Source organism: Protopterus annectens, chromosome 3.part0 (genome assembly GCF_019279795.1).
Source record: "Protopterus annectens isolate FY-2018-M chromosome 3.part0, PAN1.0, whole genome shotgun sequence".
Taxonomy (NCBI): Eukaryota; Metazoa; Chordata; order Ceratodontiformes; family Protopteridae; genus Protopterus; species Protopterus annectens.
Genome location: NC_056731.1, coordinates 291732272 through 291804360, shown reverse-complemented (window position 1 = coordinate 291804360; position 72089 = coordinate 291732272).

Below are 72089 nucleotides of genomic sequence, written 5' to 3'. Positions count from 1 at the left end.
AATAAAGACTCGAGTTACATGATGTGTAATAACAGTACCACTATGACTATTGGTTATATTTGCATTCATTGAGTCAGCATTCAATGAATTTTTCTCCACATCTACCACATTAAAGGAATATATCTTTTCCTCATTATGCAGCAGACATGGAATTAGTTATTTTAAAACGTGGGGTATATGGGTTTCACATTGCATAGTGCTGGAGCTATGTCCCCCAAAACTGTAATGTGCTCCAGAGTAAGAGTCCTTTTAATGAACATGTTCAGTGAAACACCACTCAAAAAACTTTTATTTGATTAATTGAAGTTAAATTACTTGCTAACATGTCTTTGACTTATGCAAAATAATATAACTTCCAAAGTATATGATAAATGTCTTAACTATATGTCTCAATACTACCTGCAAAGTAATGCATAAAATGTTTAATTTTTATTGTTGCTCACTGAAAATACGTTTTTTTCCCTGGGCCTCCGCTGAAAATGGGACTTGTGTCCAGTCGGGCTTTCCCAGTAACAAAAGACAATAAATAAATAAATACATAAATAAATAAAATCAGGTGCAAATATATCTCTCTTTTTTTGTTGTTGTTTTCTTGCTTGATGGGAAGGCTGAACCCCAGTTAAACTTTACTGCTTTGACAGAGATAATATACTACAGACAGAACTGAATTATCATTTCATACAGTTATAAGATTAAGGCCATGGTTTTCTATTTTTCTAGCAAAATCCAGAAGCTAGATCATCTGGATGGCACTAAAAATAAAGATTTACTTGGAATCTTCCAATTTATATCAGATTACTTCCTTGAAATAAATAGTTTCTTATATTTACATGCTCTGCAAGGTGTATAGGTAAACACTTGTGAAAGTTTCTTTAGAGCTGATTCAGACAATAAAAAGTATTGAATGCCCTCACCATTGAAAATGCTGAAAAAAAAGCATTTTTACAAGGAGGCAAGCCTCTTGCACCCTATACCCACCACATCTTGAATTATACGAACTCCAAGATTGCACGATTGTGAGTGTAAGAAGTCACTAATGACCTTGCTTTTAGCAACAGACAGGTTTCAAAGGAACTAGGAATCGTCAAGACTATTTCTGTGTTTAGTCGTGTTCTGCTATTTCCTTTCAGTGTTACTGTTTTATTATTCTGCTGTAATCTGCTTGTATTCTTATTATTATAGGCATGCCAAAAGTTAGACTGGAAACCTGATAAAGACTGGTTATCACATGTAACAACTGGCTTAATTCTCAGACTTCAAGCACATGACGAAGGAATGCTGTTATTTTAATCACCACTAAGCAGTGGCTTTGACCTTTGAAATGCAATTAAATAAAAAAATAAGGGCTAAGTCATTGGTAGCATAAACATACGTCTTTACAAATAGATGAAAAAATATGTTATAGAAATTCTCATGCAAAGTGAGGACAGTCATCAAGCACAGTGACTCAAGGACAAAATCTTTACCTCACAGCTACAAGATCAAGCAACTGAGTCAGATTTCGCATTACTGTCCACAGTTTACATATTCCATTTTCTGCATAGCTTCTGCATGGCTTTCTATAGACATCCTGCCCCGCCTCCCAAAAAAAAGATTGGCGGCACTAAGTTGCCTACTTACACTGAATTTATCCTTGCCTTTGGGTCTTTAAAGGGTCTATGAACCAGCTTACTTCTTTGGTTAATATTTGATAAATAAAATAAGATGGAGTCAGAGTGAAGGTAAAAAGCACAAACATTGTGAGTGAAAACCAGAGTAGTATCAACTGCAGATATGACCAACACTGCACAGACACGTTATTGCTAACGTGGTTAGAGATAAATGAAAATCGGGTTACAAAATGTGCTTATAATAATAGTGATGGAGTGAAAAGAGAACTTGATAAAATGTATACATTACTAAGTTAAAATTTATAGGGCACTGAGCTGAGTTTATAATGTGTACTTATCTACTGGAACCAACAGAAGTAGGAATTTGGGAACACTAAGTGTAAGTTATTCACAAAAGCAGCAGAACTGTTTTTAGGTAACGGATGGCTATGTGTGATGGGAATACTAGCTAATGACCTTAATAAAAGTGTGCAGGCTACTTTTCCAAGAAGATTGTCGGCTTATCTCTTTCAAGGACCTGGGTCTATTTATGAGACAGACATACAGATTATTCGTTTCTAAATTGTTTGAACCACTACTTGAATTGTAGACCTTAACTCTTTAGTTATTTTCTTGATATTAACCTCCTGCTTAAAGATGGGCAGTCCTTGATTCTGTAAACCACATGTTAAGATGCCTCCCAGCTGTCCCTGATTTTCATGGATGTCCCTTATTTTGACTCAAATTTAGGTCTGTACCTCTTAATCCCTGTTAAAACTGGTGACTGTTCGAGAAAAGAGAGTGAATTAATGTTAATAAATAATGATAGTAATTAAACTTATAGACTTCTTTTTGCTCAGAAAACATATATTAATCCACATTCTGTTATTCTTTCATTGTTTCAAGTTAATAGTGTTAGCCAATAAAAGCTAAAGCCAATAACTCTGCTGGTGAAGCACTATTCTCTTGCGCCATAGCCAAATTATGGAACTCTCTCCCACCCACAATTACCTCCGTACCATCATGCACCCACTTCAAAACTTTACTAAAAGTGCACCTAAAAACATGCTGGCTATGCCCTTGCAACTCCCACTCTAATATCACCCACCCCATCCAACCACTACCTTTCTTTCCACCCCACTAACTACCTTGATTATAGCAAGCTCAGATGCTCATAAGCGTAGTACTTATTATATAGTAGGAACTTCTTGTTGTAACATTTGTTAATGTCTGTTATGTACTTTGCAGATAAAGATTCTAGTTGTCTACTGATGAACTATGTTCTTCATCTGTAAATATGTTTGTAATTAATTGCTATGTTAAATTGTTAATTGCTATGTAATCCAATGTAACTACTGTCTGTTTATTTTAACTGTGGAGCTTTTCTCCCCGTGCCTCCGCTGAAAATGGACCTACGTCCAGTCGGTCAACAAATGTAAATAAAATAAATAAAATAAAATAAAAATAAAATAAATAAAATAGTGTTGATATTTTAAAAGTGTTGCCGATTGTTCAGCATTATTTTTTTATTTATCCCTGATTGGTTGAGAGCCATGGTATAGACCATAATTATTTAGTCATTTTCTTAGCGTTACCCTCCTTTTTAAGGTAGAGCAGACTTCTCTGGAAATGATTTTTATATTATTTTAGTCCTGAAATAACAATGTGGTTAATGTGGCTCTTGAATTATCTATCTGGATGTTACCTCCATGTAAAAACAGGTTGTACAACTCACTATAAAAACATCCTTATCCAAGGGAGTACCTCCAGGTTCAGTTTTAAATCTTTTGCTATTTTTCATTTTCATTAACAAACTTCATTATGGTCTTTTCCATGTACAAATACTACACTATGCTAATGACATGGCCTTTTTCCCCAGCAATCATTCCATTCCCGCCTGTCAACACACTCTCCAAAGGAGTCTTTCTCTTACTAACAGACTGAGTAAATAACAAAAAGTACTCCTTAATACATCAAAAAAAAAAAATATATATATATATATATATATATACTCTTTGGAATAAATCAAAAATTATCAAACACCTTCACATCTCTTAACAACCACCCTATTAACAATATATGGCATTTCAAATACCTTGATTTCTGGGTTAACCCATCCCTCAACTTCAACTTCTACATGCACCCATTCAAGAGACATAACCCTTGTCCTGCAGCATTATGTGTCTCAGAGTTTACCCTTTCTTCTTATCCATATGAAACAAAGTTTTTTTCCTGCAAGTGAAACTTAGATCAGTGGATGGGGGAATCAAATTTACCATAGGTCTGGCACCTATGTCTCTATTAGAGGGAGGAAGCTTGTAAATGCTTGACCACTCATGTCTAAGATAATAGGTTCATAGATTCATAGGAGATTACTAGGCTAGCACTCCTAGAGACCTTACAAGCCTAGCCATGTTAATCCTGAGTTGCCTCAATTGTCCTTGGATAGAAGGACATATTTTGCAGAGTGAGTCTGTGATAAACACCAATTACCCCTATCTGTGAAGGACATGGGTGCCACTCCTCGGGTGAATTTGAGGTTTCCCATTCATTTGTCTAGGTTATGCTTGAATACTGTCAGTGAGGAGCTCTGCTTCACGTGAATTTGAAGGTTATTCCAGAACAGCAGCAATCTGTGGAAGGTATAGCTGTCTCTCCAGCATGTTCTGTTAATGTCACAGGTTATGTTAAAATCCTTAGAACGAGAAACTCTTGTGCCATTTGACTTGTGGCTGTGTAGCATATCCATCAGGGCAGGACCAGAGACTGCCCTGCAGGTAAGGCACAAGTCACCTCTCAGCAGCCTATGTGATACAGGGTACAGTGACACAGCATTCAGTCTATCCACATAAGTCATGGTTTGGAGGCTGTGAATTTTCATGGTGAGAAGTCTCTATGGTCTCTCTGGATGCTGAGGTACATGCAGAAGGGAGCATTCTACTCTATTGATGGTATGATGAGGGTTGAGTATAGTGGAATTATAACATCCTTAGACCTGGATGCAATGCACTTACTTTTGAGATGCGCGATATAGAAGGCTTTCCTTACCACTGTGGAAACTTGGAGGTCAAAGTTCAGATTGCTATCAACCTGTGTTCCCAGATCTTACACCACTGGGTTTGACCTCAGATGGGGGGGGGGGGGTCAATAATGTAATTAGCAGGGAATTCTGCTTTGACAAAGGGGATAATAATGCACTTTTTTGCATTTAGTTTTAGACAGTGGCTTTGGCACCAGTCATTTGTCTGTGTTAGCCCCTCTTGTAATATGTTAACATCAATGGAGGACTCGTCGATTGCACCCAATTTGCAATCGTCAGTGAACTTGGTAAGCCACAGGCCATCTTAGCCTGGACTTCCGAGAAATAGATTCCAAACAGTAAATGAACCAGTAAAGATTCTTGTGAGATACCACTGGTGGTGAGTGTACTGGTATAGGTGGAGTCACCAAATTTGACAGTATGTATTCTATTGTGAGCTAATTGGCTACCGATCTAGTGAAATAAGGGTTAATCCCCAGCTGGGAGAGTTTATCAATGGTACCTGAGTGGAGGATTGTGTCAAAATCCTTGACAAGGTCAATATAGGCAGTATGCACTGTCTTAACTTCATCCAGGGCTTTGCGACTTTCTCAAAGAAGTCTACTAGCATTTAGTAAGCATGATCTACCCTTAACAAAGCCCAACTGGCTTGGGTCTAGAGTTTGAAGGTCACCTATGTTCTTGTTGATAAAGTCCATGATGATTCTTTCCATGGCCTTGCAGATGAGGCTGCTTAGACTTATGGGTCTATAGTTCCCAAGGTCAGTTAATGACCCCCTTTGTGCAAGGCAATTACTGTTGCTGTTCTCCACTCTGCTGGAACAAGGCCAGTTCTCAGGCTATGGTTAAAGAAAATGTCAAGTGGGTCCACTAGGTCCTGTTTTAGATTGCTTAATACGCAACCTGGGATGTTATCTGGTTCCACTGAGGCCATGTCCTTGGCCTTGGAGACCACAGATATGATATGATATGATCTCTAGAGATATTAGGCCAAGGACTGGTGTTAGGTATGCTTTGGGGTATGGGTGGTGGGGACAGGGGGTTGAAGTTTGCACCCGATCTACTACCAGTTCAGCACATAGTTGCAGTTTCATGCTTAGACTCCTAGCATTCCTTTTTAGATTTCAGATGTAATTAAAGAATGCATTACAATTATCCTTAGCTAGGGATGCTACTTTGGCTTTGTAATTAGATTTATAGGCCTTTACAAGATTTATGATTTGCTTGTTTAAACTGTGGAGAGACTTCTTCTTCTGCTGAGTCAGTTCCCTCTTGTTCTTATTCATCAGTTTCTTCCCTTTGTTATATAACCTGTTTATGCTTGAGGTCCACCAGGGTGGCTGTTTTTTTCGTGAGGACCTGGTTTAATCCCATCAGGTACAGATGAGTCTATACATTTGCTTAAATATTTATACAGGGCATTTGTGTATCCCTTTGCATGGGCATTGTTGTCTGTGATTGCAGAGGGTATAACACTTTTTATACCATTGCTCAGTAGGTTGTAGTTTGCTTTGGATTAGTTTTTTAGTTTTTTTTTGCAACTGTGGTGGTGACAGGCTCAACAGTTACATCGAATTATACTGATTTATGGTCGACCTTACCATTCAGGACATTACACAGGAGGGAGTGCAGTGACCCCCCCCCCCATATTGATGAGTACTATGTCTAAGACATTTGAGTTCATTGTGGGGTGCAGACTATCTGTTCCAAAGCATTTGTATTGACAAAGTCCAGGAACATCTGGGTGAGCATGTTTGGTATTTTGGAGTAGTTTGGGACAGTCATACTGCTTGACCAGTCTTGAGGTGTACTTGGCTTTAATAAAGAAGGCTACACCTCCACCTTTGGTTCTTTCACACTCATGGGAGGCAAAATGCATTTTTTCAAATTTCAAACTTATTCAAACCATTTCCAACAAAATGCGCAGCTTTATCAGACTCTCCCTAATGTATGCATAAATATCATTGCTTAAGTACTGAAAAAGCTAAATTTCTACCTGGAAATCAAAGATCTTACCACCTTCTATACTTCATACTATTTAAACTCATTCAGTCCACCACTGTCTCTCCAGCTGCAGAAAAACTACCTTTAAAAACATCTGTCTATAACCTTAGAAATTAAGTCCACTGTGTTTTGTGGGAATCTCTCCCTCCCTATTTTAGAAATATCACTTCCTACTGCATCTTCCACTCCCAGTGAAAATTAATTCTTAACACGAAGGTAAAATGCAACTGTGTATATCTCTGAACCTCAAAGCAATACAAATCATGCAACTGGCCTTTAAAAATCAAAGCAGGTGGTCAGAATGAGGAGCTGAGAAGCTCTTCCATATTTTTCACACTTGAAGGTCTTTATATGCTATACCGTATATTGTGAGTGGTAGGGAGTATTTGTATGGACTTAGTGTATTTATTTAATAAGGGATGTGACCATACGCTGGTCTGTCATTTTGCGGAACCTCAGAAAATCTAGGCGGGGACAAGGCTAAATTTGAGGACCCAAAATCAGCACTATACCTAAATCCTATCAGTTGAGAGGTACGTTAACTTCAGGCTGGACACATAACCTAACTGAACCTATATGTTTTGTCTGCTGCCTTTTTGGTTTCTCCTAACTTCAACCCATCTCTACAGAACTCCTTCTGCCCCTCCTACAACACATACACCCACAGACACACACACGCACACACACACACACACACACACACACACACACACACACACACACACACACACACACACACACACACACACACACACACACCAATTTATCTACCCTGTCAAGTCTTCCTGCCTACTACTGTAAATATGTACATCACTGAAATATCATTCATTAGTGTACACCAATCTGATTTTGTGTTTGTCTGTTTACTATTATAGTGCAATAACAGCTACTCATTGTGTTGTTATCTGTAATGTTATTTTTTGTATGTTCCCAGAAAGAGACTAAAATTGGTCAGTGCTGATCAGTTAACAGATTCAAATAAATAATAAATAAAACATCAGTCTCACTAAAACCAGGTTTGATTTTCTATCAGACACTTGTAGGCCCATTGGAAACATCAAAGTGATATAATATACTCTATATCAGGCCAGACACGGAATTTAACAATTGAAGACTGGATCAAATACAGCGGGTAATTAAAACTTCCTCCCTACAAAGTTACTCCAAGACCCTTAAGTGACTGGTGTTGCCTTATTTCGGAGAAGAACTTTGTACTTTGTTTTTTGGATTGGTGAATTTTTGACTTTTACTTTGTTTATTGTGACTTTAAAAAAGCTAGAAGAAGGAAGTTCACTGGGATTAAGTAGTTATATTCATTTACTACAAACCACCTTCCTGTTTCATGGTAGGATGTTTTCAGATGAGTATAACAAGCTGGATTGTTAATCTGCCTATCCAGAACAGACTACTACAGCCATTACTAGTTGCAATGTTTATGATTCTGTGTTTGAGGTAAGTTTTTTAAATAAGCATTGCCCGAACAATGTGAGAGCTGCTTCTACTGTTGTACACCCCATGAGCCGTCAGAAGTTAGAATAGGCAGTAGGCTGTGTCTTTAACAACAGGTACCCCACAGCAAAATATAGCGATCCGTTGATATTCATGCCTCCTTGCCTCATTTGCCTTTGTGCAAAGCAAAGAGGTAAAAATGTACGATTTATCTCCAGCTTGTCAACTAACATGCATGTCAGTATCGTGAAGGTAAACCACTCTACATCGAAAAACAAGTCCTCAACTTCCTAGTGCGCATTCACTGAGGAAAAACCTTGGCATATGCAACTTTAAAACATTGCTTCTTGTAGGGGGGTAAGCCCCCCTGCTCCCCCATGTGGGGGGGGGCTATGCCCCTACACTCCTTGCTAATTATATATATATATATATATATATATATATATATATATATATATATATATACTAACTCCAAGATCACACAGTCCCCAAGGAAAGGGAATATTCCCCTACCTGAGGACTGCCAATCTCACACACTTGTTGACCATTTGTATAATTGACCAAATACAAGTGCTTAAACAGATGTTGACCAAACCAACGGAACTGAAATGTACATAGTCTTGGAGGTGCTTCACCCTTTTTAAGCTAGGTCTTGTAGATTCGACAAGGTGTATTCCATGTCTGAGTTGCATTATTAGGAGGAGTAGCAGCATTATTTGGATCTATAGGCAGGCTAAGGAGGTACACAATATTCTAAAAGTATTTAATAAGCTGTGTTTTATCTCATTTCGTAAGGATGGGTACTGCCTCTCCCCATCCACAGGATTCACATTACAAAAGCCTCTCAACAGGGGTATGTTTGCAGGTGGCACTGGCAACAAGATAACCCACACTATCAAAACACCCTGTCCCTGTTCATGTCTTTCTCTGTTATGGTATTCTTATGACGTATGTGATATATGTATTGCCCTGTGGTAGTGAGTACAGCAGCCATATGTTCACACACATGTTCTTTCTCCCAACATATTACAGAAGGACCATATTTCTCGTGATTACCAAGATATTCCCATCTGTTTGAATCAAGGATGCCTACCTCACCCTATAAATAGATGATGACATGTACATCTGCTGCATGTATTCCCATATCTGTCCCTACAGCTCCATTATGGCCTACTCTCACCCCCTCCCTTTGTTTTTTTGTATGGCATGTATAGATTACCCCTTTGTCTATCGTCCTCATTCTACCGATCCCAGCAGTAGACAGTCTATAACTCTGCATCATGTGGTCACAAGCCTGCATGTCTGGAGAACAGAATGCATGGCAAGGAATGGAGAATTTTAGCTTTGATGAAAGTATTGTCCTGCTGGAGGCACTTAGGATGCATGGATGGCACTTGCTGGGAAGAGGGGGATGATAATCAGTCTTTACATGACCAGGTTTGCCAGGCAGTGGTCAATGGCATAAATACAGTAGGGGTAACACAACTGCACATTACAGCAGTGTCAAAGTCATGTTACCAACATATTATGCTATACCAAGACAAAACCATGTTCCATGTTGAGAGATTATCCACAAGTAGGTGTCATGTGACAGAACCAGACTTAAAGAACCAGGAGAGTTTTTGTGTGTGTTTTTTTTTTTTATATCTGTAATCATTACAGAGATCATTCTATTGTCAAAGACTAACCCAAATGTGTATAAAAAAAAAGCTTATACTGTCATCAGATAAACCCTTTTCTTGCTAAGTCATGTTGTACATATTGTTTTATATCTTCCTTAGTCATCAGTGTTACGAAGATCATACTATTCTGGCTTTAAATAAATTTTCTTACCCAAAATCACTCTGTGTAAATCGTTCCTTACATGTTCACTAATTAGCTTCTTTGTTAAATAAAAATCACTGTATACTGCCTTAGTTCACCACTTCACATTGTTCACAGAGCTCCTTTGCAGACTTGCTTTCTCATCAGCATAAGGTTTTAGTATCACCTGCTGTGCCATATAATTATTTATGTTTTATCTTTTTCTAGCAAGTAAAATGTCAAGACTTTAAGAAAGATTTGAAATAAGTATGACACGATTATACTTCAAATACTTTTTTTTCTAAAACTCAACTTATATAACACAAAATTCAAAATAAATCACTACTCCCTTCAGCTACAGGGGTTCCTCCATGTTCAAGCAATACTCAGTAGAGGACAAGCTGTCAGCAGCAAGGACCTGGCCCAATACTGACCAGTGATCAACTATTCATGGCAGAAATTCCAAAGATAAGTTAACTGTATTAGCCATTTATATACTTTCAATCAAAATACCATTAATAAGGTAAGCTCAAAGGAAAAGTATAGGTCTAACTCTAGTTTGAGTTTTTCACTAGCTAGTATGTTCACACAGCTGGTCAATGCTAAACCTCCTTTGCTGGGAAGGTCATGGTGTATCAGTAGGTCATGCTGTTCTCCCGGAAAGAGTAGAATCAGCACAATTTTGTGCTGTGTACTGAACAATTTTGTGCTGTGTACTGAAACGGGTCAAATGACATTCATTATACTGCTCGCTAAAACAGCATAAAATCATAAACTTCAATCTATTACAAATTTCTCTAAACCCCCTATGAATGCTCAAAGCATTTCTTTATTTTATTTCCACTACACTATTTCTTTGGTCAGTTTTATACCCTGAAACCTTGACAATATGTCTACAACTCAGTCCAAAAAGATGCGTGACTTTCCAATGAGCAATAAAATGAAAGTAGAAATTCAAACAAATAAATCCATGTAAGTTAGCAAATTGTTTATTCCAAACGAGTAAGCGCTTTCGCCAAAGGCTTCTTCAGACTCTTTACACAAACTAAAACTTTGAACATCACTTTTAAAACCAACAAAAGCTTGTGATAGGATCTCTATAATCACATGTTTCCTTCATTTAAAAATACAGTAACCCATTAAACTCAGTTCCATGAATGTTACCTTGTTCAGCTAAGAAAAATACTGGTATATTAAAAGTAAGAACTGAATAGTTCAAAATAAACATACATATCTAGAGAGTGTACTTAGACCGTTAGTTAATGGTAATAAGAAGATCCTGAAAGATAGTAAGCAATTTCTTTTAGACCTATATTCTCAAACTCACTCATTGGATACGAACCAACACTTTTTCTTTGTGACACTTGATGTGGTTAGCTTATTCACAGTGATCCCCAATGACGTAGGAATAAGACTGATCACTGAATATTTGAAAGCACATTCAGACTTCACTGATAGAAAGATTGACCTTGTAACCCTGCTATTAGAGACTATATTAACTAATAATGTCTTTGCATTTGAAGAAGTCATTTATTTACAGAAGGATGGCGTGGCTATGGGCACATCATGTGCAAATAGCTACGCCAACCTAGTCATGGCCAGATGGGAAGATATTTTTCTTCAATAATCTATCATTTATAGAACATGCTGCAATGTACTGTCGTGTTGTGGACGACCTCTTTTTTATATGGCTTGGAGATGAACCCTCCCTACTAAACTTTGTTTCTTACTTGGACAATACCACGGACTTCTTAAAATTTACTGCAAACTTCTCAGTTAGCAATCTTCCATTTTTGGACGTGGAAGTATTTAGAATGACCAATGGTATGATCAACACAACTATTTATAGGAAAGATTGCCAAAGAAACAATATATTACATAGACAAAGTATGCATCCCGCCATGTATTTCAAAACGCCCTTAAAGGACAATTTATGAGGGTATCTAGATTGAATCCACAACAAGAAACTTATGTTTCAGGAATAGAGGACATGAAGGAGAGATTTCTGGAGAGAGGTTACAAAGAAAAAGAAATATTAGACACTATTAACACAGTGGAGACCTTAAGAACAAGTACTGCGAAACCATATTTTATGGCACATGAAGCAATGACCACTAGCTCAGGTTCCCTAGGAATGAAGTTAGAGCTAACCTTACTTTTAGTAAAATGAGCCTGCAAGTGAAAAGCATTATGAAGAAACACTGGGGTATTTTGAATTCAGATATAGAAGTTAGTGAGATTGCTGGCCCCACACCTCGTATAGCTTATAAAACCTTCCCAATCTGAAGAGTATCCTATGTAGACCAAGACATCCACTAGTTAACAGGTTGACAGTGAATAGAAACACAGTACCCTGTGGTCATTGCAATCAATGTATTTATATTAATAAAGAAACTAGTTTTGAGCACCCTACTACAGGACGCATTTACAATTTTAACACTAACACCAACTGTGAAAGTAAAATGTCATATATATGGCTAAATGTTTAGGATGTAATAGTTACTACATAGGAAAACAAATAGATCATTTAAGGAGAGGATTAGGGAACACACGCACACCTTAGAGTAGGTACAGAAACCAATGCATTGGCTAGACATAAAAGTTCAACTGGTACCAGTCATTCCTTTAAGTTCTGTGCCATTCAATGTGTGTATGAAGGATTCAGAGGTGGTGATCTAATTAACAGAACTTTAGAACAAGAAACAAGATGGATCATAAGATTAAGGTCCGATAAACCACCAGGCCTTAACGATAAAAATCCAAAAAAAGCCATTTTTGAAAAGTAGAAGATTACGAGGTAAAGAGATCTCCCACTAACTGTTCTAAATTCCACATTAGTTAGGTACATTTTCCTCACAACATTATGACCATGGTGTAGATGACCTATCTATATACTCAGACATATTGTAGGCATTTCATATACTTTCAACATTTGTCATAAGAAATGAATCTTTGCACACATATATTTAGTATTGAAAAGTACTGTTTATAAAAACTAATGTAAGACACCTCAGGATGCCATTCGGGATTAACATAATATATGTGCCAAAATACTTCCCATTTTCCCCTTTCCCCCTCATGTATTCCTTCCCTATATTTTCCGCTTCACCACATAAGAGTTTTAACATTTCACAATGTCTATATTTTAAATTTGGGTATCAAGGATGTAACAATTATAAAGTGCAATTAATGGTTGCTTAAGTCAGTGTGCTTATTTCCACCATTGTGGATCTGTACGAGAGTCAAGTTAATTATTAAGATATTGCTCTGTTTCCATATAGACATTTTGTTGCTTCGTTTATTGTTGAAGCATTCTTCCACCCACATTTTTGTAAGTTACGTTCACATCCTGAAATGTCAAATGTCCCTGTTTATTAACGGAGATTGAAGAGACTAAGGCATGAACTAATGGACAGCTATTGAAAAGCTTGTCATGTACTTATGCCTGTTGTAAGCCTAATCGGCTTTTTTAAATAGACACAATGTTTATTTTTATGAACGCTTATGGTACGTAAGTGGCACGCACAGTAGCTTCTTTGTTTTGCATTCAAGAATTAACCAGGCACATACGCCGAAGGAATACTTTGTTGTGCTGTGATTTTAAAAGCGCTTCAGAGTCTGCAGAAAATAAGTAATTTTGAAAACTGTTTTTAACTTTTGATTTATACGAGAATAGCCTAACTAATGTGATACAAGTTTTAACCACCTGTAATTGTTGACTGTTTTACGAGTCTACTCTGGATAGTATGAACTTCCAGTAAAACACGGAAATATCTAAAGTCACACTTTGTAAATATGTGCATTACAAGCAGTTTGGGTTATACTAACCAAGTCTGAAATGGCTTTTTTGATATATACTGCCTGAAAGTTCAGTACGAGATTTTCCTAAAGCACCATGAGATGATAAGTAAATATGACAAGGCTCTGAGATATACTCAATTGTTTAATATAATATAATGTATGTTTGGGCAATCCGATGCATTTTTATGTATGTTTTTTATGTATGTTTTTTATGTATGTTTATTTGAACTATTCAGTTCTTACTTTTAATATACCAGTATTTTTCTTAGCTGAACAAGGTAACATTCATGGAACTGAGTTTAATGGGTTACTGTATTTTTAAATGAAGGAAACATGTGATTATAGAGATCCTATCACAAGCTTTTGTTGGTTTTAAAAGTGATGTTCAAAGTTTTAGTTTGTAAAGAGTCTGAAGAAGCCTTTGGCGAAAGCGCTTACTCGTTTGGAATAAACAATTTGCTAACTTACATGGATTTATTTGTTTGAATTTCTACTTTCATTTTATTGCTCATTGGAAAGTCACGCATCTTTTTGGACTGAGTTTTACTAGTGTTTTAGCGTGAGTATCCTACCTCAACTAACAGCAGCTCTGAGTTTTGGATTTGTGCAATATGTCTACAACAACAATATTTTATTGTGCTTTTGCCAATAGCATTATGTAAACATTTGACACTAGAGCAAGAGCTGTAGCTGATACAACCATTTTACTTGTTTCGTGAATATTATACAGGTATACAAATGTACAGCTGTGCCAAATATGCTATATTGTGTAATGAAGCAACTTCCTGATTGCTGAAGAGGCTGCAAAAACTGGGGACATCTAGTAGTTACAACACAAAAAGAAAAGCAACACTTGATAAAGGAATTTTACAATGCTAACTTGTCAGTGTACAACAGAACAAAACAGGTAAAGCTGCAGTTAGCAAGGTTCACTTAATGCTTAAACTACATAAAATGTTATACTAAATGGGTGACAGTTAGAAAGATGTAGTAAAATGAAGGATATCCACTAGCACATTCTAGTCAAGAGAAATGGTTAGAAAATGGATGTCAAATAGCCCTACCAAATATTGTCCTTGGTAAGCAACCAATTGGGAGCAACTCATGAGAAGACAGGTATTTTACAACACTTTGTTTCACTTCAGTGGAAGATCATAAAGGGGGGCTGAAACACAGCTGCAGGAGAAGATGCCAGATGATAGAGCTGTGGCTGTTGTCACCCCCACCCCTACCCCAGTAAGTGCCTCAGTCCCTGTCCAGTTTCTCTCCATCTCTAAATAACGTCCACCATTCTGCTCATGTCTGTCTTTGCTAAAGACAGCTCTCTCTAAGATGTCCATTCATGTTGCTGAACTGGATCGGTTCTCTCTCTGTTCCAATGACAGCCTGACTTTTCTGAATATCAGAAAGTAAGAATGGAAGTTGCTGTCTGGCTGCCTTATCTGGAACACTGAGTAGCAAGAACCTTCTTTAACGTGGAATGGCATGTAGCATGAACCTTCTTTAACATGGAATGGCACGTAGCATGAACCTTCTTTAACGTGGAATGGCACGTAGCATGAACCTTCTTTAACGTGGAATGGCACGTAGCATGAACTTTCTTTAACGTGGAATGGCACCTTATTAAGTACTGATTGTCTGTTTTGGAGCACTGTGTCACACTGAGTAGAGTAAACAATGATGCAGTGCGCAGAATATGGCAATGGCACCTGTTTTGAGAAAATAGGAGAAGCACAAGCACCTGTTTTATCGTGGAAGCGAAGGTACCTCCGTTTAGGTCTTGCAGAAAGATGTGTGCATGTCTGTGTGCATGTGTCAGTGTGTGCATGTCTGTGTGTGCATCTGTGCATATATGTGTGTGTGTGTGTGTGTGTGTGTGTGTGTGTGTGTGTGTGTGTGTGTGTGTGTGTGTGTGTGTGCATGCACACGCACGTCTGTGTGTGCATGTTTGTATGTGCGTGGCTGTGTGTGCATTTGTGGATATACATGTGTGTGTGTGTGTGTGTGTGTGTGTGTGTGTGTGTGTGTGTGTGTGTGTGTGTGTGTGCATCCCATTTCCTAACCTAACTATCTAAAGCTGCTGATAATCACAATAATACCAATAAATTAAACTTTCAAATTGTATCCAACTCAGGGGCACTGACTAGATAAGTAACTTGATTTGCTCAAAGTTACACTGTAGGCAAATAGAGAGAGAAAAATTCAAAACCCAAAATACAGTTTATTAAGAGCCTTAATCCTCCACCCCAACTACCAGATCTTAAATGAATTGTCTATATATATATATATTTATATATATATATATATATATATATATATATATATATATATATATATCTGTCTTTTTTTTTTTTTTTTGCTAAATCGCTGAGGATCACAGTCAGCCATAATGTCAGTCATTAGGGTTTCATAGATTTATTGTTCAGAAAATGTGTATTATGCAACACCTGATGTTGTTCTGTTACTTTTTATGTGAGTTAAATTTGCCTGACAATGAAGGATGTGAGCTGTTAATGAATATTTTCCTGTCATTAAAAGTACAGGGTTTGAATCCATCTACATCCATTTACTTACTGTCTGACTTTGAGCAAATCACTTAAGCAGTGCTCCAGGGTCATCTTCTTCTAGTTGGTTTACCTGCTTAACAAATAGATAAAAGAAACTATTTACATTTTTTCCCTTTTTGGCCTTTGCCCTCTTCCCACTGTCTTTGCTTTTTGCAGAATTCTTGAGTGAAGAAGATTCCATGTAAAATGTGTGACTTTTTAGACTGAAATCACTAAATAGACAGCCATGTGTGTTTAGCACGTTGTATCCTTCAAACAATACTTACTAATGTATAGCCTGTTATTCTAGCAACTTTCTAAGGAAATAGGAACAATACTTAAAATCTACATCTGATTTTTTGCTTCTGATTCTTGAACTAAGGAGTTGGGAGAGCAGAAGAGAGTTGTACTGTATAGTTCTGACATCAGTGACCTGAGACACATTTATGGTGTGCGTGGGTGTGTGCGCGTGTGTGCGTGCCTGTGTATGTGTGTTTGCGCGTGTGTGTATGTGCGCGTGTGCGTGTGTGTGTGTGTGTGTGTGTGTGTGTGTGTGTGTGTGTGTGTGTGTGTGTGTGTGTGTGTGCGTGCGTGCATGCGTGTGTGTGTGTGTGTGTGTGTGTGTGTGTGTGTGTGTGTGCGTGTGTGTGTGTCCATTTGTGTATGCATTGTGGGACAGAGATCAAAGTATCTGCAATGTAGTGGGTGGAATGAAGTAATAATTGATACGGGGAGAAAGGCTGACATTGTATCTGAATGTGAATTTGTAACTAGATATTTTAAGAAAAACTATGAAAATAATTTGCTTATTTTCTATATATGTGGTGGGACGGACTTTTGCAACTTACTTCCAAGGCTAATGTTTGAAGAGCTGGATGTTGGTAAAACACAATATATTGCAATTGCTGTATAACTTTCTGACCTATAAATAGTGTGAAAGGAAGATGTTACATTGTAACCAAGTGACTGCTCTTGCAAGCAAGAAGAGACTGGGTACAAAAGACCTTTTTCTAAGAATAAAGTCTGCATTTTAACAATGCTGAGAGCTTCCTTCCTAGTTGCTGTTAGTAAATGTGTCACATTTTACCCATCTGCCCACATCATGTGAGATAGTGTAGTTGTCCACATTTTTAAGATGGAAGTTGACTATGGCTGTAGTTTCTTTATGTTTTATTTATTTATTTATTTGCTCTGATTTGCTGGGTTTGCCTGTCTGGATTTAGTAAAAACCTTCTTTTCAGTGGATGCCTGGGGAGAAAAGCTCTAACATATTATAAACATTTTTAAACAGACATTCAGTAATGTACATATAAGGACAATAAGTAATATGTATTAACAATTACACATACATTTGCTAATTAGATTATCTTAATACGAGGAATCTATTACAGTATAAAAGATGCATTCAGCAGACATTGAACAATGAGGATTTGAAAAATGTATATTAATGGGACTGTCAGATAGATAATAGATAATGTGATTATAGCTTATAAATTCAAAGAAATGGAGGTGGGAGAAGAAACTGCGTAGGGCAGAAAATTTTAATATTTTAGAAAAAGAGCCGGGGTGTAAAACAGGTTAAGAGACAATTGTATATATGGCTATCATGTCATGTGAACTGGATTTAGATCTGATGAAGCTCAAGTAAGGGCAAAAGTGCTCATATATTTGTTTTTATTCATTCATTTATTTGTTTGTTTGTTTATTTATGTTCATATTTGTTGGCTGGGGTAGTCCAATTGGGCAGGAAAGCCTTTTTTCAGAGGAGGCCTGAGGAGAAAAGCTCCATATTAAGCAAAAATTACTGTAAACATTCAGTACAAAGATGATCACAGTTCAGTTAGTTATGAGCAAGTACAGCTACAAACTTAGAGACTATCATTTACAGTAAAGTAAAATAGGTGAGAAAAAATATTATTTACAAATAATAAGCAACAATAATCTACAGAGTAAGAATAGAATCCAAAGCAAATAATCTTAGCCTATGAAAATGGGAGATAAGTAATAGTTTAGTATATAGAAAGAGATGGAGGAAGGTGGTAGATAATTAGTAGGAGGTTTAGGTTGGATCATGGCATAAACATGACCATGATTAAAGCAACTGGGCTTTAGCTCTTTTCTGAAGAAATTGGTATTAGTAATAGAATGTAAGTATAGTGGTAATTTGTTCCAAGTGTTGTCTAAGGAGTGGCTGGCTGTATAGGAGTTTGTCAATGTTTTTCTTAGGCATATATCACCAATTAGTCATTGTCTACAATGTGGTAACACATCCAGAAAAAAACCCTGCACTAGGCCAACTTCTCACCCACTATAATACAAATCGTCCTCTCCGATCTTCCAGCAAACCCCTCCTTTGTATCTCTAGGGCTAACAATACTGCAGGAAAAGCACTGTTCTCCCACTCCATAGCTAGAACCTGGAATAATCTCCCTCCTGCTCTGATTTCTGCCCCTACCTCTTCTCACTTTAAAAACTCAGAATATGCTCATGTATTACATAAGTCCTCAAATTATTCCACTTATATACCTCACTTCCTAATATACCTACTGTAATATATATATTTTATTTTATTTATTTATTTATTTTACATTTGTTAACCGGGAGGATCCGACTGGATATATGTCCATTTTCAGCGGAGGCCCGGGGAGAAAAGCTCCAGACAAAACAATACATCAAGTCACAGAAAAAACAAATATTGGTTAAGTAATACAGGTAAGGTTTAGTTTTCAATAATCAAATCAAAGTAAGGTTAGTAATTATAATATATACATTCTATGATTCAGTGTCTACAATGTGGTAACACATCCAGAAAAAAACCCTGCCAATTAGTCACTTATGTAATACATGAGCATATTCTGAGTTTTTAAAGTGAGAAGAGGTAGGGGCAGAAATCAGAGCAGGAGGGAGATTATTCCAGGTTCTAGCTATATATAGGTCTTCTCTTAATGCTGATTAAATTTGTATACTTTTTCTGTTATTAACCATGTGTAACTATTTTTCCCTGTATGTATAGGTCTTGTTATGTCTTCTGCTGTATAGTGTATTTTAACATATTGTTTGAAAATTCTCTATATACTGTATTTTAACATTGTGTAAAATTTTACTTACTGTGGAGCTTTTCTCCCTGGGCCTCCTCTGAAAATGGACCTGTGTCCAGTCGGACCATCTAAAATAAAATAAATAAATAAATAAACTGTTTACTTCTAGAAAGAGCTGCTGTGAGCTCGAAGAGCTTGATTTGGAGAGTAGTAGGAGATCAGGGAATGAGAGCAGGGCAAGATGTGGGATAGTTAAGAATGGAATGGGGTAAGTACAGCTGGTGCAGAAGGAGGTGATGGTGGAACTGTAGCCATTGGAGGGTTTTCAGAGATAGGCAGTGGTGAGATTGATAGGCCATATTAGCAGCAAATCTTGCAATTCTGTTGTATGTGAGCTCCAATTTAGATATGAGATTGGATTGCAGGTTAGTGAGGATAGGGGCACCATCGAAAAGAGTGGGAAGTAGGAAAGCTTCTGCAAGCATGGGTTTAGATTTGTCTGATAGGAATTTTTTGTGTCTGTATATTAGGCCTAATTTCTGGCATTTTTTAATGCTTTGTTGAATAGGGAGGTATATTTGAGTTTGTCATCTACTGTCACACTAAGGAGTTTAGTATGAGTTTCAGTAGTGATTGTTGTGTTGTTTTGGGATGTTTCTGTGAAATTAGATTTTTCTGGTCCAAGTGTTTTTGGTAGAAACAGAAGAAGTTTGGTTTTCTTAGGGTTTATCAGTAGTTGGTTTGATGTTAAGCCATTTTTCAACAGAGTGCAGAGATTGTTGAGTGATAGTGTGTAGTTTGTCTAAATTGTTAGAGCAGGAGATGACAGTAGAGTCATCGGCATATTGTATTATTGTAGAGAGGGGACATGAGGTGTAGGGGTAGTTGGTAAAGATGTTGAAAAGAAGGGGACCAAGAATGGAGCCTTGAGGAACCCAGTGTTTTACAGTTAGGAAGGGAGGAAAAAGAGGATAACCATTTGATGGAGTGAAATCTGTTTGAGGTAGCTCCTGAACCAGTTTATAGTAGAGTTAGAGAGTTTGAGGTTAGGGAGTTTGGACAGCAATAAAGGATGGGAGACAGTGTCGAAGGCCTTAGAGAGGTTGAATAGATAGGAGACTAATTTATTATCACCCCGAGCTTTAGCAATATTATGTGTGAAATATATTAGTGCAGTAGATGTGCTATGTTGAAGATGAAAACCATGCTGGGTAGGGGTTAGGAGATATTCATGTAATAGTTGATTGAGGAGCTGTTTGTGAATATACTTTTCCAGTATTTTTAACAGAGAAGACAGGATGGCTATAGGTCTGAAATTAGAGGGATCAGTAGAATTGCCACCTTTGTGAAGGGGTAAAACATAAACTTTTTTCCAGATATCTGGGACTGTATTTTCTTGGTTAGATCTATTTATAAGTATGGCAATGGGTTAAGTAGTCAAATTAGCAGCATGTTTCAGAAATAGGGGGATAGGTTTTCAGCTGATGATGAGCATGGTTTCAGTTTACTGAGAAGTGACATGATGCAATTAGTCGTGACAGGTGTGAGAAAGAAGTAGGGGGGAAGTTGTGGGCTTACTAGGGAGTGATACTATTATCTTGTTTGGTGAGCTTTTGGATAGATTCTATAAAGAAGGAATTAAGAAAGGTGGCTTTTTCTAGGGAGGAGCTGTTGGGGCAAGGGTTACATGATGAAGGGTTACCAAGATGTAGTAGTTTGTTTACAGAATGCCAGAATTTTTGGGGGATTGGAGTGTTGGTTATTGAGTGGCTTCTGGTAAAAATTCTTATCTAGGATAACCTATTTTTGGTTAAGTTGTGAAGCTCCCTATTGGTATGAAAGAGAGAAGGTAAGTTGTGTTTTTTTCCAGCTTTTCCAGGTGCTATCTCTCTTGTACATCAGGGTACAAGTGGCTTGAGTTAAACAGGGAGCATAGCAGCATTTTAATCTGACTTTCCTAGAGGGGGGCCAGGGACTTGAGCGTATTTATGAAGATGCTTGTAGAAATTATCAGTTTATTGAAGGAGCATCAGGTTAAATGTATCTATGTTAAAACTGGTGAGATTGTTGTGACAGTGTTGGAGTTTTTGAGTAGATGAGTGGGGGTAGCTGGGAGAAACCATAGAGGTTTATGCAGGAGCTGGGAGAGTCTATGGTGAGTGTATTCCAATATATATTGACATCACACAAAATGACAGTTTCATAGGTGAAAGTCTGTGAAATCCAGAAAAGAAATGTTCAAGAGTATGGATGTTATTACCTGGGAGAATATAGATGGTAGCAATGGCTAATTTTTTGTGTTGATTTAAACTACAGTTAACTATTAGAATTTCTGCTGGATGGAAATTTGGTGGAGAGACTGAAATGGGGGAGAGAGAGAGAGGTGTTTTGAGTAGAGAATGGCTACATCTCCTAATTTTTTCTTACGTCTATCCTGCTGGAAAATGTTGTAGCCTGGGGGCAGAAATTCAGAGCTGTCAATATATGGTTTTAGCCAAGTTTTAGAGAGAGTAAGGATGTCAGGAGTGAGTAAGGAGATCCAGGAGTGTAGAGGAGTGACTTTGTTTAGGGTACTCTGTGTGTTAAGTAATATGATGGATAAAGAGTTGGATGATGTGGAGGACGTAGTTTGTGCTGTGGATTTGGGCGGGGAGGATTAGTGGGGAGAGAGGAGTTGGGGGTGTGTCTTGGGTTGGGATGGATATCATCAGAGAGTAGCAAGTTTAGTGACGGTAGCTTAAGTGGAGACGAGTTTTTACTCAGGATGTGATATTTAGTTTTCATAGAAGGAGGATGTGTGTGCATTAGGAATATTTAAGAAGTTTGGATTTCTAAACAAGGTATAATTGCTTGATTGCTCTGAAGTCTCATCTGAGCTTGTCTGCAGTGCATGGTTCTTGTTTCCTGATTTTTTAGGATTCTCAGCCAGCAGCTTTCTTGCTCGCAAGGACCAGTTTTCCCTGTGGTCTATGGCTAGCATTTTGGGTTATAGCAGACGAATATCATCAGAGAGTAGCAAGTTTAGTGATGGTAGCTTAAGTGGAGACGAGTTTTTACTCAGGATGTGATATTTAGTTTTCATAGAAGGAGGATGTGTGTGCCTTAGGAATATTTAAGAAGTTTGGATTTCTAAACAAGGTATAATTGCTTGATTGCTCTGAAGTCTCATCTGAGCTTGTCTACAGTGCATGGTTCTTGTTTCCTGATTTTTTAGGATTCTCAGCCAGCAGCTTTCTTGCTCACAAGGACCACTTTTCCCTGTGGTCTACGGCTAGCATTTTGGGTTATAGCAGACCTACAAATTGAAGGGGGGGGGGGGCAGTGTCATAAAATAATGCATGTAGATGGGATGTGTTAATAAAGCTATTCAGGTATCAGTGAAGACTGGTTATGGGATATAGGATCCTCAGAGAAGAGAAATGGTTTGAGGATATGTCAAGCTGAAGATTACAGCAGTATTTATCCTGGAGATATACAGGAGCAGATCCATTGATTTCATAGGTGAAGTTTTAATTCTGCTTTAAATGAGCTTGCATTCTGAATGGATTTCAGTGGTAGTGGGATGTGGTTCCATAGTTTAGCTACACAATTTGAATATGGCTACCTACCTGTATTATTGGATGATTCAGGGGTAGCTTGTGGTACTGGCTGCTGGGCTGCAGCCCTCCCACCATGCATAAAAAGGAAAAACAGACAAAAACTATATATTTTTTATTTATTTTCTATTTTTTTCTGTTATAAAATGGTAGCTTTAGCGTTACCACTGCCTTTACCATGACTAGAAATCCACAAATGCATGGAGTTCCAAAACCTTCTAAGGTCCTTTGAAAATAAAAAAAAAAAACAGAAAAGAAATTAGCTTACTACCTTTGCTGGACTGTTTTCACATTAGCGTAGCATTACATCTATTCTAAATTTGGAATAAGGCAATCACACCTTATTGCAGTTCTTCTGCCTTCTGCAGAAGACAGAATCATCAGTAAAGAGCATTTCCTTGGGTTGCTGTATGAAGCAGTATTAAAGCCCTTAATAATTGGCTGGGGCTGCCTCGTGTGACTGGTTCTGACACTGGCAGCTGTAGACTGAAATTAAAAGATGTTCATATAAAACTATAGCACACTATGAGCACAGGAGAATTTTTTTACATGTACCATTATCTAGAATGCTGGAAGTTAAGTATTTTAGTGTGTGTGTGTGTGTGTGTGTGTGTGTGTGTGTGTGTGTGTGTGTGTGTGTGTGTGTGTGTGTGTGTGTGTGTGTGTGTGTGTGTGTGTATGTGTGAATATTTATATTGTACTGTAAATGGGGGGGGTATTTGTCTGTGTATAGAGACACAAATATTCTGAAATGTCCATGTTTTTACAGAATGTCTGATTTAGCCTCATATTTTTGTCTGTTCGTAAATGTGTTTTCATTTTTCTGGCTAATCAGTGAGGAATGTAATCGCGTTTCACACAGAAAAGCATAGTAAGGCAAAGCCTGTTATTCCAGTAACTTTCTAAGTTTATATGCGGATTTTATGTCCCTGGTTTTGGTCCTTTTTCACCCATTATCTTTTTTTAGCTTTCTGCTTGATTCTTGAGCTAAGACATTGATAAGTATGTGGAAGGGGAAAACTTACATTTGGTTGCAGTCTGTATTCCGACAGCAGTAAACTAGATCAAGCATTCCTTTGTTGCAGTCAAGTTATGTATTTGTTCATTTGAGCACAATCAAACTTCTATGGTTTACAGTTACAATTACAGAAGTCAAGTAGCTGTAATGGATGGTGGTCACAACTGTATGCTTCTGTGTGTGTGTGTGTGTGTGTGTGTGTGTGTGTGTGTGTGTGTGTGTGTGTGTGTGTGTGTGTGCGTGTGTGTGTGTGTGTGAAATATATGTTTGTGGGGTGAACATGCATGCATGTTGTCAACTGTCTCTGACTTCACAGAATGTGTCTAGTTTTGCCTCATGCTGTAGTCTGTTTCTTACAACATTTGTTGTTTGTCTAGCAGATCAGTCAGGATTGCAGTCACTAAATAATGACAGGCATTTATATTTCAGATTTAGTTGCCTTCAGAAAAAAGCATAAAAGTGTAAGGGCTATTATTCTAGCAACATTCTTAATGTGTAATAGTAGTATCAGTCCTTGATTTTGGTCCTTTGCCCAATATTATTTTTTGTTTCCCTCCTGATCCTTGAGCCAAGAGGTTGAGAGGTATGCTAGGAATGGGGGCTGGGGGTGGCAGTGGCATGAACAATGCGTTCTCATAGCAGTGAGCTGAGAAGATGTGTGGTAGTTATTTATGCAATTATTCATTCATCACAAACTTCTGAGGTGGACATTCATATTCATACAAGTGGTTGTAATTAATAGGTGCACATCTGTATCTGTGTGCAATATATGTATGTTTGTATGTGCTGGGACTTACATGTTCTTAACAGTCCCTGATTTCATAAAATATCTATGATTTTGCCTCATATTTGGTATGTTCCACGTGGACTGCAGTCACTAAATAATGACATGTTTAAGTTTTGGACTAAATATCATTCAGGAAAATGATGGTAATTCAAGTCCGTTGTTGTAGCACTGTTTTACATATATAAAGGCAATACTGGTCCCTGATTTTGGTCCTTTACTCCCATTATTTTTTTAGTCTTGTACTTTATTGTTAAGGTACGACACATATATGGGAGGTGTTGCAGTGTATTCTGGCAGCAGTGAGCTGAGAAGATATATTTGTGGCAGTTATTTATGTATTTAGTCATTCATTTCATTGTCATCAAACTTGTGATGTGAACGATTACAGTCGTACAAGCAGCTGTAATTGATGGCCACATCTGTCTGTTTTTAACTTCTCCAAATCTTTTGGGTTTCTAATACCCTGACTGGAATGTACCCCATTCCTAAGTCAAAGTATGATTAAAGTTCATGAAACTAGTATGGTTTCACTCTTTGATGTCAGCCAGAAGTGCTCTTTGCAGCACCCACAATGTGCCCAGTAATGACTCCTTCTGCGGTTCGTATGGCATTACATGAACTGGTAACATATCTAAGTGCGAATGTAAATTATTTTTTATAAAACCTGTTGCTCCTACTACTATTGGAACTGTCTGGGTATCTTTCTTCCACATTGCTCTCGTTTCTGCCTGCAGATCATGTTATGACTTTGTGTCTCTATGTACGCAAGACACTGTAGTCACTGGGTGTAGCAATTTCAATGATCAATGCTACTCTTGTCTTCTTTTCTTAGACCACTATATCTGGTTTTCTAGCATCTATCTTTTGAACTGTTGGTAATGGATGATGCTATGTGATGTAGACTTCTTCATTTTCTATGATGCTTTGTGGATCATGTTTCCAGTGTTTTTAGGCCACTTCAGTACCATAATGTTTGCACGATCACCAGTGCAACAGTCTTGCCACATTATTATGCCTTTCATTATACAGTCCTTCTGCCATTAGTATGTTGCAACCAGCAATGAGGTGTGCAACTGTTTCCAGTTTGGTTTTACAAAATCTACATTTGTCTGTTTCTCCCACATGTTCAGTGGACTTTATAAACCAACATGTACGCAGACCACTATCTTGGATTGCCAATATTAACCTTTCATCTCTTGCTTTGAATTCACCTCTCCTTAACCACTCCTGTGTTCGTTCCTGATCAACATGAGGTTCTTCCAGAAGTTTTTTATACTTGCAACTATATTTATGCTTTTTCCACATTTCTTGCCTTCTCATCTGATCCTTCACCTTATATTCTTTATTTTGTTTTTTTTTTTGGCACATTCAGCTGCTGCCTGATTTTTATCAACTTCTGGTTTGATTTCCATTCCTGCTTGACACCGATAAGCTTCTGCTAGATTAAGCAGAGAAGTCATCTTAGATTTATTCTCCTCATGTTTCAAAACTTTCACTATGTTTGGGTCTTGTGAGGTCAACAGATATGTGTGGAGTCTCACGACTGCAGATCTATACATATAATCAATTTCAGGGAGGCCCATCCCTCCTTCAGGACGGGGAATATATAATCTTGGCATGCACTGATTTTTATAAATCATATGGTGAGCATAAAGCATCCTTCTTGTTTTCCTATCTAATCTATCCAACACGTTTTTGGGGCCAGTCAGTCACTTCAAAACTGTAAGTTAGGACAGGAAGAGACAATTGGTTTATAGCTTGGATTTTGTTCCTAGATGTCATTGCTGTTTTCAGGATTAATTTAAGTTTTCTGAAGTATTCCTTACTAAGTTTTATTTGCATTTGTTCATGTTTTATTATTGATTCTTCATCAATTCCCAAGAATTTATATACTCCTTCTTGCTCAAGTTCTTTTATATCACATTCTTGTCCCAAACTGATGTTTTCTTGGCGTTGCAGTTTTCCTGCTTTAAAGGTTGCTTTTGCACATATATCAAGACCAAATGACTTATGAATGACTTATATCATCTAAAAAAGTTTTGACAACTTGCAGTTGTGCTTTTAGTTCCTCATCTGATGAGCTATAGAGTTTTAAATCATCGACAAAGAGAAGGTGAGAAGTCTTTACACTTTGTTGTTTTCTAGGAGCCAGATTATAGCCATGGCCTAAACTGTTGAGTAAACAGCTTAATGGATTAAGAGCAAGGCAGAATAGTAACAGTGAGAGAAAGTCATCCTGGAATACCCCCTTTGAATTTTTATCCCTGGGATAACAATTTGTCCTTTATCATGGCTTAATTTCAAAGTAGTCTGCCACTGTTTCATGGTCACTGTAATGCAATCGATCAGTGTGGGGTGTATCTTCTTTTAAACACTCTTTTATCCATGAATGAGGGATACTATCACATGCTTTTTTTGTAGTGAATCCATGTCATACTTAGATTCTTCCCCTTTTTACAATCTCTGGCTGTTACTTCATCCCATTTCATATCCTGTACTTTTAAACTTCTTATTCTTTCTTTTACTTCTTTGTTATGTTCCACAGGATATTCATAGATACTTCTTCGAAATGTATCTATTTTTTCTGTTTTTGGCAGTCTTTCAATTCCTTTTACCTTATTTCCCAGTTCTCTATAAAACCTTTTTGGGTGCTCAATAAATTGCTTATTTTGCACTTTTCCTTTAAATTTATATTAAAGTTTTTCCATCTGTGCTAAAATTTTTAGTTTATTTGCGATAGTGCATGATAGATTCTGGTCTGTTCTAATATTGCACATAGTTTTTATCACATCTAGCTTTCTTAGTATTTTTGTTGATCTGTGTGTATACGTGTGCATGTAGGTGCAGGGAGTTAGCAACTAGGTGTGCATTGCACAGTTTCAACAGCAAAAGCTATAACTTAAACATTCATTTATATGATCTGAATCAAACAGCTGAAGTCTACACAGCCATAGAATCTGCTGTAATTGGTGGTAATGTGTTTGCATTTGCACGCGAATGTGTGTATGTATGTGTGTGTGTGTGTGTGTGTGTATATATATATATATATATATATATATATATATATATATATATATATATATACAGTCAATGGATCTGCCTTTAACTGACGAGTATGAGGGCTGCTGGTGAATACAAGTGACTTGCTATGCTGTCATTTGGTCAAGTAAAGTATTCATTCATTCAGGCTTTACAGAACTAGTGTACATTTATGTGAAACCATCTGGGAGAATATTTAGCTGTAGCTTTTTTTTTTTTTTAACAACAGTTCAGAAGTCTGAGGTGTGCAGAGTGAATAAAGTTGCTATGATTGATGGATTTTGGGACTGCCTATGATGAAAATGGCTATGTTTGGGAGGAGTATTGCAATGTATGTAAAAGTAACAATTTGACCATACTTTTATTTAACTTTCCATCACAAAACATCAGCATTGTACACAATAAATTACAATCTTTGCTGCCCTGAGAATGTGCAAGAAAGCTCTGCCCCCCACATCACCTTAATAATGGGTGCTAACCCTAACCCTAATGCTGCCCCTTCCCCATCCCTAACCCTACACCTTAACATCATTAAAACCTTCCTGTAACACTGCCACTACACAAGACAGATTCAGACACAAAACATTCACAAACTCACACACAAACACACAACACACATGCTTCATTTATTCCCAGACTTAACCCTAACTCAGACACACACAGATGATCTCCCCCCTAACTCCACTTAAATGTATCGAAATTCCATATCATCGGCATATCCACTGTTTGATACTCTGTACTGTCAACATTAAATCACACCCCTGCATTTGTCAAAACAACATACGATCAGTCAAACACAGGGGAACCATCTATATATATATAGATATATAGATATAGGTATGGATATAAATATATCAGAGAGAAAACATACTCTAGTAGAAGATCACAGTAATTAACTTTTCTGCACAACCACATAAATATGCAACTACTTGCATATAGTAGTGGTACGCAGCATGCTGTCAAGGACAGCTGCAAACAGCAACCAGCTTTCTAAGCTGAGAACATGACATAGCTATGGACAGCTCACATATGTGAAAAAATATGTATTAGGTTCATTGGTTCATAGGTAGATACTAGGCTATCTGCCCTAGGGCATTTATAAGCCTTGCCAGAGTGTATTTGGCTTCCGCCTCCCTATTAGATTAGCCTACTGTGCCTCTGTAAAGTAGGTCACATAAGGTACCCTTTAAGATTAGTTTACTGTGCCTCTGTCTAGCAGGGAGAAAGAAGAGATCCCAGGGGTGAATTTGCGATTTCCCATCCACGCGTCCAGATTTCGCTTGAAGAGGTTCAGCGAGTGGCTAAGTCTAACATGAACTGGGATTCTATTCCAGGGTGAGGGGAGCCTCTGGGAAATGAATCTGTGCCTCCAGCATGTCCTATTTATTTTTGTGTTGAGGTTTAAGTCCCTGGAGCGTGTAGCTCTAATGGAATTGGATTTTTTGAGGTGGAGCATGACCATTAATTCTGGGTTCGACATGGCTTTGTACGTCAGGCATAGATCACCTCTGAGTAGGTGGTAAGCAACTGAGTAGAGCTGGAGTTTCTTTAGTCAAGCTGCATAGGACATCTGTTTGTATCCCATGATCCTCTTGGTGAGGTACTTTTGGGGTCTCTCCAGTTGCTGCAGGTGTCGGGTAAGGTACATCCCAAAAGGGGCATTGTATTCAATTATGGGCCTGATGAGTGACGAGTAGACGGGCACAATGACCTCTCTTAATCTAGATGTGAACCCTTTCATAATAAGGTTGGCTATATAGAAGGTCTTTCTAACCACTTTGGCAATGTGATTATCAAAGGAGAGATTACTATCTACGTTGGTCCCCAAATCTCTAATTACTTCTTCCGTACTTAATGGATTACCTCCCATGTGGTAATTTGTGGGTACCTTGTTTTTCCCAAAGGGGATGACTGTGCACTTTTTAGCATTTAGCTTGAGGCCGTGACTCTGGCACCAAGCATCCGTCTCTGTGAGACCCTTTTGGAGGATGCTTGTGTCGGCTGGATATTTGATTATGGCCCCCAGTTTGCAGTCATCTGCGAACTTTGTCAGCCATAATCCCCCCATGTTAGCCTGAACTTCAGAGAAGTATATACCGAATAAGAGAGGTCCCAGAACTGAGCCCTGTGGGACGCCACTTGTAACTGGTTTGGAATCGGACATGGCACCTGCGATTCTGACCATGTGGGTTCTATCCCTGAGCCAGTTTGCAACCCATCTTGTGATATAGGGGTTGATATTTAAGCTGGTAAGCTTATTTATGATGCCTGAGTGGGGTATTGTGTCGAAGGCTTTTGCGAGGTCCAGGTAGGCTGTGTGAACTACCTTGCCCTCATCTATGGCTTTGGTAACTGTTTCAAAGAAATCAACTAGGTTTAAGAGGCAAGATCTGCCCTTAGCAAAGCCGAATTGGGTAGGGTCCAGTGTCTGGAAGCTCCCAATGTCTTTGTTTATGAGTTCCATGATAATATGTTCCATAGCTTTACAGACCAGACTAGTCAGGCTTATGGGGCGATAGTTCCCGGGGTCCGTTGTGGCACCACCTTTGTGGAGTGGGACCACTGTAGCTGTACGCCATTCTTTGGGTACATATCCTGTAGTAAGGCTAAGTCTGAACAGTGACTTAATGTGAGGGTTAAGTTCTTCTTGGAGCTCATGTAAGACACAGCCTGGGACACCGTCCGGTCCCATAGATGCTCTGTTTTTTGCTTTGGAGAGGGCAGCTGTCACCTGTGCATCTGTGATGTCAGGGAGGTTACATTCAGTTGGGAGAGGCATTTGCTCCTTTGGGGGGGAAGGGGGGGAGAAGTTTGTGCTGCATCTGTCTGCCTGGATGTTGGCTATGTCTGTAGGTTCAGTATATTTTGTACCGTTATGCAACAATTCAGAGCATATCTGGGAGTTTCCACCCATATTTCTGACATAACTAAAGAAGGCCTTGTGATTATCTTTAGTGTCTAGGACAATTTTTCTTTCGAAACTGGCCTTTGATGATTTTATGAGGGATCAAAGTTTCTTGCTAATACTGATCAGAGATGCCTTCCTTTTTTGGGATTTTGATCTGTCCTGTAGTAGCTTCCTCCTTCTGCTGTATGGCTTATTTATGGCTGGGGTCCACCAGACAGGTCTCCTGTTTTTGGAGGAGTGAGTCTTGGTTTTATTTGGGATAGCATGATCCATGCATTCCTACAGGTGCTCATAGAATGCATTTGTAAAGGATTCTGCGGATTGGGCTGAATTATCCTCTGGCCCAGGGGCCTTGAAGGATTCCACCTCAGTCTTGAGAAGTGCAAAGTTGGCTTTTGAGAAATTCTTTACCGTGATTTCCTTGGCTGGGGGTGGGGATGGGATATGGATGTCCAGGGAAATTTGTTCATAGTCTGATCTTATCAATGAGGGGTTTACCTCTGGTGTGGAACATAGAGTCCCCATGTTGGTGATGACCAGGTCCAATATGTTGTTCCCTCTTGTGGGAGTGGTGACCAGTTGTTCCATTGCGTTAGAGTTTATAAATTCAAGGAACCGTTGGGCGAGGGCATTTGGGCTTCAGTAGTTTTCCCAGTCAATGTTTGGGTAGTTGAAGTCACCCAATAACATAGTGTTTGGAGAGACCTTCATATTCTCCAGTGTTCTCAGGAATGCCAAGTGGGGTTCCTGTAATATGGAGGGTGTTCTGTAGCAGGCTACAAACTGAAAGGCAGTTTTGCCTGCTGTTAGTTGCACATGGATGGTTTCCGATGCTTTGTGCAGTGCCACTAACCTGGAGGTGTAAGTATCTTTGATGAACATAGATACTCCCCCTCCTTTTGTGTTTCGGTCTGAGTTTTGGGGCAGAAACGCATGGTATGAGTTATAACCTGGTAGTACTGGGGTGCTCTCAGGAGCCTTGAACCAGGTTTCTATTACTGCACAGACATCGATTTTCTCCATACTGAGGAGAGCCTCGAGTGCATGCATCTTGAGGTTTAGTCTTCTGGCATTGGGTAGCATTACCTTTAGTTTTTTTATCCTTGGGTTGCCTATGGAGGTGGGTTTGTCCTTTGAGCCTTGCCTAAAAAAGGCACTATGGGGGTGGCAAGAGCCTTGGCCAGTATACGAAAGCCTAAGGGTGACAGGTGCAAGCTGTCCCTAGCAAAGCAACGTGGCTTGTCGAGCATGTCATCCCAGGCTGACAGACACTGGATCCCCTTTGAATGACACCAATACTTTAGCCAATTGTTGAAACTGATCATTTTGTCTTTATACTGTGGCATCATTCTTGGTGAAGGCAAGATGCTACTCAAGGTCTGGGCCATACCAGCCTGGGCTACATGATCAGAGAGCTCCTCAATGTCTCTTTTCATGTAGTCCAGGGAGGTACGTCTCAGGTCATTCACACCAGCATGGACAATGACGGAGTCATACTTGTACTTGCTTTGGAGTGACCTGAGTGCTTGCGTTATGTGGCAGATCCTGGCACCCGACAGGCAGCTTACAGTGACCTTCTCCTTGTTCAGTCTGGTGAACGGGATGTCAGTGTGCCGGACAATAGAGTCCCCTATAACAAGTGTATTTGGTGTGTTGTTTGGCCTTAAGGGCTGTGACTGTGAGGCACACAGATTTTGTGAGATATGTGATTCGTGGGTATTGTTGAGGGGTGGCTGTTGCTTGGATATCTGCTTAGGAGGTCTTTGCTGTTTAGGCAGATTTTTATTTAGAACCTCCGAGTATGTTTTTGTGTGTTTATGTGTTAGGTATGCAGATGCAATAGGTCTGTGTGAGACTGGATTTGTGGTGTGGGTGGTTACCTTTTCCTCCTGACTGACTGTGCCAGTCTTGGGTTGAGAGAGCTCTGCCTCCGGTTTGGCTGTGTAACTGCATTTCTCACATGTATTATAGTTTGTTGGAAGGAGGAGAGGGTTGTCTGTGTACATAAGACAATTGTAACATTGCCTCAAAATTCCCAGATTCACCAGCTGGACTGGAGAGTAACCCTGAAACTGACCCTTGGACATACCAGATTAGTATAGGGAACTGGTTTTTTACTGATCAGATTAGGGAAGGGAACTGATTTTTCACTTGATCAGGAAGGACCAATTGGGAGCCTAATACTTATGAGAAGTCAAGGAGGGTGTAGTGCTTTAGTTAGTTAGTGTTTCCTTATAAGAGCTGAGCAAGTGCAGGGCTTTAGAAAGAGAATAGAGTGATTACTTTGAGAGTTTGAACAATTCTAAGGGAAAAAGTGAAGAGCAGACTTTGTGGAGCCTGGAATAGTTTAAACCTGTTTAGGCGGCGCTGCCCGACTCTGCTCAGTGTGCAAAACCGCGCAAAAAGAGAGTTGTAGGGTTTTACGAGAGAGAGATCAAGGAGTTTAGAATTGATCCAAAATGGCCAATAAAACTACAGCTTCTAGGCAGTAACCACTCCTCCAGGGACAGGCAGGCTGTTCAGTGTTAACCACTGCCACTGGTGAACACAGAGACTTCCCTTTAGCCCAAGCAAGCACTGGCCTTCTAGAAACTTCCAAACAGTTCAGAACAGCAAATCTGTAACTGAACTTTCTTAACTTTCAGAAAGTGGGAAAAAAGCAAGATTTTTTTTTTTTTTTTTTTTTTTTTTGTTGTAGTTTAAAGGTAGTAGAGATACACAAGCAGCAAAATATTCACAACAGTGCAATAAATGACCCCACACTTGAGTGCTAGGCCAAAATCTGGTAAAATGCAGTTTTTAGAGAAAAAAACAATTTTAAATTAAGTGTATCAGGGCTGAATACACATAAAGAGGCATCCATGACCAATAACTCACAATCACTTTCTGAACGATGCCAGCACACACAAGTAGGGCCTCATAGCACTATTTAAAGCTATGCTATGTCAGCATCAGTGACAGCTCCTGGGCTTATTCCCCTCCTCTACCCAGCTAGAGACCAAATCAACAACAAAAAGGGGGTTAATCACTGGAGTGACACTGAATAACTGCTATCAAATAAAGGAGGGCATCAGGAAAACACCTGACCACAAAATTCAGCCCAACCCATGTAACCTCCATGGGTTTACAAACCAAAAAATAAGTCTAGCAGGGTGAATATAATATATATATATATATATATATATATATATATATATATATATATATATATATATATATATATATACAGGCTGAATACGTATAGTATACAGGACTTGCCACCAGAATGAGAGCTGAATGGGGTTGCAGACACCTGAGACTTTGCAGGTATGTCTAGAATATTACAAATAGTTATTGTGCCATGCAGTATGGTCTTGCCTGTAAACACATACAGCTGTTATTTGTTAGTCTGCAGCAGTTTGAGCAGTAATAGCACATTTGTATACAGTATTGAATGTCATACCATATAAAGGAATGTGTAACAGTAAGTCAGTAGCAATTCATACATGCTAGTAATGCGATGGATTGTGAAACTGTAACAATACACCTACATGCAACTCTTGAACAATACCAGCAACTGTATTACCTTGTTATTTAATACAATAATTATAAGATTTGTTATGCTAGTAAAATGTAGTTAAATAAGTAGGGAACTAGGAAAACTGAACCACAGAAAAACCACTGATGAGGCAGTAAGGAGAGAACTAAAGGCCAAAAAATAGCGTACCAAAGTTTATTGTCCTCTTTCGTCAGAAGACTTCCTCCAGAGCAGGAGGAAGTCTTCTGACGAAAGCAGACAATAAACTTTGGTACGCTATTTTTTGGCCTTTAGTTCTCTCCTTACTGCCTCATCAGTGTTTTTTATGTGGTTTTGTTTTTGTTTTTGGCACTTGGTTGGTTTTCGTTGTTTTTTAGTGCCGATACCATGGTGGAGGCAGCGGAGGATTCTTTGCTCAATTTAACTGTTCACCCGACGCCTAATTCAGAAGCAGTAAATGTGAACAGCTTATTGGTGGCTACTCTTGTTAACTAGGAAAACTGAATTCACAGCTTTGGTTAACATATTATCCAAGTACCCATGAGTACTTGTTGCATATTTGTATAAAAGTTTATATGATTACACAACAGTATACATGTGCTGCACAATGTGCCGATAGCAAAGGCAAATTCATGTAATATAAAATATGGTAACATGCATTATGTGTACCAGAAAGTGTAGCAACCACATGTGCAATGAATATTATAACATTATAATATTTTCTACTGATGGCATGCAGACTTTGTGCAACGATAATGGTGATACATATTTGAAAGAGCTTGATGTTAAAACTTTGTGCTGCCACACCATTATGGATGCACTGATGTACAAATCATTGTAGAACATTGGAGTTTTTATGGTTTGTATTACGTGGATCCCTTTTTAAGTTGTTTTTGTAAGCCATTCAGAGTAAATATGTTGCGATTTATACAACTATGTAGACCTCTTATATGTGGATACGGGGTGCAGCAGAGAAGTATTCAGCTATAGTTTGAAAGGTATATTATATATAGCCAAAATAGCTCGACAACCCAACTTTATTTCTAGTTAGGAAATATCCATGTATGGAAACTGCCCACTAAAGTCTTCTGAGAGATAAGTGCAATAGATGATACAGAACAACTGCAGAATGGGGCTGCCTTCTGTTATATGTTATGCTCACTTCATATGTATGCAGTAGACATACACATATAATTTATTAATTTTTTAACCAGATAAGTGAACTGGTCATTGTGGATCCTTTACAGTGATGACCAAAGCCATATGGGCAAGGTCACATACAATACACTTGGCAGGCTAGAGTAGACAATTAGCCTGCTTATTTTTGTGATGTGGGAGGAAACTGAACTACCTGGAAAACCCACACAGACACAAGATGAACATACAACCTTCAGGCAGACAGACAGTGGCCAAAGGTCAAGACTGAACCTCAGACCCCGGAGTTCATAGGTTCATAGGTTCATAGGTTCATACTAGGCTATCTGCCCTAGGGCATTTATAAGCCTAGCCAGAATGTGTTTGGCTTTCACCACCTATTTTAAATTTATTTTGCTATGCCCTTTTTCGAGGTTAGTATACTGTGCCTCTGTCTAACAGTGACACAGAAGTGATACCCGGGGTAAACCTACGATCTCCCATCCACTCATCAAGATTCCTCTTGAAGAGACTCAATGAGGGACTCTGCCTAACCTGGACTGGGATTTTATTCCAGAGTGAAGGGAGCCTCTGGGTTATGAATCTGTCCCTCCAGCATGTCCCATTTATTTCAGTGTTGAGGTTCAAGTCTCTCGAGCGCCTAGCTCGATGGGATTTGGATTTTCTGAGGTGCAGCATGTCCATTAATTCCGGGTTGGACATGGCTTTATACGTCAGGCACAGATCGCCTCTGAACAGGCGGTATGCCACTGAGTAGAGCTGGAGTTTCTTTAACCGGGCAGCATATGGCATCTGTTTGAGCCCTTTGATCCTCTTGGTGAGGTACTTTTGGGTTCTTTCCAGTTGCTGCAGGTGTCTGGTAAGTTGTGAAGTAGATATCTTTGAGTAACCATTTTGGCTAAATGTTAAGACATACACAAAGTATACAAGCATATCAAACCAAAATATGCAGTACTAGCTAAAACTGTGATACAGTTAATAATGTCAGGACATATAAACTGTCCAATATGGGGCAGAATATCTCTTTCCCTATCCAGGTGAAACATTGTAGTACATGCTGGTAATTTGTTTTTTTTGCTTCTGTATCAAGTGAAAGCCCCATTTCAGAGATCATTCCAGAATTATCTAGTGTAGGGGGAGTCGACTGTCTGGTTTAATGTGCTGCAGTAACTTTCTGGCTTTCAAAGATAAGGAAAAGTCTCTGCAGATTGTACAGACAAAAGAAATGATATTCTGTACATTTCAGTCTTTGAGAGCAAAGGCTGTCATGTAAAGCATATTGCACTGTTTTGATTCCCTCCACAGATGCATAGCTCTCACAGTACTTGTAGTGCTCAGACACCCAATGTTTCTTGTCCTTCAAGAAGTGATTCCCAAAGAAACCAAGAATAACCTATAAATGGCATGTTCGAGCCTGGGACAGTAATGGGATTGGCTTTCCCAACATGGAATTTTATTCTAAATCTGTTATTATTAACATAATAATGCACTTGATTTTATCCATATACACCTCTAGCTGAAAACAACTACATGAAATACATATAACCTCCTCTGAGAACTCAGAAACCCAGTTTAAGGAAACCTTTGGAATTAACAAAATATTTTGGATACTGTGTGAATATTGCCTATATAATAAGACATTTAGTCACTTCTCACATGGTATAATAATAATAATAAAATTATTGATATAAATGCAGCAAAAAATTATACTTCTTATAACAAAAGCAATAGGACAAAAATAATGAATATCATGCAAAACAGTATATTTTTGATATGGATATTACTTAATACAAAGCCCCCTGGATTTCAGAACAGGTTTAATCGAGGCCCTTTCATTAAGGCCTCTTCCCCTGTCAGCTCTAAACCTTAGGATCCATTTAAGCTCACAGTTTTCTGTCAAATTGCGTATGTCACCTCCTCGAATAGTGGGCTTAATATGGTCAATATGCCTGTGTTTAATGGTCTGATGGAGCTCCTATGTGAAAGCGCTTACCAATATTTTAATAAATAGTTGTTTTTATTTATTCCTGGATCTATTCACTGTGGATTTATTTTATTATGAATGTGGTTGCAGTACTACTTTTCTGTTCGTATTGCTTGGTTTAATCTATCTATGTGGTGCTGCATTTATCCTGTACGGTGTGTTTTTATACTGTTTCGTTGATATATTAATTTAATACCTGATATATGAAAGTTCATCTTCTTTCATTGGGTTAGGTCAAACAGATAAGTTGTCTCAGTATTTGTATATGACTGAATAAAGGGTCTATATCAGGACATGACATTGAAAAGAGTGAACGGTCCTACATCGACCACTGATAACCGAAAGCACAGAATGTTGAATGGCCGGAACAGCAATTTTTTTCCCTGGCCTGGATTTTGTCATTTCCTCCACTGTGGTGCAATGTCGGAGTTGGTATATTAGGGGGTGTAGGGGCAAAGCCCCCCACTTTATTTGGTCTGTGGATTTGTTCCATATGTTCGACATTGTGTGGTTTCGGTTATTAGGATTTGATGTAAGAGTGTTCACTCTTTTCAACGTTCGACTATGTAATATAGACCCCTAAATACATTCCATGCCAAAAGAAACAATTTATCCTTCGGGTAAGATGTTAAACTGTGAGTCTATCTGCTTAAGTTGGTGGTAGCTTTCGTGGATGTAAAAAAATCCCATGGCACTTTCAAAAAAAAACAATATGGAACGTTCCTTGGTGCCCTGGCCAAATTTCCCCTGGGAGTATAAATACCATGCCAGCTCACCCTGAACAGAGGATACTAGTCTAGTGGGACTAACCCAGTAAACAAAAGATAAATTAGTTAACAATGTTAGAGCTCTTTTGAGTAAAACGTAGTAGCAAATAAATTAGGACTAAAAATAATTTGATATTATAGAACACTGTCCACTGTAGTATGAAACATGAAGACTCTCTTACACTTTACTACATTTGGAAAGATAAAGTAATAACTTTAGAAAATTCTGTCATCCAAACACTGAGAAGGGAAGCTACCATACTAAAACAACATTCTCAGTCACTGCTGGATTTTAGTAACCAGACTAAGTTAAAACAAACTGTTTATTGCTCATCCAGGAGTAACATTATACATGATATTATACTGATGAATATTCTACCCACTTCAACCCCACTGTGCTCCTTTCACTATTAAACAATGACTGATAAAATAATTTTTTAACTAAGAACTGAAACTTAGAAATTTGGAAATGTCTCCACCTTTGTAGACCATGCTAAAGGAAATTGATTTGAAATACATGAGCTTTACTACTCATTTCTTCATAGTAGACCTAGTGACCTCATATACAAACCTTACTTCTCCTACTTTTACCTTATGATGTCATGCTTTTTGGTCATAGTGAACAAGAACTATAGGCTGATCGGCGATTTCATATCTGATATACTTTATTTAACATGCTTAAAATGCAAATGCTGTATAAATAAATAATGGGTAACTGACCAGAACTACATGACATCAAATGAAAACAGTCATAAAAGTGTAAATTAAGTCATCACAGAGGCAGTCAAAAATGTTCAGAGAAAAAGTTTTTTTTTTTTTCCTTGGGGATCAAATAAAACCACCTGAAAAGCCGGTAGCAGAGAGAGGATGGTATCATAGTCCTAGGATTTGTACGGGTACATGACCAAATGGCAAAGAGAGTATTTGTGCCTTTTACGCAAATACACTCAGCACCAGGTAACAGTGCTCACTATGGAAAAGTGAAGCTCTGCACAGACATGCCTGCAAGTTTTAGGGCTGTGTGTAAGTTCTTAAACTCAATTAAAACTGGCCTGGTTGTATGCAGATGCAATCATCTGAGTGTAAACTGACAATGACTTTTCACTATTTTTACGAATGAGAGCTGAATGAGGGATAGTGCAAACCTACATATACTACTAATGCCCTGTTAAGGAACAAGGCACTTGGTGCAGCTATGTAGAGGTGAATTTTAAAAAGATATAAGCTGTTACATACTAAATGTATGGGTGTCCTTATATGGAAGCCCTGATTAGTTCCTTATAAGGCTTGAAATGAGAAGATAGGACAGCAAGAAGTGGGGGAAAGAGAAGCAATGTGCACACAAAAGGAAGTTGTCAAGAAGGGATTGCTGGAGGAGGTGGGAGATGAGAGGTACTATGATTTATGGTAGGATAGACCCCCTCCCCTATTTTTTCAATTGTTTTATACAATGGAAGATAAGGATGGAAGAAGGGATAATGTTATAGGAGAGGACTTGGCAAGAGCTAAGTAAACTATGCAACATAAAAACAGATAAGACAGACAGATACACTATGATGGGCTGACATTGGTGGGGGACAGAAGAAGACATATAGATGGCAGACATACACAAAAGTGAGAGGGGAAAAGATATCAGAGCAGGTCTAACCCCAGTCCACAGGACCTGAAGTATTCCCAATGCCTGATGGACCTGCAGTTATGGACCCTGGTGATGAAAAAATGGAGGCCTCCAATGGCTGTGTGGATGTGCCATGTGGGTCAGGGAATCTGTCACCTGCTGGTGGAGGTATTACATGGGTTGTAGGTGTCTGTCAACTGCCCACTCAACCACTTAACCAGGTCTCAAAGCTCACACTGTTCACGTCTTACCACCCAGTGCTGCAGCAAAGGTGCCCATACAACCAGTGTCATCACCCTGACCCTGAGAAGACATCCTTGGGAGGGCAGAGGGAAACAATGATCAGTCTCTGACCTGGAAGTCATGAGGTTGGGCTGCCTCTAGGATCCCTGGACCTGTGAAAAAGGGTACATAAAAATGACACAAAGGAAAAAAGGAAATAATAATAATTAATTAAACAAATAAAGTGAGAGAGAGACATAAAATAGAGACAGAAAGGGCTCACAATCAGTATTTTATTGGCAGTGCATAGTAAAGACTGATTAGGTTTACTGCATGAATTTGTACTACATATTACATTCTTTACAAACGCTGTCACATGGTACTACTTTGCATTGGGCTGCAAAGGTTATCGACAGTTACACAATTATTTTTGCACTTATTTTCTGATTACCATTTATATTTGAAAGAGTTCAGCAAACATTGTAACACAGTGCTCCTTTTTGGAATAGATAATGCATGACTGTCTTTTTTAAACTTCTTTAATAAGTAATACTCACAAGCATACCTCTCAACTGTCCACATTTTTACAGCATGTCCACATTTTTACAGCATGTCCACATTTTTGCTTCATAGTTTTTGGAGTGTTCCTCATAGAATATTTGGTTTTCTGTCAAATCAGTGGGGTGATCTGAGGACCACAGTCACTAAATAATTACATACATTTGAGTTTCAGACATCTTATCCTTCAGAAAAATGCATGCTAACACAAATCCTGATATTCTTAAGTTTATATCAACAAAATGCAAATTCTGTCCCTATTTTTGGGCCTTTGCCCCCCCCACCATTATGTCAGGGTTTGCCCAAATTTCTTGCACTAAGCGGTTGAGAGGTATGTTATAAGCACCTTCTGTGAAATGTTTCAGACTCCTTTGAGACTGCTCCTTATTAAAGGCATGCTCCTCCTCAGGTATAGAAATAAGACAAAAGTGAATGCATACTTGTTCACCTGTGCTGTAGCTGTGTGCACAGCCATGGACTACATTTTTTCAGTCTTTTTTCTTAATAGATGTCATTCAATAGATTCATTAGTAAATGGAACAATAGTAATGCACAGCACTAGTTGTAAACACTGTGTATTCTCTTACAATCGTTCATTTTATTGCCTAACTTCTTTATTTACAGGATGTGCTCTATTAATGTGATTTGATACTGAGTGGCACCAGAGTGTCAGTGGAAGGATGGAGGGAGGGTTAACTATTGCTGCACTGCTCGTAATGGGAAAATAACATTTCCTTACAGCATGATAACTTCAACAAGAACCTATATTTACCGCTGTAATCTACAGTATGATGTGCTCTGCTTATTTGTGTTCTCCTCAGTTAATACATTTTCATTTTCCTGTAAGGCCTACAGTTCCTAGTTAGGGGTAAACTGAATTGAACAGCACATGGAAGAAGTCATATGTAGGTCATGCTCTTGCTGCTTTCTTCTCCGACCCCACTCTGTCTAAGATGCAATGGCTAGCTGTGGTCAGCCATTTTGTACATGCATCAGGTATTCCGGAAATAAATTACATACTTTAGAAAAACATCAATAAATTCATAAAAGACAATAAACCCTTATTTCTACCCAATCATCATCATTATCTTCCTCATCTTCCTCCTCCTCATCATCATCATCAACACCATTTTCCCATTTGCAACATGGGATCAGGTTCTTGCATCAACAGCTGCATTATTTCTTGATTTAATGCCACTTTTCTGCCTTCTTCAATGGTCATACCTGACAGTGGCAGGTCTTCTTTCCAAACAAGCCATCCTTCTGTTTGCTGGACATCCTCATTTCCTTGTGTTATTTTCCTGTATCTTCCAAATCTTCTTCACCAAATTGTCTTCTGTTTTCCTGAAACATGCATCCAAACCACCATAATCTGTTTTGTTTGACATTTTCTGCTGCTGTATCTACTTTGGCTTCTGTTCTGATGTCCTTATTTCTTCATTTGTCCCACAGTGTGGCCCTAGCAGCCATCTCATGCACTGCACTTTCATTATCTCCAGCTTTCTCACCTGCTTTGCCTTCACTTCCCACCTATCCTTACAATAGGAATGGTCACACCACTGTTTTGTTTACCTTACTTGTCAACTTCTTTGGCATTCTTCTGTCACACTCTACCCCTGATACTCTATGCCAGTGAGCTGCAGCTCCTCTGATTCTAGCTTTGTCCTCTTCATTCAGACTTCCCTTCTCCACAACTACCCATCCCAGATACTTGAAGTCACTAACCTGTTCCACTGTTTCCCCATATATCTGAATGTTCAGCTTCTTCCAGTTTCCCTTATTTGCTGCCATGAAAACTGTATTGCCTGTATTCGGTTTCATCCCATGTGACTTCAGTTTTGCATTCCATTTCCCTAACATTTAGACATGTTCTTGATCAGAGTCTGCCTGTAATGAGACACCATCTGCATAGGTTTAGTTGATCTGCCTCTCCAACCTGCCTGCTAATGTAGCCCATCACCAGTATGAACAGCAGTGGGCTCAGAGTTAAAACCTGATAGCCACCCACTCCCACTGGGAGTCCTTCTGTGAGTCTGAATACTGTTTGTACTCATAGATGCTGGAAGCTCTTGAAGACTGGGCGGGAGTTGGTGAGAGGGGCACCTAGTGATTTAAAAAGGGCAATTTTTTATAACTATTTGCTACCACAACATAGCTTCACTTGGAGGACATTTTAAGCTTATCCAGTTCCCTTTTGGTGCTTGAATTAAGATTTTCTGATTGGTCTTAACTATCCCATGGCTGATGATTGCATATTAGCCCTAGTGAGTATAATTGAGATCATACCATAGATAACTTGAGGGGACCCACGTAAGGGATGCAGCATTTAGGAACTGCCTCTATCCATTAGTGGCATGAGGGGCAATCCTGTTGTACATTTTCCATTACTCATCCTTAGATCCAAATTGCGTTTGAATATGGACGGATGAGCTTTGTTTTATTTTTATGGATAGTCTGTTCTGGAACAGTGGTAGCCTCTGTGGTATATATTCATCTTGCCACAACATTCAGTTTAGATAACTGGACTGAGTATTTCTGATGCCATTTGACTTGTTGATGTTCAGTAGGTCCATCTGTATTAGGTCAGAGGATGCCTTGTATGCCAGACATTTCACCTCTAAGCACTCTGTAGGAAACTGAGTATAGCAATAAATCTTTGAAGTGGTCCATGCAAGACCTATTGTTTAGGACTTGCATCCTTTTAGTAAGATATCTCTGAAGGTATTCCAATTGTTTAATTGGGCTAGACAGATACATGCCAAAGTGGGCATTATACAAAATGATTGACCTAATGAGAGCTTTGTAAAGGTGGACAACAACATCTCTAGATCTAGTCACAATTTGTTTATAAGCTATGCAAGATAAAAAAGCTTTCTTATAACTCTGGGCACATGTTGGTCAAAAGTTAGGCCACTGTACACACAAGTTTCCAAATGCCAAACAATTGGGTCAATTCTCAGAGGGCATTGTCATGATTCTGACACCAGTTATTATTTGGGACAAACCTTCCTGTATGATGGTCCTAGCTTGCAGTCATCTTAAACTTAGTCAGCCGAAGCCCTTTGGTATTCCCTTTTACTTTTGAGATGTATATGCCAAACGGAAAAAGTCTCAGCACCGAACACTGGGGGACTCCATTTGTGACTGGTCTGTTCTCTATTTTGATCTCTTGCATCCTGTGAGCAATCTGGCAATCCAGCTAGTGATGCAAGTGTTTGCTCCTACATTATATACCTTATTGTAACCTTGCTAATTGTTTTTGGAGCTTTTCTCCCCAGAACTCCATTGAAAACGGGTTCTTTTGGCCCAATGGACTATCCTGGTAAATCAACTGCAAATAAATTTGTTGCTCAATGTCTGTAACACATGAAATTATTGTAAATGATTTAATTTTTATAACCTTGTTTTATCTTGGAGCTTTTCTCCCCGGGCCTCCACTGAAAATGGAAATTATCCAGTTGGACTACCCCGGTCAACAAATGTAAAATAAATAAATAAAAATAAAATAAAATAAATAAATAAATAAATTATTCATCTTTTGTACTACATCTGAGTAGGGGATTGTGTCAAAAGGCTTGGCCAGGTCAATGTAATGTGGTGTGAACTGTTTTACCTTCATCCATTGCTTTGGTACCAAGAGTAAGGCTTAAAATGTGCCCATGATTTTAAAACTTTCACACTTTCCAGTGGGCTGTTTTCAAACACATTTTTAGGGACATGGATACATGTATGCATTCTTTGATTCACCTTCCTGATTGTATTAAATTATATTCCTTGTATAATACAGTACCAGTTATTAGATTGTGTTTTAAATTTGTAGTTTTGAACAGTCTTCTAATAAGCAATGAAACAAAATATATGAACCAATAATGACAAAACTACCCATTTCAGAAAATTTCAATCATAAAAGGCCACTCAACCTTCTGTCATTACAATCCACCAGTATCAGTAAATATGTGAAATCTCTGCAGAAGTCAGTCATCTAAATAATTCCATATTAAAGGGGTTTCTAACTAATGAACAGGTTACTGCTAGGAAACAACTTTATATTTCATTGTTTCATCTACAAGTATAGTGCCTGTTGCCCTTGAAGAATAAATTGCCTATGTTACATTAAAAAATGATAAGCTAGTAATATTGCAATAGAGAATGGATGGCAAACTGATGACAGGTTCATAGTTACTAGGTAACTCCTCCAGAGGAGGGCATTCACAGAACTGCATCAACCAGTCCCTCTAAAGTACAACATGGTTCAGTATCAGTGACCCATCTACAGACTCTGGGAATGGAACGATAGCCTTCTGCATCGAAAGTAAGGCTACTACTTGTTGTGCTACTAATAATGCAAACAGACTTGGAAAAAGCATCACTAAACTTCTCTTCCCCTGAAGCTCTCAGCTCCTCGAATTTTTTTTTTATTTAACATTTGTTTACCAGAAAGTCTGACATGGAACAAAGCCAATTTTCAGCAGAGGCCCAGGGAGAAATGCTCCAGATGCATGTCTTCGTAACAGGGTCTATATTAGATAAACAAAAGTTTAACCGAATGCTGAAATGATCGAAAATCCCAGAACTTGAAACCACAATTGTGGGGGGCTGTGCCCCCCACACCCTCGCTAAATATATATTCCAACTCCGAGATTGCACTACAGTGAGAAAAGGGCAAATATTCCCATTTTCACTGTACTGCGATCTCACAAAAACCATGTAGAGTTCCAGGATTTTCGATCATGTCAGCATTTGATTAGATAAACTTTCATTTATCTAATATAGACCCTTTGTAACATGGAAGGAAACCCACACAAACACAGAGAAGACATACAGACTGCGCAGAAGGCACCCCAAGAATCAAACCAGAGAACCTCTTGCTGTGAGGCAACAACACTACCGCTTCACTATCCACTTGATACAACTAAATCTCTCAATTTCACAGCAAAAGAAGTCTGGCAAAAGCCAAATTTATTGGGGGGGGGGCAAAGGGCCAAAACCAGGGACACATTTTAAATATTGCTTGTATAATCTTAAAAAGTTGCTGAAAAAGATAGGAAGACTGAAACTTAAAGGCTATTATTTTGTGAATTCCGTTATCAGTGATTTGCCACAAAACCACAAATTTTAAGAGGAACAGACCAATGTATGTGAAAATTTAGACAGTTGAAAGCTATGGACTCTGTGGTGGTGTGGGGAGAGAATGCAGGCTGTTGTACCTAAGGCTCAGGGTTGGAGCCTAGGCAATCCGAACCACCAGTTATATGTAACTGGGGCATTTCACACACACACACACACACACACACACACACACACACACACACACACACACACACACACACACAAACACATGTAAAATGGGGCACCAGAAGCTAATCAATGGTGCACCAGACACAGACATGTAATCAGAGCACCAGCAGCTAATCAGTAAAACGGAGCACCAGCTAATAAAACAATGAAGCCTTACCTGTGGCTGTTGCCTTAACTAAACAGAGCAGCCTTCCTGTGGGTGTTGAGTGTTTACACACACACACACACACACACACACACACACACACCTGAGCAGTTTCAGTAAATGGAGCCTTAGTGTTGATTCTGGCAGTAATGATGTGATCGGGTGTACTTTTGTGTTTAAATTCAACATGCGTGCATCCTCCATGTCATTACAGGCCTTGCAGCTGTAAAAGTGTAGGGGGTGCTCCCTCCTCCTCACCCTATGTTTCCGGCACCTATGTTTGTACTTATGTCACTGGGTCCTTGCACTTAGTCTGCACTAATTCTACAAATGTTATCCAGGACTTTATACAATCACACAGGACTGCCCAAATCAGCTTTCTTGGGACCTTGTCATATGTTTTCACCAGATTTGGGAATGCTCAGTTTAACTCTACTCATCTTGAGTTCTTCTCAACTGTCTCACTGCAAACATTAGATCAGTTGTGTTGCATCTTGCTTTGAATCTGAACTGCTCATGTTCTATCTTATTTTCTACTACTTTGCATATTTGTTAATCAATCACTCCCTCCAGAACTTTTATACAGTGTGACAGGAGTTTAATGCGTCTGTACTGCTCACAGTTATGAATGTCCCCTTTGTTCTTGTAGACTGGCTCTAGGATACTTATTCTCCAGGCATCTAGGATATACTTTTCTCTCCATACTGCTATGAGTACCCTAGGGAGCTATTTCTCCTGTAACTTACCCAGCATCTTAATCATATCATCCATGACCTCATCTGAGCCTGATGCTTTTCCTGATATCTTTTTCATTAGTACTGTTCTTACTGTTTCTGTGGTGGGCTGTTCTTCTTCTTTCATGGCTGGCTGTGTCTGGGGCAGTACAGTTTCTTTGGGAATTTCTTTATTCAGAAGCTGCTGGTAGTACTCCTTCCATATGCCTTTGATGTCCTGTGGACCAGTGAGCAGGTTTTTGCTGGCATCCCTTATGAAAACTGACTGTCGTCTTTATCTTTCTGTCTTTGCCTTCCAACCTGATAGTTTCTTTGTGCCATCTGCAAAGTTACTTTCCAGAAACTGGAAGAGTGCCACTGATGCCTTCTTCTTTGCTTTTGCGGCTGCTCTTTTGGCTACTTTGTTAACTAAGCAGTATTCCTTTTTAGCCTGGTCCATCTTTTCTGTCTTCCACTTTTCTGCACTCCTTCTTTCTTTTGATAAATTTGAGGACTTCTGCATTCTACCACTGGCTTTTCCTAGATAATTTATTTCCATACCTGGCTTGGCCACATATCTGTTCTATAGTCTACACACATCCTGTTTTGAAATGCTGCTATTCTTCTTCAGCTCCACCTAGTTCTTTTTCCTGAGTGCTTTCACTCCAGTCAAATTCCAGGTTTTCAGCCTAGTCTCTGTTTTCTCTGACCACTGCTTGCAGCTGATTGTAGCCACCAGTGGGTATTGTTTTAGGTCAATTGTCTCACTGAGGATGTATTTGCAAAGTCTGACTTTACTCAAATGTTTATTTTTCTTAATTTTTACTAGGAGGAAGTCTACCAGAGTTGCATGTTTGCCACTCTTGTATGTGGTCTTTTGGCTATCTATCTTGCTAAACCATGTGCATCAAGCCATTTGCCAGACAGAAGTCTAGAATGGCCTCTCCTTCTTTATTCTTGTTGCCTTACCCATGTAGACCCAGCCAGTCCTCATATCCTGTTCTGTCTGTCCTGATATGGGCATTCAGGTCCCCTATTATCAACAACTCACACCTCATGCTGTCCTGCTTTATCTAGTAAGTCCTGCAACTGCTACCTGAATGCATTCATTTACTTGCTATCACAACCCTACTGTGGTGCACAGGCTGAGATTATGAATACTGCCCTATCTTTACAGTGGAATCTGATTGCCATGTCTGTCACTAATTCTGATGATATTACCCACTCTCTTGTAAATACTCTGCTTCACCACAATTCTAACACCATTTCTAGTCTATCCTTCTCCTGAGTAGTAGACTTTGGATCCCAAGTCAAGTGGCTTTGATACACTGTCCTTTCATTTTGTCTCCTGGATACACAGGATGTCCACCTTCCTTCTTCCCATCATGGCATCCAATTCCAAGCCTTGTCTTGTCAGTAGATTTGTATTGAGTGTAGTAATGCTTAGTTCATGTTTGACTGGTTTTACATACAACTCCAACTTTCACTCAACAGAGCTATTCCAAGTAGCTCAAGTTGGGCAACTGGTAACCAGGTGACCAGTACCTTATTGATCAAGGGATACTGGGCTTTATGGCAGGCACACTGGCCAATAGAGGCACATAGACTCAACCTACCAATAGCATGGGTTTATGGTGTAGGTTGGAGTAAGCCAGGTCCTCATCCGACTTATCACCAGCAAATACCCTTACCCCTTTTTGGTAATATTAGTCAATGTGAATAAATCACCTAGTGCCAATTTTTATACTGTTGAGAGGCTAGATTCTGTGCTACTCATGCCCAGAAATCCATTTTTTTTTTTGGTGAGTTTGAGGTGGAAACACCTAGCATGTGATTGGGAGGTGGGAGAAACTCCACAGAGAAAAAGAGAGCACTCACAAACTCCAGGTATTGATCATAGGTCTGAATCAAACTTTGTACCATGTATATGCGAGACAAAGACCTTAGCCATTATGCCAACTACCCTTTTCTACATAACACTAATCACTGGAAATGAATTCAGCATTCATTCACTTTGTCTGCATACCTTTAAAAAGTTATGCATTTTCTAGAATTTCTCACTATTTATATGCCCATAGAAATATAAAAATCAATATACTCAGTCATACATATGCCTGCATTGATATAACGCATGTATACTTGCATATGTAGAACATTTTGCTTATCATTACATATTCATTATTCTTTTTAAATTAAATAAAAAAAGAAAAACATGCTTACTATAGTATTCTGGCCTTCTTTCCTGCACCTGAGCTACCTACCTACTGGACCAGTTAATCCCCCATCCATCTCTGCAGGTCATCATATCTGTGCCAACACTGCTGCCCAGAGCAGGGGATCCTGATCAAGGATGGGAGGTGCTCCCCCAGCTCCTGACAGATATCTATTTTTTTCCATTTTGTGTCAGCCACAACCTTGTCTATATTCTGCAAGTATGACTCCTGTAGCAGGTAGAGAATGATCTTGGAACTCAACCTGAGCTTTCACAGATGCCATTCTATGAATTGCCAGTGTGACAGTGAAGGATGTACTGTATGACTGGGGATAAGAGGTTGTGAACCACACAATAAGAGAGGGTGAAGCACACACTCTGAGGTGTGACAATAGCATGGACAACCCTGCAGCTATATTGGGGTAATACCTATGGAACTGACAGCAGTGTCAAGGTTGCTTTGGACACAAGGACTTCCACATTTTTTGTCAGTGATATTGCTTCTTTAGTTTTATGAATGGAAAAGTTTCAGCAGTGTAACACCTGCAGATGTGTTGAAGTAACAGAATTTCAGTCTACATGTATCTATTCAACTGTCTATCAGAATTTATTTACTTTTTGGGGTAATTTAAGCAGTTATGATAGTATGGCCTTAAGATTGGTAATATAACCTATGTTTTTATGATGCAGTCATTCTTGGTGTTAAAACATTTCTTTGCTAAGGTTTTACATGTTTTGTGTCCACTTTAAGTCATTGATAGTACTTTGTAAGGTGGTGTATGGGTCTTAGAGATATAGTAGTAGTAGGTTTGAATAAAGTTCTACTAACTGTCAATATACAAATGGTATAGTATAGTTTATTGAGCTTGAGAAGTGCCATATGCTGATGCATATTACCATTCTTGGTGCCCTTCAGCTCCAATTATCATTGAGAAGAAAAAGTCATTTTATAGCTATTGACTACATGAAACTGTATAATGATCACTAGCATCACAACATAAAATCCAGTCACACATGGCACAGTATAAACAGAAGTGTATTTGTTAGAGTGTGAAAAATATTAACTATCTGACAACATGTGCAAAGTCAAAATGCATACTCTTTGCAGAAGTAAAAGTCATGTGAAGAATTCCACATTAAAGAGAACTGTTACTAATGCAGAGGTTGCTGCTGGCTAACAACTTTGCATTTCAGTGCTTTCAGTACAAATGCAGTGTTTGCTGCCTTTGAAGAGTGTATTGTCTGTATTACATTAAACAATGTCTGTGATGGTGATGTTGCCATAACATTTCCTGAGCTAGATCAGTTATGCAATAGGGAATGGCTAGCAAACAATGACAACAGGTTCATAGTTACTAGGCATGCAGTCCTGGGGACCATTAATTAGCCTAGCCCAAATTCCCAATTGCTCCAAAGCACTGTCTGGTTAAGTGACTTGCTCAGTACTACACAGTAGGTAAGTGAAGGTGGAAAAATTCAAACCATGTACCCTTGTAACAGGGAAACAAGTCAAAGGTTGAGTCCTCTATGCTATCAGAGTAGCAGTTTTTAACTAAATGCTGAAATTCTTTACAATCCAGTCGTGTAGATAATGCTGTATCACCGTAATATACAATAATGATTACATAAAGGATGCCAAAATTCAGGCAGTTCTGATCATCATTTTAAATAATGTAGATTATATGGCCTGACAAATGTTAACCTCGTTACAGTTGCTGGAGGCTGTAAAGAAGGAATTGCAAAAAATATATTAAAAAAATACAACCTTGGCCGTGATGGTGCAGCGGGTAGCATTGTCACCTCACAGCAAGAGGTGCTTCAGTTCAATTCTTAGCTGGAGTCCCTTCAGTGTGGAGTCTGCATGTCCTCCCTGTGGTGGAGTGAGCTTTAAAGACATGCAGGTAGGTGTGTGACTGTGTGTGTGTGTGCCATCTGTGAAGGTTGGGTGTCAGGCTAGCAACTCAACACCATAAAAACTCCACTGTCGAACAATAGCGGACCAGTGATTTGCTGTGGTGACCCCTAACCAGGAAAAGCCAAAAGGCTTTTTTATATTAATAAAATACAACATATTTAGACTACTAAAATGCAATATGTTTAGACAATGTCACACAGTCCAGGCCTATTAATGAATTAATTCATTCTTTAATGCATTTAATAAAGTAAAACAAAGACAGTATAAATGGTATTGTTCAACAACCTACAATTCATACACAAATTAGAACTATTAATGCATATAACCATATAACATATACTAGGTGGTATACATACTTGCAGGACACCTACATCTCATTTTTGACCTCCCTATGTCTTCTTTGTCATTAAGATTAGCTACCCCCTATAACATCACTCAGCACAGGTCTGTATTGTTGCAACATACACCTCCAGAGTCAATGGAGCTGAATCATCATCAAATGGGAACCTAGGCAAGGTAATGAATCAGGCCCCTACCAGCCACACTAATATCCCATTACTTGGTTCTATCATGCCTCAGTTACCATAAACACTGTTCAAACTTGTCATTGTACATACTATTTTCTACTTTACTTTTAAAATGATCACATAGATTTTAGATTTCATTTAAACTTTAATTTCACATTTTAAAGAAAAAATACAGCCATTGTCTAAACAAAACAAAACACTCTCGCATTGAAAACAGACATAGAATGAAAAAAAATGAACTACTCTTTCCTTGAAATTCACATTTAGTGAAAATCCATCTGGCAACCCATTAAACTACAAGAGGCACGCTGAGACTCATGCTCAACTAGCATATAGTGAAGTACTGATTAACATCTATATGAATGGTGCAGGAATTCAAAAGACAAATATATAATGTGCTTGCTAAATGCCTCAGACAGCCCATTGGACAAAACTGTATCTTTTCTGGAGCAGTCTAAGAGTACTGTTTGATGAAAAACTTGACAGAGTCACATAGAAGACAAAATCGAAAGCAGAGGGACACAAACCATGTACTACATGAAGCAGTTATTTAGCAACCAGCAAATCAGAGGTGTTCTGTAAACATGGAGATGGATAAGAGCAGACTACTCTAAATCACTTAAAGAATTAACACAACAGGTTTTGCATCAGCATATATTTTTTGAACCATGAAACAAATGTAAAATAAAATAAAATAAAAAAATAAAAATAAATAACTCATAGCCTTAGTCATCTGCACTGTGCTAGATAAGCTCTTGTAGCACAAACACAGTGCATTTCATACCCATCTGCCTGCAAAAAACAATATAAATTAAAGATATAATCACAGTTAAATATTAATGTTGAAATCACTTCATGCTGTCCATTTTATTCGCAGATAAATAATAAGCACACTGTCAGTATTTAGGAAACCAATGATGCTATCCAAAGAATGTGGCATAAATATAAAGCAAAATCAGAGGTGTTCTGTAAACATGGAGATGGATAAGAGCAGACTACTCTAAATCACATAAAGAATTAACACAACAGGTTTTGCATCAGCATATATTTTTTGAACCATGAAAGCTGTGAAACTCTAATGACTGCCATTGACTGTAATCCTCACTGATTTAACTTGGCAGAGTCACATAGAAGACAAATGAATGAAGCAATGAAGGTCTGTTAGTTAGTGTGGGGATTAAGGCTCTTGTTACCTGCACCTAAAGTACAGGGTTTGAGGCTCTGAGCAGGTCTCTTAACTAGTCAGTGACTCTTAACTGGGACATTATGAACACACACACACACACACACACACACACACACACATACACACACACACACACACACACACACACACACACACACACACACACACACACACACACACACACACACACCAAATAACATCCTCCATTTGCTTGGCATTCTGAGCTCTCTATAAGCTGTGTACACACTGCAAAGAATTTGTTCTGAGGTCCCCAAAAATACCTGCAAATAAGAACAAATAAGAACTTCATCCTGTTCATGTTAGGTCTTGCAATGCAAATAAGAAATTAATTCTGTTCATGTTACGTAATAATTTTTTTGGTCTTCCTGGTGTGCCAGCTCCAGCTAATACATGAAGCTGACTGGAACTCTTGCATGCTCAAGGAGGAAATCCTTTTTTTTATGAGTCAGTGAAGTAAGTGATGGAAGTTAATGGACACAGAGTAGGAAAAGATATTGTTTTATTTTAAATAAATATTTGTATAGACATTTTTCAATTTATTTTTGCATAAACAGGCCCCCAGCCAGCATTGGGCACTAGGTAGCTGCCTAGGGTGGTTTGTGCTGGATCTAGCCTTGATCACTGTAGAGGGAAAGTTTAAGGTGCCATTTCTGACAGATGTACTCATGTATTTTGGAATTGCTGGCCTTTATAAGGTATACGTGTTACAGATAAGTAGGGCAGCAGTATAAACTGGATCAACATGTTTATGGTAACACTATATAAATTAAAATAACCCTCAATACACTTTTGCAATATTTACTACTAAACTGTTACAGTGTGGGCATTATATGTCAGTCTCCTTTAATGCTGACTCTCACTTAATTCTTTCAGTTTAGAACATGTTGCTGTAACAGAAATCAAGACTCTATAGACACAAATTCACTCCTGAAGAAAACCACTTCCTAATGGAATCTCTCAGGACATGTGGGAAATGTCTGTTTGGAAAAGGGGGGCAAAGGCAACAGATAAGGCCAAGGCATCAAATCAAGCAGGAACTGACATCAATGGGGGAAGGAACTGCACTTTGGCACATTGTAGGAAAAGAGTAACCTAGTGGAGTGTGCAGGGGCAAAAGCTAGGCAGAATGCAACTGCTCACAGCAACACTGCTGGGGTCTTCCACAAACCCAATGAAGAATATCTTCTCTCCTTCTTTTTTTAATTTCTCGAAGTATTTTGGGTTTCTAATACTATGACGGGAATGGACCCCATTCCTTAATCAAAATATGATTCACGTTCATGAAATTAGTATTGTTTCAGTCTTTGATGTTAGCCCAAAGTGCTCTTTGCAGCACCCAAAATATGCCCAGTAATGACTCCTCCTGCAATTCGTATGGGGTTACATGTATTGGTAACATATTTAAGTTTGTTTGTGTCTTTCAGCTTTTCCCAGTTAGGGGTCGCCACAGTGGAACTCCGGTCCGCTAATGATTGGCAGTTGATTTTTACATACCGAGTTGCCAGCCCTGACGTACAACCTTCAATGAAGGTATGCCCCATTCACATATGTCTCCACACAGAAGACGCTCTAGCTGAGACTCGAACAGGACAACTTCTTACTGTGAGGTGCCAATGCTACCGCAGCACCACCACCGCAGTTAAGTATGGTTGTAAATTATTTTTTATAAGACTTATTGCTCCTACTGCTATTGGAATTGTCAGGTTTCCTTCTTCCACATTGCCCTTGTTTCTGCCTGCAAAACCTGGTATTTTATGACTTTGTGTCTCTCTGTATGTAAGATACTGTACTCACTGGTTGTAACAGTTTCAATGATCAATGCTAGTTTTGTCTTTTCATGGATTACGATATCTGGTTTCATTGCATCTATTTTTTAACTGTTACTAATGTGTGATCCCATGTGATAGAAACTTCATCATTTTCTGTAATGCTTTGTGGCTCATGTTCCAGTGTTTTTAAGCTACTTTGATATTATAATGTTTGCACAATCCCCAGTGCAACAGTCTTGCCACATTATTATGCCTTTCAGTATACAGTCCTTCTGCCATTAGTATATCACAACCAGCAACAAGATGTGCAACTGTTTCCAATTCTGTTTAACAAAACCTACATTTGTCTGTTTCTCCCACCTGTTCGATGAACTTTGTAAACCAATGTGTATGTAGTCTACTATCTTGGACTGCCAATATTAGCCTTTCATCTTTTGGCTTAAATTCACCTCTCCTTAGCCATTCCTGTGTTCGATCCTGATCAACATGAGGTTGTTCCAATTGTTTTTTATACTTGCACCTATATTTACGCATTTACCATATTTCTTGCCTTCTCATCTGATCCTTTACCTTATATTCTTTATTTTGTTTTTTGGCACATTCAATTGCTGCTTGATTTTTATCTACTTCTGGTTTTATTTCCATTCCTGCTTGATGTCATGTTTCTGCTAAACTAAGTAGGGAAGTCATCTTAGACTTATTCTCCTCATGTTTCAAAACATTCACTATGTTTGATCTTATTAGGTCAGCAGATAAGTATGCAGTCCTACAACTGTAGTTCTATACATGTAATCAATTTCGAGAAGGCCCATACCTCATTCAGAATGGAGAATATATAGTCTTTGTATACACTGATGTTTATAAATCATTTGATGAGCATGAAGCTTCCTTCTTGTTTTCCTGTCCAACCAATCCAACACCTGTTGAGGTCAGCCTATCACTCAAAACTGTTAATTAGGACAGGAAGAGCAAATTGGTTTATAGCTTGGACTTTGCTCCTAGATGTCAATGCTGTTTTCAGTATTAATTTTAGACTTCTAAAATATTCCTTACTGAGTTTTATTCACATTTGTTCATGTTTTATTGTTGATCGTTCATCAATTACCAAATATTTATACACTTCCTCTTGCTCAAGTTCTTTTATATCACATTTCTATCCCAAACTGATGTTTTCTTGGTGCTGCTGCTTTCTGGCTTTAAAGGTTGCATCTGAAGTAGTTAACTTCATTTGATCATCAACCTGTGGGTTCCAGATCCGATACGGATCTGAGCAGGCAGCTTACCAAGCTAAAGATCTAAACTTCAAGCTCCTCCCCCTTACCCATACCACACTGCAACCTCCTTCCAATCCTCAGATCTCATTTGCCGCGGATTCACCAACACAGGATTCTTGAGCTCCAGGCAGGTATAGTTAGTTTGTTCAGCAAACTTGTGATTTGTGTGGTTTGTGTGACTGTTCATCTAGTTATTCCCCTTTCCCCTCTTTAACCTCGGGTTTTGCATTCAAAAAAATAAAAAAGTAGTAGAGAAGGAAAGTTTTATAACTTTCACCTAGTGTAGGCTTCCCCCTTCCTCCATGTGTGTGTGTTTGGCTAGTCAGTCTAGTTAGTTTAATATGTTGGAGACACAAAAGCCGACTTTCTCTAAGTGCACAGAGTGTGGCCATAAGCTGTCGCCGGCCGATGGTCACACTCTGTGCGTGGTTTGTCTAGGGGTTCCTCATCTCACATCGGGCTGTAAGATATGTGCAGCATTCAACCCCTGGGCCCTGTGGGATCACAACACCAAGCTCATTCTGGTGGGTCTTTTGCCTGCAGTATCAACCACTTCTGCAGTGTCTTCGTCAGTCACGCCTGTGGCTGTTCAGGCTTCTGGCCCTCCTTCCCTGTCTGGGACTCCCACTTCCAAACAGGGTGAGAGAGAGACCAGGAAGGAGAAATACAAAGAAAAGGAGAGAGAGAGAGAGAAAAAGAGAGAGATAGAGACAGGTAGAGGGGTCGCAAGAGATAAGCAGACTCAGAACCGTCGGCCCCCCCACGCTAAAGTGATCTCTACTCCAGAAAACGTTGCTAGGCCATCTTCCTCTTGGCTCCATTCTCCCCATAGTCAGAGGAGGAGGCTCAGCCCACTTCGAGGTCATCCTCATATCGGCCCTCCTGGCTGGTGTTGGTGGCATCTTCAAGATCCACAAGGAGCCTCTCTGAAGCTGACATGGACCGGATGATGAGAAAGTTCCTGCAAACTCAATTGCCGATGGGAGTGTTACTGGCTCCCGTCCCAGTTGGAGCGGGGAGTTCAGCCCCCGACATTTGCCCCAATAGCTCCTTCTCTGATCCACCCTCAGGTTTCGGAGTCCATGGATCCGAGGAGCCCCAGAGTCAGGGGGTTGATGCCAATGGTTCCTCCGACCTCAACGCCGGCCATGCCCTCAAGTCTGTTGAATCCACTGTCGGATCCGAAATTTTGGAGCCAAGATCTGGGCGCCAGATCTGAGGTGATGAGTGTATTGTCAGCCCAGTTGTGGTCAGGGCATACCATCCCTCTGGGTCCAGCCATTCCGGCCTCGACCTTGATCCCCTCATCGGATCTGAGGGGCAAGGCTACCCACCCCACCAGTTTCAGGGAAGCCAGTTCCCCTTCAGCTTTCGACATTGTGGAGAGGGTTCCCTCTGGAGGATCGAGACCCCTCACTCTTTCCTCAGAGTCCACCCCTGCTCCCTCACAACTGAGTTTGTCTTCCATCATTCAGTCCTCACAGGGACAGCCTGTGTCCGATATGCCAAGACGGTTCCCCTTGAGCAATATGAGACTGCTTTTGAGCCCTCCGCGGAGAACCCCACCCGAGAAGGACCCTCGCAAATGCCAGTGCAAGAGGAGGCACATGGACTCCCCTGAGTCCCTCACTGAGGATACTGACTTGGAGGAAGGGGAAGGTTCTCCCAGATTGCCCCCCAAAGACATCTCCTTCAGAGACATAATGGAAATTCTTCGCTGGGGGGGGGGCTGGTCTGCCCAAAAACCTTCCTCAGATGAGTTGGTATTTCTGGAGGCGTTCAACACAGGCCCATCTACCTCTTGGGTGTCCCCCCGGCTGACCCTCTGGTGGACCTCATTACCACCAGAGCTTGGAGGGAACCAGACATTGTAGAGCCAATACCCAAACAGCCAGACAAAGCATTGAGCCCTCCTGCTGACAAGCTCACTTGGAGTAAGGGTTCCCCAGTGGATGCCATGGTGGTGGTGGTGGCCACCAAAAAGGAATTGGCCCGGGAAAGTTCCTCGGTCCATCCTCCAGACAGGGAGTGCAGGGCGATGGATTGTCTTGGAAAGCGAACATTTGCTTCAGCTACCTTTGCTATAAGGGCACTGAATTACATGGCCCACGTAATTAGACTTCAGCACGTCCTTGTGAAAGAGTATGCGGAGTCTCCCCTGGAGTCCATTTTGGTTGAGGATAAATGGACATTCTCAGCTCATTAGGCCACTCTCAAGTCTGTTTCAAATATGTCCATGCATCTACTCTCTCATGCCACCGAGGGAGCCGCTAGTGTGGCCGGGTCCGGTATTGCCATGAGGCGTCATGCCTGGCTCCGGCTTTGCGATTTTTTGGAACCTTTCAAGGCGTCCTTCGTGAATGCCCCTTTTGATGGTTCAACCCTGTTCGGGAAAACCATCTGAGATACTCTAGTCCAGAGTGAGAAGGATGGGAAAATGCTATCAGCCATCAGGATCCGCTTCTCCAACCCTCAAAGGTCCTTCTCCAGGAACCACTGAGGGCAGAAGAAGTTGTGGTTCCAGAAGTCTCAGCACTCCCGGAATGTTCCGGACTCCTTCTCCCCTAGAGGCAGAGGGGGGCAAGGTGGACGCCAGCCCAGAGGCAGAGGGGGACCAAAGAACTTCGGGTCATGGGAACCTTTTTCTGACCAACCCATGCAGCAGCCCTGAGGGGTTGCATGACTGCTCCTCTTTGGAGGCAGTTGGGGGGCATTTTTCAATGCACCTAGCCCAGTGGGAGTCCATCACGTCAGATTGTTGGGTGCCTTGAATAATATCCAGAGGCTATTCTATTGCCTTTATAAACAGTCCCCTATCCACAAGGTGCCTCCAGGACATCCCAGCTGCTCAAAGGGAGGCAGCAGCTTTGGAAATAAAAAAGCTGCTAGACAAAAGAGCAATCCAGCTAGTGCTCCCAGATCAGTCCAGATCAGGCATCTATTCCAGGTTCTTTTTGGTGCCAAAAAAGATGAGGGGACTTAAGGCCGATCCTTGACCTATCCACGATGAACTTGTCTGTTGCTAAGGAGAAGTTCCGGATAGTCACTTTACAGTCCATCCTGCCATTTTTGCAGGAGGAAGACTGGATGTGCTTGACAGACCTCAAGGATGCGTATTACCATATCCTGTTGGACAGGTGATCCAGGAGGTTCCTCCTCTTTTGGCTAGGAGCCAGCCACTACCAGTTCAGGGTCCTACCCTTTGGTCTCACCACAGCCTCCAGGGTGTTTACCAAGGTCATGGCAGTTGTAGCGGCCCACCTGAGGCTTCAGGGCATTCAGGTCTTCCCATACCTGGACGACTGGCTCCTCACCGCCACCACCAGACATCAACTTGTGCTAGCCAGAAACTTCTTCCTTCAGTTGTCGAATCGGCTGGGTATCATAATAAACCTCAAGAAGTCTTCTCTCCAACCTGTTCAAATTCTAGACTTCATAGGGGCAAAAATAGATTCTCTTCAGGCCAGGATATTTTTGGCCCCAGACAGACGTCGGAGCCTGCTCCTTCATGTCTTGGCACTTCTTCAGACTCCTGCACCCCCAGCGGAGTTAGTCCTGAGAGCCCTAGGGTCCATGGCAGCAGCTATAAATCTGGTTCCTTGTGCACATCTGCATATGAGAGTGTTACAGTGGACGTTACAAGTTCAGTGGTCTCTACTATATCACTCACTAGACTTTCCAATTCCTGTAAGTGAAGTGTGCAAACCTTCTCTCGTGGTGACTTCAATCCCAGGATCTGCGAGAAGGACGCCCCTTTTTTATACCTCCACCCCAAGCCACAGTGACCGCGAATGCCTCCTGCTTAGGGTAGGGGGGCATTGCTCGGACAGGACTGTCTAAGGTACGTGGACCCCAAGTGAGACCGTTCTGCATATCAATTTTATAGAGATGAGAGCAGTTCTTTTAATGTTGCAGGCCCTTCATACCTCTCTTCCTCTGGGAACTTTTGCGATCCAGTCAGACAATATGTCAGTGGTCTGATACATCAACAAACAGGGGGAACCAGGTCCTATCCACTTTGTCGAGAGGCCATGAGAGTGTGGGAATGGGCGATCTCCACCAACTGTTTTCTGATAGCAATGCACATCCCGGGTCGGTCCAACATTTTGGCAGACAAATTGAGCAGGACTATCCTTTTGCCTTACGAGTGGTCACTGAACCCTTATGTAGTGGAACAGATCTTCCTCAGGTGGGGTCAGCCTTGCTGCAATCTCTTCACATCGCCTTCCAACAAGAAGTGCAGCGAGTTTTTTGCTCTGATTCCCTCAAAGGGGGAAGTCCCCAGAGATGCTCTTGTCCATGCTCGGCCACCTGGTCTTCTTTATGCATATCCCCCGCTTCCTCTCATGACAAAATTCTTACAGAAAGCTTGTCAGTTGGGGAGCAGGGTTATCCTCATAGCCCCATTCTGTCATCATCAAGTTTTGTTCCCTTTACTACGGTCTCATCTTCTAGCTCCGTTCTGGATTTTGGATCCCATTCCAGATCTCATTCATCATCCCTTGGGAATTCCTCCTCCGAATCTGGACAGCTTCAAACTCACAGCTTGGTTGCTCCAGTTCCATTAGTTGCTAGGGCTCCCGGTATCTCATCTCCAGTTAAATCCATTCTGGTATCAGAATGCAAGTCCTCTACCAGAAAAGTGTACAGTAGTAAATGGAAAACGTTTTTCCATTTGGGCTTCTCAGAGAAATTTGGATCCCTTTACCGCTCCAGTTCCAGCGGTGTTAGACTTTTTGTCTCATATTTTCCAGCAAGGGGCCAGCTCTTCCACAGTGAGAGTCCAGCTGGTGGCTATATCCCATTTTCATGTAGGGGAAAATTCAGGTTCTTTAGCTGCTGCCAGAATTTGCAAGACCTTTATCAAAGGTACTTTTCTACTGAGACCTATCAAAAACCCTTCCCTTCCATGGGATTTGACATTGGTTTTTCAGGCCTTAGTTGCACCCCCGTTCGAATCCACAACATCAGTTGACTTGAAATTATTGTCGTGGAAGACAGCCTTCCTAGTAGCTATCACTTCAGCCAGGAGAGTGTCGGAGCTTCAAGCCCTATGTATGAAACCCCTGTACCTAGTTTTTCATAAGGATAAGGTGTCTCTCAGGACTAACCCACCTTTTCTACCTAAAGTTGTTTTGGAGTTAAATATTAATCAGTCTATTAATTTGCCTGTATTTTTCCCTAATTTTCAAAATAAAGGGGAATATAAACTTCATTTGCTGGATGTTCACACTCAGTTATGTGTTTACTTACATAGGTCCAAACCTTTCCGTAAATCTGATCAGCTTTTTGTTTCCTTTGCTAAACCTTTTTTAGGGAAACTGGTTTCGAAGGTGACTCTCACTAAATGGATTTTGCTTTTTATTTTACAAGCATATAAAGAACTTGGATTACCAGAACCAGAAGGGGTTCATGCTCATTCTACCCGTTCTATGGCTACTTCTGCTGCATTCTGGTCTAGAGTTTTCCTGGGTGACATTTGTTCAGTAGCTACCTGGGCTTCCTCTCACACTTTTATTACTCATTATAAGCCGGATATGGTGTCTAGAGGAAGGGCTTCCTTTGGCTCTGCAGTGCTCCGGAATAGCCTTCCTTAAGGGCCTCCCAAGATTTCGGGTAGCTGGGGACTCTGTCCCACAGGTTGATGATCAAATGAAGTTACTTTCTTCAGATAAAGAAGTTATGTACTCACCATAACATTCCATTTGAGTAGTTAGACTTCATTTGTCAGCAACCTTCCCTCCCTCCTTCCCTCTGACCTTGTGGTTTATTTTTATGTTTGGGCTTAATGTCCTGAGTCTGATAAGCCTGATGTATGTGTTCGGGTCAGGTTTCTGGTATCTTAGGTTGTTGTGTGTCACACAGTGGGTGGCAAACTTGATATGAGGATTGGAAGGAGGTTGCAGTGTAGTATGGGTAAGGGGAGGAGCTTGGAGTTCGGATCTTTAGCTTGGTAAGCTGCTGGCTCGGATCCGTACTGGATCCGGAACCCACAGGTTGCTGACAAATGAAGTCTAACTACTCAGATGGAACATTATGGTGAGTACATAACTTCTTTTTTTGCACATTTATCAAAACCAAATGTCATTCTTATATCACATGAAAAGGTATTGATCACTTGCAGTTGTCCTTTCAGTTCCTCACCTGATGAACTACACAGTTCTAAATCATCCACAAAAAAAAAAAAAAAAAAAAAAAAAAAAAAAAGATGAGAAGTCTTTATACTTTGTTGTTTTCCGGCAGCCAAATTATATCCACAGCCTAATCTGTTATGTAGACAGCTTAATGGGTTAAGGACAAGACAAAGGAGCAGCGGTGACAAAGAGTCACCCTGGAATATCCCCCTTTGAATTTTTATCCCTGGAATAATAATTTGTCCTTTATTATGGCTTAACTGCAAAGTGGTTTGCCATTGTTTCATATTTACTGCAATTTAATCAATCAGTGTAGAGTACATCTTATACATTTTTAAGCACCCTTTTATCCATGGATGTGGAATACTGTCAAATGCTTTTCTGTAGTTAATCCATGCCATAATTTGATTCTTACCCTTTTTACAGTTCTCCATTATGACGTTATTTAATAACAAATGATCATTTGTTCCATATGACTTGCTTTTATTACCTTTTTGTTCTTTCACCATGGTTGAGTGTTCTTCTATGTGATTATAAACTCTGTCAGCATGAATTCCAGTGTATAGTTTATACTTCATCTGACGGCAAATTATTGGTGTATAGTTTTTAGGATAGCATGCAGGTTTGCTCTTAGGTAGGAGCATTGTTTTTCCTGTTGTTAACCAGGTTGGTATCTGTTTGGAGTATGCATACAAATAGTTCTTACTCATGGCTAAATCTTTGTGTACAGATGTTAATACTTTGATCCAGAAGTTAGGTACTGCATCCAGTCCTGGAGCTTTCCAATAATGAGCTTTTCTTAATTTTGGTTCAGTCTGGCCCTTACATCATCCCATTTCTTATCATGTACATTTGAATTTCTTATTCTTTCATTTACTTCTTCTGTCCATTTAGCATCTGTGTTATGTTCCACAGGATCGTCATAGATATTTCTCCAATTTATCTATTTCTTCTTTTTTTTTGTTGGTGATCCAATTCATTTTGCTTGTTTCCCAATTCTATATAAAACTTTTTTGGATCATCAATAAATTTCTTATTTTGTTCTTTTCCTTTATATTTATTTGCATATCTTCCAAGTTTTTCTGCCTGTGCTGATATTTTTAGTTTTTTTTTGTGATGCTGCACGATAGATCCTGATCTGTTCTAATACTGCACGTTGCTTTTATCACAGCTATTTTTCTGAGTATTTTTTTGATTTGTTCCCTCTTCTATACTCTTCTACCAGTGACAGCTCTTGTCTTAATTGCTTTATAGTTTTCTTTATTCAGTACTTCCATGATGGCCTTTGATTTCTCCCCTTCCTTTCCCTTACAGCCCTATGCTTTTATGGTAAGACTTTATCTGTTAATAATTTACCTGCACAGTAATATATACTATTTACTTCTGTTATATTGCATGAAACTCTATGAACAGTCCTAATTACTGTGTTTATTTGTTTTATCAAACTTCTAACTTTGTGGGTTTTATTGACTTTCTGCAGTCTATTTCTTTCATCGATTTTAATATGTCTGTCCATCTCTATTAAATCAAGCAAATCTTCTCTTAGATCAGTTTCCTCTAAACTGGCATATTCTTTGTTCTCTATTTCTTGTGGCCATTCTGTAGAAAGTTCCACAGCATCTTCCTTTGTCATTTTCTCTTCTGTTTCATCCTGTGTCATCCACTGGTCTTCCATATGGGAACTCACTGGCCTATCATTCCACAACTTTGACTGTGTCAGATTTGCCACAGTTTCCAGTTCATTTCCTTGCTTTGCAATTCCAACTGAACTTTTATACTGGCTTCCTATGGAAGGCTCCAAAGTATCTTCATATGGCAACTGATCAGATGTTTCCCACTCCACTGGTTTCTCCTTAATTTGGGGATGTATTGCTGTATTCTGTTGTGATGTTATCAATGTTAGATTTCTACACTAAATCCTTCACTTCACAGTAGTCCATAATCTCATAGGTTCATAGGTAGGTACTAGGCTATCGGCCCAAGGGCTTAAGTAAGCCTAGCCAACAAGGTTCCCTGGCTTACGCCACCCAAGAAAGTTAATTTCCTATGCCGCTGTTGAGCAGAGCCACAGAAGTGATCCCTGGGGTGTATTTCCTATTTCCCATCCAATCATCAAGATTTTTCTTGAAGAGTGCTAATGAGGAACTTTGCTTGACATAGATGAGTAGCTTGTTCCAGAGTATAGGAAGTCTCTGGGACAGGAATCTATCCCTTCAGCATGTCCTGTTTATTGTGGTAACAAGGTTTAGGTCTCTAGACTGTGTGGCTCGGGGGGATTGGGATTTCTTTAGGTGTAGCATGTCCAACAGCTCTGGGTTTAGCATAGGTTTATATGTTAGGCAGAGATCTCCTCGAAGTAGGCGATATGCTACAGAGTAAAGCTGGAGTTTTTTGAGATGGTCAGTTTTGGGCATCTTTTTGAGGCAAGTAATCCTTTTTGTGAGGTACTTCTATGGCCTTTCCAGCTACTGCAGATGTCTTGTGAGGTACATTCCAAAAGGGGCGTTGTACTCTATAATGGGTCTAATGAGTGCCGAGTATAGGGAAACAATGACCTCTTTTTTCCTGGATGAGAACCCTTTTGTTATGAGGTGTACCACATAGAAGGATTTCCTGACTACTGTGGTGATGTGATTACCAGAGGAGAGACTACTGTCCACCTGGGTCCCAAGGACACTTATCACACATTCAGCATTAAGTAGACTACCGATTATGTGGTAGTTCATGAGTACAGAGTTTTTACCATGGGCATGACAATGCACTTTTTGGCACTGAGCTTGAGGCCATGCCTCTGACACCGGGCATCTGTCTCAGTGAGGCCCTTCTGTAGGATGTCCCATCATTTGGGGACTCAACTATGGCTTCTAGTTTGCAGTCATCTGTGAACTTCATTAACCAGAGGCCTTCTGTGTTAACTTATACTTCATAGAAGTAGATACCAAACAGGAGAGGTCCCAGGACTAAAACCTGTGGTACTCCACTTGTCACTTGTTTGAAGTCAGTTTTGGAGTCTGCAACTTTTACAGTGTGGGTTCTGTCAGTGAGCCAGTTGGCAACCCATCTTGTGACGTAGGGATTTATACCTAGTTTAGTGAGTTTAGCTATAATTCCAGAATGGGGGATGGCGTTGAAAGTCTTGGCGAGGTCAAGATAGGCTGTGTGAACCACCTTACCCTCATCTACGGTTTTGGTGACTGCCTCAGAGAAGTTGATCAGGTTCAGATGGCATGATCTGCCTTTCATAAACCCAAAGTGGGTAGGGTCCAGAGTTTGGAGGTTACCAATATCTTTGTTTATGAGTTCCAAGATGATACATTCCATGACCTTGCAGTCCAGGCTCATCAGGCTAATAGGGCGATAGTTCCCAGGATCACTGGTGGCTCCCCTTTGTGGAGTGGGATAACTGTTGCTGTGCGCCATTCAGTAGGCACAAAGCCTGATGTGAGACTATGCCTGAACATGGTGCTTAGGTGGGAGTCAGTTCGTTCTGAAGTTCATGTAAAACGCAGCCTGGGATGTTGTCCAGTCCGATAGATGCTGTGTTTTTGGTTTTAGAGACTGCAGCTTTTACCTGCATAGATGTGATTACAGGGACTCTACATTCTTCCTGTATAGATATGGACCCTTTAGGAGGTGAGAGGGGGGTAAAGTTAGCACTGAATCTATCTGCTAGGACATTGGCAATATCAGTTGGTTCTGTAATTTTCATGCCGTTGTGCTGTAACTCTGAGCAGATCTGGGTGTTGCCATTGAGATACTTGACATAGCTATAAAATGCTTTGTGGTTGCCCTTAGAAGCAGTGGCAAGTTTGTTTTGTATCTAGCTTTTGAGGATCTTATAAGGGATCTCAGCTTCTTACTGAGGCTGACCAGGGGGCTCCTCCACTCATGGGATTTTGCTCTCTTTTGCAACAGTTTCTTCCTTCTGTTGTAGAGTTTGTTTATGGCAGGGAACCATCATATTTGGCTTCCTTTTTTTGGAGGATAGTGTCTTGGTTCTGTTTGGGATATCACAATTCATGCACTCGTGTAAGTGCTTATAGAGTACATTTGTGTAGGATTCAGCAGTCATAACTGTATTGTCCATCTGCATGGATGTCATGAAGTTTGCCGCTTCTGTCTTAAGAAGCATGAAGTTGGCTATGGAGAAATTTTTTACCGTGGTTTCCTTAATGGTGGGTGGGGGCGGGATGCAGATATCTAGGGTGATTATGGTCAGATCTGACCAACGAGGAGTTGACTTCAGGTGTGGAACACCAGTCACCCATGTTGGTAATGACTAGGTCTAGGATATTGTTGCCCCTGGTGGGGGTGTGGATAAGTTTATCCAGGGCATTCAAATTTATGAATTCCAGAAAGCGTTGAGCAAAGGAGTTGGTACATGAGTAGTTTTCCCAGTTAATGGTGGGGTAGTTGAAATCGCCCATTATTAGGGTGTTTGGTTGAACCCTAATATTTTCCAGTATATCAAGAAAAGAGGAGTGGGAATCCTGTGGCATGGTGGGGGATCTGTAGCAAGCTACAATTTGGATTGCAGTTTTGCCCAGAGTTAGTTGCACTTGGATAACCTCGGATGCATTATGATGCGCAAATAGCTTGGAGGTGTGGATATCCTTAATGAATTTGGACACACCTCCAACTTTGGTGTTCTGGTCCAGGTTAGATGGCAGAAAAGTGTGGTATGAGTTATAGCCTGGTAATGCAGGGGTGCTCTCTAGAGCCTTGAACTAGGCCTCAGTTACTGCACAGATATCGATGTTCTCCATTTTAAGGAGTGCCTTGAGTGAGTGCATTTTGAGATTTAGACTTCTAGCATTGAATAGCATTACCCTCAGTTTTTGCTTGCCTGTTCCTGTTATGGTGGTGAATTTGTCATTTGAACCTTGCCTAAAAAAGGCACTATAGGGGTGGCAAAACCTTAGCCAGTATCCGGAATCCAGTTTCTATTACTTTATCTTTTCCATTACTAATGCTGTTTTCTACTTTTCCTCTTTGTTTTCTTATTTTTTGTATTGTAAAACTTTCCATATCCAGATGACTACCTTTATTTCTTTTCAAATATCTTTGGTGCTGCTCTTTTTGTTTTAATTTGTTTTGCTTTCTCCTTTGCATAAATATTGCGCTATATCTCTTTTTCTTTCCTATGTCCATATTTCTTTTTCAGATGTCTCCTGCTCCTCTTGTTTCTCCTTACCAGGGGGACTCATTGTTCTATCATGCTGTGATATAACCTGTGTTAGACTCTACACTAAATCCTTCACTTTGCAGGTATTCCATAACATCAGCTTCTATTTTCTTAACTTCTACTTTATTAATCTTCTGTTCTACATTCCCTCTTTGTGAGCTTATTTTTTTATTTTTTTTGTGAAATTTTCCAAATCTGGTTGTCTTTGCCTTTATTTCTATTCCAATATCTATGGAGCTGCTTTTTTATATTGATTAATTTGGCTTTCTCCTTTGCAATATTTTGTATTGATTAATTTGGCCTTGTGCTTTGCATAAATATTGCACCATATCAGATCTTTCTTTCTTTCCCATGTCCATATTTCTTTTTTATACTGTTCAAAAATCTCTACATTTTGTTCTTTCACACTTCCTCAGTCGCTTCTTTTTCCAAATGGCCCAGGGTTTCTTGGTCTATATGTTTTTCTTAAATCTGTTGTATTAATGAACACACATTTTATTTGAAGCTTCTCACAGTTTTTCATGTGCAAGTCATACCTCTGAACTGTCTATATTTTCACAGAATATCCAGATGTTTGCCTTATATTTTTAGTCTGTTCCTCATAAAATTTGCAATTTTCTGGCAAAGTACTGGGATGAGCTGAAGACTGAAGTCACTAAATAATGACATACATTTGTGTTTCAGACTTCATATCCTTCAGAAATATGCATGCTAAGACAAATCCTGCTATTCTAGCAACTTTCTAAGTTTATAAGAGCAGTATTTAAAATCTGTTCCTATTTTTGGGCCTTTGTCCCCCAATTCCATCAGTCTATGTCCAGATTTTTTTCACCAAGAAGTTGAGAGGGATGAAGCAAGTAGTTTTTTCCTCTAAATCCTCTCTTAATCTTTTTGTATATCTTCTGCCTGGAAATTCTGGGTTTCTTGCATAATAGTAACAATACATAATTTCTTTCTTATCCTCAATAGTCTACTCTATTGTCTTTATGGCTCTTTTTCGGCCTATCAATTTTTGTGGATGACTACTTCCTTCTGCAATGGGGGGGGGGGCATCCTCCCTTTGGGTCTGGCCTAGCCCTATTGTAGGAATGTATCTGTGTCATGAGGACTCTAAACTGTCATATTTTCCAGTCCTGGTACTAGTGCACCTGGGTCGATATCACATAGTCGAAGTCTTATAACTTCGAACACATAATGTTCGAACCATTGTATTCAAAGTTACAAGACTTCGACTATGGATAAAAAAACAATGGAAAACAAAATAAATAAACTGTTTTAATCAGGGTGGCAAGCCCCCCTGCACCCCCACACCCCCCACTACTTAAATAAACCAACTCCCCAACTCCGAGATGGCACCCCATTAAACAAAATGGAAACCTCCGCTTATAGAGATTTCCATTCAACCACTCGAATCTTTACAAATTCAAACTTATGGTCTTGACCATATGAGGTTTGAACCTGTAAAAGTTTGACTATGTGATAGGAACCCATGCACCTACCAGGAATGGGCACTTTTTATCCTGCGTCTTGTGTATGCAGCTATCTGTTTTGTTTTTCACCTACTTCTGCCCATGGTATATGCTATGTGAAATACAGTCTATATATCAGTGTCGTCTTGGTGAGATTTTGTGAAAAAACAGGGTTCGTGTCATGAAGTTACTCACCAAGACTTGAGGAAGAATTCACTTCCAACAATACTACTGTCCTTTGCTTGCTGATTTATCATCTCTCCATTCTCTCCCTAAGTGGTGATGACTATGATGCATATGAGGATTCCACATAATGACATACATTTGTGTTTGTGTGCAGCAATCAGACTGGTGCACACAAAAAGGTTAGTGCATAACTGGCATATAATGCCCGAGATAGATGTGTGTGTGTGTGTGTGTGTGTGTGTGTGTGTGTGTGTGTGTGTGTGTGTGTGCGTGCGTGCGTGTGTGTGTGTGTATATGTGTATATATATATATATATATATATATATATATATATATAGCCTGTTATATTTTCCATCACCAGGTGCTCCATCTACATCAGTCATGCAAGAAAGCTCACACAGATTGCAAGCTAAATGCTCATATCATCTATTTATACATAAACCTTCTGATTGTTAGAGGCCTCATTATGTCATCACTTATTACTTCACAGGCCCAGTACCAGGACCAAATGCTTCCACTGTGCCAGCACAACAGGCTGAGGTTGAGAGCACAATGGCTGTCAAACAATGATGCTGTAACTCTCATATTTATGACACAGGCTGAAGACAGTAACACTAAGTTGCAAAGTTTACTGGCAAGACTCCCCCAACCCACAACCAGCACATAACTCCATATATAGGGACACGGGCTCACACAATCAGCACAATGATGGCATAACCTGAAGGAGGAAGGGACAACAATTAGCTCAACACCACTCTCTTGTGAACAACGAAAGCACATTCAGGAAGATGCGATCATTTCAGAGTTAGCAGTACCCACTGTGATACCTGTACAAAGGGGGTGCCAGACAAAGGCATATGTAGCAGCTAACATTGGAAACATATAAGGCCTTGACTGACCAGCAGCAGGTGTAACAGTGTTCAGGCTTAATCCACTGCCACAGAGGGTCAGGTAGAGATGGTCAGAGTACTGCAGGGTATACAAGAAATGTCTTCAGTATGTGGGAATGGTGGAGGCCAGGGTGATGCCATGATGATTGTCATGCACATTACAGCGGTACATGCAACATCCATGTCCACCTCCATGTGATCACTAGTAGAGATTTGCCAGACTCACATAGGAAGCACAGGTTGATGCGGCTGGAGGAGTGTCTACACACGTGTAAGCCAAGTCAGCTGCACCCCGTGTCATTCCCAAGGTAGTGGTACAGCAACCACTTCATCCAGCAGGCCACGGCATCACAGTGACTCACCATTAAGCTCTCATGCCTGCATTTGTGACAAACAATAGGATCATCACTTATACCATCTTTAAGGGAAACTGAGTATGACACCTTAGGTATATAATTATACTGCAGACCTCATGGATAAAATTCAGGCATGGATATAAATACACAGCTACTTAAAACATGCAAAATTGTGATGATACTATGCAGAAGGAAAAAAACAAATAAGAAAAGAAATGTGTGGGGGTGACTTTTGATTTAGTTCTTCTGCAGACTGTTACTTCACATATTATTCTGTGGGTATTACAAAGAGTAAGTAGAAGCAGGGATATGCATCTGCTACTGCGATACATCCAGCCAGTGCAACCAGAACTGTTAACCCTCAGGACTGCACAAATGAGGACTATCTAATAGTTCTGTTGACAGGCAGGGTTGGTGTGAATAAAAGAAGTAACGAATCTTTTGTATAGTTTGTACATATTGGAAATGTATACATCAGATTTACTAAGTATCGAAGGCATTACTTAACCATTGCACTGTTTTATTGTCACTTATGTATTATTGTAACTTGTCTGTTTTTATATGTCAGGTCTGTTTTTGACCCCAGACTGAGACTAAAATTGGTCAGAAGAGATTGGTGCTTTACCCCGGTAAACAAGTTCAAATAAATAAATAAATAAATACCATACAACAATGATGAATATTACATATCCAAATTTCTCCTATACCTGCAACAAAACACATCCCTTTATGTTACTACTCACAATGCAACCTGAAAAAAGTGACAGACAATGGGCAGTCTTGCTCCATCCCTGCTTAAAAAAAAAACAATACTTCTGAATAACTTTATATATGCATTATACTTAAATGAGCCTTTACACTTCCCCTTATGCCTTTACCATTGGTCATACCTATCACAGTTGACAACTAGGGATCAGGTTGCAAATATGACTAACAAAACCCATACAGCAATCAACTAATTGTGCATAAAAAAAAAAAAAAAACATTTATTTAAATGTGATGTACAGTGACAGTAGGTCATGCAACATACAGCATAGCTCATAGCTAACACTGCATGCATCAAGTTTAATCTATGAGAAGTTAAAGTAAAGGAACGACTATCTGACTACCATAGCCCATAATGGTGGGCCAGATGCTGCTGCTTTGCTTGCACAGGCATGTACTGTGCACAAGCCTGACCAACTGGATCCCATGATACTGCCTTCAGCTGGCCACCATCATTGTCATAAATGGTTGAAGGAAGAAAAGCAGGACCTGCACTGTCATCTTGGGGGAGCTGAGTACAAGACCAATGCATAATTGTATTGGAGAGAATCCTGTATGGGCTTTTAGCTGGCTAAACACTCACACAATTACAATCTGTGTCTGGGACATGGCAATGTTGAAACATTCCTCAGGAGCTCCGCTAGGATTATGGAATGGTGTAGCAACTTCAGTTCCAATGGGTAACCTACATCACTTGCATAAAAGGGGGTAGATATAACAAAAGAAGGTGGATTTACTACTAAGAAAACATTTACCAAATTATACCCATAGAAATTAATATCACTGGAAAGTTTGCACTTATTAACAAGGTAACCATGGGGTATCCCACCATTCAGAAAGAGGAGGTAGAGTTAGCTTGTGTGTCAGATATGAGAATCATGGGAACTTCCATGATGCTGGGCATTGATGGAATGGTAGCCCTTCCTGTTCTAGTACAGTTCGCCTGTGGTACAGATGGGGCCCTAATAGTAACATGGATACAGTTTATCACACCGAGCACCTCTGGAAAACATGCCATCCTATAGAAGGCACTCATGGTTGTGGTTCAGCCCTGAGATGATACTAGCAGATAAATATACTGGTGCACACATGTCAAGAGTATGTCAAGGAACTGCTGAGGCTTTGTCAAGGAACAAGCATGAGAAATAGCTAACGTGCCCCTAGTTTGTCCTCGGAAGATCCTCATGGCAAGTATAGTGAGGGCTATACATACTCTGGTGTCTACAGGAATAGAAGACCCCAGTCCTTTTCTATGGGTCATACAAACTGACTAGTGCCCTTACACTGTCCCTATCCACTCTAATTCTATAAAGGATTTCTTGGTTAGCAACGTTGTCACCATTTCCCTATATCTGTGCCTTCTTGGCAGGTGACTGCCATTGTGTACCTGCAGTTTTGGTGCCACCAAGACTAGCAGCTCACAATGAGAAATAGCCAGGCTGGAAGCTACCGCTGGCATGGCTATCAACTGCAAAGAAGATAAAAAGGTGCATCTTTTTTAATAACATTTTTATAAGGTATGTGCACACTGAGCAGATGCACATATAAAAGCAATTATTAATCACAAAAAAGTAGGAAAAGACCTAATTTACATCAGTTTGTCAC